The 71,435-nt window shown below is 42.0% G+C and overlaps 2 protein-coding genes across 2 annotated transcripts; both read left to right on the forward strand.

Moving 5' to 3' along the window:
• Positions 1-1,735: 1,735 nt before the first annotated feature.
• On the forward strand, positions 1,736-46,528 carry EXOSC10 (exosome component 10). The gene is made up of 25 exons (XM_051988565.1): positions 1,736-1,936; positions 5,638-5,774; positions 7,191-7,314; positions 9,605-9,709; positions 10,189-10,354; positions 10,512-10,623; positions 11,942-12,017; positions 14,431-14,541; positions 14,732-14,875; positions 25,838-26,028; positions 28,106-28,262; positions 28,419-28,567; positions 28,746-28,796; positions 29,264-29,375; positions 30,761-30,811; positions 30,975-31,053; positions 31,225-31,334; positions 42,301-42,396; positions 42,520-42,594; positions 43,092-43,176; positions 43,311-43,384; positions 43,826-43,994; positions 44,619-44,680; positions 45,262-45,338; positions 45,982-46,528. The coding sequence occupies exons 1-25, from the start codon at positions 1,751-1,753 to the stop codon at positions 46,010-46,012; spliced, it is 2,730 nt and encodes a 909-aa protein (XP_051844525.1). The 5' UTR covers positions 1,736-1,750; the 3' UTR covers positions 46,013-46,528.
• Positions 46,529-48,237: 1,709 nt separating this feature from the next.
• SRM (spermidine synthase) lies at positions 48,238-57,413 on the forward strand. The gene is made up of 8 exons (XM_051988579.1): positions 48,238-48,476; positions 49,496-49,616; positions 52,136-52,228; positions 54,624-54,777; positions 55,110-55,193; positions 55,762-55,907; positions 56,608-56,730; positions 57,037-57,413. The coding sequence occupies exons 1-8, from the start codon at positions 48,334-48,336 to the stop codon at positions 57,052-57,054; spliced, it is 882 nt and encodes a 293-aa protein (XP_051844539.1). The 5' UTR covers positions 48,238-48,333; the 3' UTR covers positions 57,055-57,413.
• The last annotated feature ends 14,022 nt before the right edge of the window (positions 57,414-71,435 follow it).

Here is a 71,435-nt window from a genome sequence, read left to right on the forward strand (position 1 = left end):
CACTTCATCTCTCAGCTTCAGGATCTCCTCCCCCCATACTCTCTTCCTCTGCCCAAGCGGTTTCAAGACCTGTGATGCGGGAGAAACTGAGGCAAGATTAGAGAGTTTTCAATATTTTATTAATTGGAGAGTGTAATGGACTGGACAGGACTCTCCTCTCAAAGTATCCAGCGGCGAATGTGAGTTCTCGGTGACATAGATAGCCCCATGGCTCAGCTACAGGGGGAGACCAAGGCAGGGGCGGAAACCAAGGCAGGGGGGGAGACCAAGGCAGGGGGGGAAATCAAGGCAGGGGCGGAGACCAAGGCGGGGCGGAGACCAAGGCAGGGGCGGAGACCAAGGCGGGGTGGAAACCAAGGCAGGGGCGGAGACTAAGGAAGGGGCGGAGACCAAGGCAGGGGCGGAGACCAAGGCGGGGCGGAGACCAAGGCAGGGGCGGAGACCAAGGCAGGGGCGGAGACCAAGGCAGGGGCGGAGACCAAGGCGGGGGGGAGACCAAGGCAGGGGGGGAGACCAAGGCAGGGGGGGAGACCACGGCGGGGGGAGACCAAGGCAGGGGGGGAGACCAAGGCGGGGCGGAGACCAAGGCAGGGGCGGAGACCAAGGCAGGGGCGGAGACCAAGGCGGGGCGGAGACCAAGGCAGGGGCGGAGACCAAGGCGGGGCGGAGACCAAGGCAGGGGCGGAGACCAAGGCAGGGGCGGAGTCAGAGCACTGAGAGTGGGAAGTTTCAGGACCATAAATTTGGTTCTAGTAGGAGGAGGGGACACTGGAAGCTAGAGTCAGGATGTCTGAATAAACAGAAGTAAAGCTGTCAATGAGGTATCTAGGATAGTCTTATCTTTTGGAACGGGTTAGAGGGCTAGTGTCATAAATTCTTGGGGGCAGAAGGAGTTAGGAGCCAGGAAGTCTGATCTCCCCCTCATCTTGAGTCTCACATTGACAATTTATAACCTTAGAGCAAATGGTCCTCAGTCTTAATGGGGGAGTGGGAGGGGTTACAACTAAGGGGATTGAGGCAGAACAGTTAAGGAAACTGAGGTAGAACAATTCAAAGAGACTGTGGCATAACAGACCCAGCTAAAAGGGAGTCTTCTCTTTCCCACCCCCTCCGGTTTCAAGACCCTTCCCTTGGATAATTATCTCCTATTTACCCCTTATAGGGCTTATTAGTATGCGTTTGTTTGTATGTCATCTCCCGTACAAAACGGGAGTTTTGGGGTTGGGGGGGAGGGGTGGCCTTTTTTTGTATCCACAGAGGTGGGCTCACAGTAGGCGCCTAATCAATGCTCGGTTGGCTGATTGAGCCTGTAATCCCAGGAACTAGCTGTGTGATATTGGGTAAATCAGCTTCCTCGACTGTTAGAAAGTCTCTAATTAATGAGAGCCAGCATTTATACAGTAATGTCTGCCAGGCTCTTTACAAACTTTTCCTCCCTCATCGTCACCCTCACGGGCACGGCGGGAGGCAGGGGCGATTATCAGCCTCATTTACAGCTAAGGAAACTGAGTCAAACGGAAGGGTTCGAGCCCCGCGGAGCTCCTGCACCTCTCGGTCCTAACATGGGGGCGGGGAAGCTGGGCTAGATAATTCTCTCTCAATCCAGAATTCGATGTCACATTTCCTGACTCAGTTTCTTCCTCTGTACAAAGAGGTTGGACCACATGATTAACAGATGGAACAGGAGGCTCGAAAGTTCCGCGCCGCCCACAAAGCCACGGCGTAATGTGCAATGAGCGCTTCTCTGCGCATGCGCAGTCACGCGGTCCTCTCGCGAGAAGACCTCTGGGGGTGGAGGGGCAAGAAGATGGCTGCTCCCAGCATTGGAGGAACTAGACCTGTGCCTGAGGCAGCGGCCACGGCGACCGCGGCGGCGGCTGAGCCTAGCGGGATGACGGTGCTGCCGGGGTTCAAGGACGCGGACAGCTTCGTAAAGGTGAGTGAGCCGTGACCCTGGAAGCCCGAGGGCTCCTCCCCTTTGCCCGGGGCCTCTCCTCCCTCGAGGGCCGGGCCTGAGGGGAGAGGCACGCCCCGGCCCGGCCGGCCTCCTCTCTGAGATCTACCCCCTCATTATGGCAGCTGAGCCTGGAGACCCCCCTTATAGACGGATCCCTCTGCCCGCGCCCCTCTGCCTGGGCTGCTTCCCCTCCCCCTCTGCCCGTGCCACTCTGGCCATCCCCCTTCACTCACGCTGCTCTGTCCATGCTCCAGTCCCCCGCCCCCACCTGCCTGTATTTACTCTGTGCATCCCTAGCCCCCTCCCCCACCTTTCACTCCCGCGTGTGGGCCCTCTGCCTCATGTAAGAGCTTCAGGGTGTTTCCAGGAGCCCCAGAAGCCTGACGGGCCCTCCGGCCCAGCCTCTCGTTCCGTGGTTGGGGAAACTGAGGCCGGGGAGGAGGAGTCATTTGCCCGAGGTCCTGCTCGCAACAATTCCCAAGCCAGGACGGGTGGTGATTCTGCCGCAGCCCTTCCTTCCGAGCCTGGCTCGGACCTCCCGTCCTGTCGCTCCCTGATCTCTGCCATCGTGATTCTGCCCTACCTGCTGCTGCACTGTCTCCCGGCCTGTCCGCCCTCCGCCCCCCCAGCGGAACACAGTGTATCCATTTGTTTGTTTCTAATGTACTTGTGTATGCACATCTTACTTTCTTCCTCCTAGGCAGGGGACTGTTTGTTTTTATCTTTGAACCCCTTGCCCTTTGCGGAGTGGCTGGTACCTAGTAAGTAGTTAAATATTTATTGATCAACTGAAGCGAAGAACTGTTTAATTTCTCTGTGCATTCCTAACACTTAGCCCAGAGTAAAACATTTTGATAGTTTCCTCATTCAATGAACATTAAGTTCTTGCTGTGTAACCGGCACCACACCAAGCACTAGAAATACAAAGGAAGGGAAAAGTTAGTCTCTGCTCTGAAGTAGCTCGGAGACTCTCAGAGACAACGTGAAAACAACCCCGTCCAAACAAGGTATTGCTGGGCTAAGTGGAAGGGAAAGAGAAGAGGGAGGACACTGGAATTAAGGGGGTGGTGAAGAAAGAAAAGGTTCTTGAAGGAGTTGGAATTTTAGCTGGAACTTGAAGGAAAAGAAACCAAGAGAGAAAATGAAGAGGGGGAAGAGTTCCAGGCCTAGGGAACAGGGAAAATGCGTGGAATGGGAAAATGGTGCGTCATGCTGGAGGAATAGCCCGGAGACCAGTGGCGTGGAATTCAAGAGAATGCTCAGGAGAGTAAGGCGTAAGAAGATTCCGTAGGGTGAGAAGGGTTTGCAATCATAGAGATGATTGGGCGTCACTGGCATTGAGTGAACTGGAAAGGAGGCATTGGGGGAAAGACTTCCTTTTGTACATGTTGAGTTTAAGATGTTTATTGTACATCGGTCCAAGATTTCTGAAAGGCGATTTGAGGTTTGAGATTGGAGGTCAGCAGAGAGGCTGGGTCAGGAACCATTAGCAGACAGATGATAATTAAATCTGTGGAAGTTGATGAGGAGAAGAGAAAAGGGTAGAACCTAAGGAATCCCTAGTATTAGAGGACATGATCTGGAGAAGGATCCGTCAAAGAAGACAGAAGTAGCTGTCAAATAAAAGTAGAGGGAGAACCAGGAGAGAGTGGTATCCAGAAAACCTGGAGTGAAGAATTATTCTGCTGAGGGGTCAAGGAGAATGAAGACTGGGAAAAGGCCATTGGATTTGGCAAAAAGAGATCTTTAGTAACTTTAGAGAAAGCAATTTTGATAATATGATAAAGTTGGAATGTAACAAGAAATTAAGAAGAGAATGAGAGGAAAGTGGAGGCACCTAATATAGACAGCGCAAAAGACATAGAAAATGATATTTCCACTTTTTTCCTGACCCTCGCCAAAAAAGAAGGAAAAATCCCTTGTAACCAGCAGTATGCTGGTAAATGTTCAGTGATGAGCTTGAAAATGCATGACATTTTAAAATTTAATCTGCATTATTATTATTTTCTCCTTCAATTTCTTGAATCTAGATAGCCAACAAAACAGTAAGTTAAGCCCTATTTTATAGTATTTATTGATTCCCAAGGCTGATCCACACTGAAAATTTATTTATTTATTTATTTATCCATTCATTTATTTATTTATTTATTTGATTTTTCGCACTGAAAATTTAATACTCATCTCTTTGGAACCTGTACAACTGACTCTAGCATGTACTTCCTGCTTATCGCAAATATACATAATTTTAAAATTCCTTCATTGGCTATATTCAAAAATTCCCTGTCTTTTGTACCTTGAATCCATCATCTCACTGTCAGAAGATAGACAGCATATTTTATCATGAATTCTCTGGAGTTACGGTTGGTCATTGTGTTGATCAGTTCTTTCCAAGTTGTTTGTCTTTGTTACTATTTTTTTAAGTTGTTCCAGTTCTTCTCCTTTCATTCTATTTCATGTAATATACATCTCTCCAAGTTTCTCTAAGACCTACCCCTTTCCTCATTTCTTAGGCACTGGTTTATTACGTTACATTCAGATACCATAATTTTCAACCGTTTCCCAGTTGATATAATAGGCTTTTAATAAATAATGATTGATTGATTGAGCTTTGTGATCCTGGATATGTCTTGTCACTTTTCTAAAATCTAACTTTTCTGACAGTAAAATGGGGAGAATATCTGAAGTACCTTTTTCAAATGAGCTCATCTTTTATTTTTAAAGCATAAAGTGTTATATAAATGATGGCTATCATTAAAGTATCATTGGTTTTTTAAGATCTATTGTAACTTTTCTTCACTCATTTTACAGATAAGGAAATTGAGTTGTAGAAAGATTTGCCCTGAGTCACACAAGTAGCAAGAAAGAGTTTGGAGATTGAAACCCAGACTGATTCCAGATCCAGAATTCTTTCTACAATAGCACACTTTGTCTTTATGTGCTTCCTTCCTTGTAGAATAATATGCATGATGGATCTTTCTTCCCATTGTATTACTGGGTATTTGATAAATATTGGATTCTCTTCTTTTAGCACCTGGCTCAGATGCTGTTCTCTTCATGAAGTATACTTGATCTTTTTTTACATAATAGCAATGACAGTAATTTCATGACTCCACAAAGACCTCAGTTCAAGTCCTGGCTCTGTAACCCTGGGCAATTACTTAGCCTTTCAGTGCTGCAGGCAGATATATAAGACTATAAGTTATAGGCAGTTGACAAGCTTCATTGATGGAGAAAGTGTCCAGTTTGCAAGTTTGCCTATTAAAAGGTTTACCAAGTGCTTTCTTCTCAGTCATCACGTAAGACAGGTGATGCAAATATCATTATCCACATGTTACTGGGCTCTTAAGAGATGAGATCACATCGATTCTGAGCCAGATTTTACCCTTATGAGTTCAGTGTTTTTTATACTAGACCACACTGTTTGCAGGCAATTAGTGACACCACAGTGGATAGAAACTGGGCTTGACTCAAGAAGACCTGAATTCAAATCTAGCCCCAGACACTACTAGCTGTGTAACCCTGGACATGTCTCTATCCCTTTCTTCTTCAGTTTCCTAATCTATAAAACAGCTTCTATCTCTCTAGGTGGTTGTAAGGATCAAAGGAGATATGTAAAATGCTTTACAAATCTAAAATCTCTGTATAAATGCCAACTATTATTATTATTTGTTTTTTGACAGTTTGCTCTTGGTTCTGTGCTGGCTGCTACAAAAGCTTCTAATGGACTGCCACAGGCTGGAGATGAATATGATTTTTACCGAAGCTTTCCTGGCTTCCGAGCATTTTGTGAAACACAAGGAGAGAGGTTGCTTCAATGGTAAATGTCATTGTCATTTCCTCTTATCAATGATGAAAGTATAAAAAAAAAAAAAAAGAGAACTGTTTTCAGGAGCAATTATTGTATATTGTGTTTTTGTTCATATGTATTCCAGATGTGTTTCTGTATTATGAAGGAGGCCATGAGAATGAGGAAGTTTTGATTGCCTTATGAACTTTGAATTACCCTTTGGAAGATTGTTCAGCCCAAATTGTATTTTTGGATTAATAATAGAACTGAGAAAGAAGCACTTGCATAATTTGGCCTGATAAAAGTTATAGAATTTCGAACCCTAGTATTTATTAACTACTATAAATATATCTAGAGAATTAAAACACTTTTGAAATCTATAGATGAATAATGCCATAGATTTTAATAGTTTTTAAAAAAGACTTATGTCTCAGAGTCAGAAAAACTGACTTATTTCCCAATTACTAGAGTGAGAGGCTGAGATAGTGTGTATTGTCTCTTTAGAATTGTAAAATATACAGAAATAGCAAGCACTTTAGAAACCTCATTCATCTTCCAAATTTTATAAAGAGAGAACTGCAATTCAACAAAGTTATTAAGCACTTATTGCTTGCAAGAAATTATTCCAAGCACTGAAAATACACAGATTGAAAGTAACAGTCTCTATCCTAAAGGAGTTTGCAATCTTATAGATTATACAGTAAATACAGAGATAAATAGAGTTCATAATTGATGAAAATTAAGTCAAAGAAGAGGTAGCAGATAGTGATCAAAGCACATTTTGGAAAAGAATACATTAATATAGAAGCAGCAACTCAGGAAGGTTGTACAGAGAAGGTTTTACCTGAGCTGAGCCTTAATAAAAAAAATTTTGACCAGCAGAAATTAGACTGCAATACATTTTAAGCAGAAGGGAATAGGCTGGGCGAATGTCCAAAAGTAGAGGCTGTGCTGAATTCAAGAATACAGTAACAGTGGGGTATTGTTGGCATGAAGGGGAATAATGTGGAAAAGGGAAAGGAATTACAGATTTGAGTGGGGCCGTAAAGGCTGCCTAGTCTAACTCACAGATGGCTAAGAAGGCCTACAATACAGCTTTCAAGTGCTTATCTAGCCCCAGTCTGGAAGACCTTTTGGTGCCAGCAGAAGAGCTTACATTAATACCATGGGCCAGAAAGAGACACTGAAACCTTTTGGGCATAATTTGTATTGGTCAGATGGATATATTAGGAAGGTTATTTTGGCAGCTGCATGAAGGACAACTGGAAAGGGAAAGACTGGAAAGGTACTCTTTCCAGTGGCAGGGCTTGGCCTGGGACCCATTGACAATTTTGGTAGGGTACTACTAGAATGGTAGACAGACAATCACAGCACAATTGGAGCTTCTTGAATGTCTTTCTTTCTCATGTGCTTTTGTATGAATAAGCCTTTTTCTTGTTCCCTTAGTATGAGTAAAGTCATGCAGTACCAAGGCTGTCGTAGCCACATTAAGGATCGGAGTAAAGTGACTGAATTGGAGGACAAGTTTGATTTGCTGGTTGATTCCAATGATGTCATTCTTGAAAGAGTGGTGAGTAATGTGGCCTGATGATCCTCATGTAGCTAGGAAATGAAACTCTCTTGTAACAGTTAAGTGACCTGTATTCGGGGTACTACTTGGGGAGCATACACTAACAGGTGATTAGATCTATGGTAAGGCTTTATAGACATTACATCACAGCAATTCTCTGCAGTTCCACAGATATTATCCTCATTTTCTGTTGGCAGAAACTGAGGCTTAATGACTCGTCTCTAAGTTATAAGGCTAATAAGTTTCTGAGGCAGTATTCCAATTTAGGTCTCTTCTAACATCAAGTCAGGAGCTCTTTTCCATCATACTACATATTATCATAGATGAAGCAAAACCTTTAGTACATTAAAGTGGTATTTCTCACTGGCAATGCATATTTCCTTCCATCGGGGCCCTAATTTCCCTATTTTTAAGGGCCTCTGTAATCCCTTCCAATGCCAAATCCTGTCATCCTGTGGTGCACTGAAGAATTTCTTTCTAGACTCATTTCCTCTGGAATTGAAAATCTTCAATGAGGACATGGCAGAGAGTCCTGAAGGGGAATGGCTATTCAGTTATGAGCCCGAATATTTCTAACAAGTGCTTTGTTTGTTAGGACCTCCCAGTCATTTATCACATTGTAATAAAATATCATGCGTTCTGCAAATCAGTCTTTGTAAAATCTAAGGCAAATAACTATCATTTACTTTCATTACCTATCGGGGGTGTGTGAGTCTGTGTGTCTGTATGTGTGTACACGCATGTACACATGCATAGGATGATAAATAATGAGAGAAGTGACAGTCACATGCATAGAATGATAAATAATGAGAGAAGTGACAAACCTGGAGAGAGATACCCTTTGGTGTTTAACCTTGAATACTTCCACTCCACTCTCTTTTTAATTCTTTTCGGTCTTGACTTGTGACCTCATTAATTCAACTGAAGCTATGCTTTCCAGAGTTACCAGGGACCATGTAATGGCCTCAGTCCTCATCCTTCTTGGTCGTCTGAAGCTCTCTCTCTTCTCCTGGGTACATTCTTCTCTCCAGGATTTTGGATACCACCCTCTCAGTTTCCTCCTCTTATCTGATGGACCACACCTTCTTGGTGAGAAAAATCCTGTTGAACTGTAGCTTTCCTCCAAGATTCAGTCCTGGGCTATCTTCACTTCTCCCTTTGTCCTCTATCACTTGTTGATCTAAGTAACTCCAGTGGATTCAGTTATCACTTGGAGAAGGTGATTCTCAGGTCTTTTGTTTAATCCTAACCTCTCCTGATTTGCAAGCTCCCATCTCCAGGGACTTAATGGACATTCAAACTAGATGCAAACATCTCAAACTCAGTGTCCAAACTAAACTCACTACTTTTCCCCACAACCTTCTACTCCTCCTAAATCTCTCATTATCATTGAGAATACCGCCATCTTCCTATACACCCGGATTTGAAATCTAGTTATCCCCAATTCCTCTTTCAATACCCCCATATCAAATCTGTTGCCAAGTCCAGTTAATTTTACTTTGCTAATGTCTCTCCTTTCACATTGCCACTGCTTTGGTGCAGGTCCTCATTACCTCATTTCTGAATTACTGCAGTAGCTGCTGATGGGGGAGGGGAGTTGAGGGGAGACACAAGTTTTTCCTTGCTTCAGGTTTATTCTCCATGCAGTTGTCAAACTGCTCTTCCTAAACTATAAGTCTGTTCATGTTACCATCTTCCTTTTTGATCAACTCCAGTGACTCCCTATAACCTTTAGTATCAGTTATAATCTCTGGTATCAGATATTTGCCTCGAATTCAAATCCCTTCCCAACCTGTCTGCTTCCTGCCTTTCTACTCTTCTTCTACCTTACTCCCCCAGTACATATTCTACAAACCTTTGGCATGGTCTCTTTGCTAGTCTTCACACAGAACACTTCAGCATCTGATTTCTTAGAAAGAAGGGTCTGCCTCCGTGTATGGAAAACTCTCTCCTTTTACCTCCACCCCCTGGCTTTCATGACTTCCTTCATGTCTCAGCTGAAGTCTCACTACTGCAAGAAGCCTTTCTTGGTCCCCATATTCTTAGTGCCTTCCCTCTGAGATAACCCGTAATTTGTCTTGTGCAGAGGTTGTTTGTACATAGTTGTTTGTTGTTAAAGTTGACTTGTTTCCCTTGTTAAAATGGGCTTCTTGGAAGCAAAAACTGTTTTTGCCTTTTCTTTGTATCCCCCAACACTTTTTAGCATGATGCCCGGCACACAGAAAGTACTCCAAAAATGCTCATTGACTTACCTTATAATCTGTTTACTTTTTTTTGTTTCTTGATTTAGGGTATTCTCTTGGATGAAGCATCAGGAGTAAACAAGAATCAGCAGCCTATCCTGCCTGCAGGAATGCAGGTCCCTAAAACAATTGTGTCCAGCTGGAACCGTAAGGTGAGGATTCCTCTTTACTGATACTGATCAACTATAATTCATAATTTAAACTATAAAATCTTGGTTTTGTGGACAAAATTGACTTCCAGTTGAACTTGCTTGCTAGTATACCACCTACTTTTGTTCTTTTCTTTGCCTGCCTCTTAGGGATTTCATTCTTTATATGGGTCCTTATTGATGGGAAAATTATGACAGTTGGTGTTTTAATTTTCTAGTTCATTTGATACAGCAGACTTTTTGTAAGAAACTTTAGTGTAGACCACAAGTGGGGAACCTTTTGTTGCCAAAAGCCATTGAGCTATTTTTGCAGGCCATACAAATCTGTCTGTTTAAAGAATTTAAGAAGTGGGGAGTTGTCGTTGCTTGTAGTTACCTTGGTAGAATCAGCCCAAATGATTTCATAGGGTTTATACAGCCCATGGACTGGACATTCCTTATCCCTGGTATAAACAAAATTGTGAATGTCTCTCTTTCCTTAGGCAGGAGAGTATAACAGGAAAAGACAGTCTGAAACTTTCCGACTACTTCATGCCAAGAACATCATTAGACCTCAGCTAAAGTTTCGAGAAAAAGTCGATAATTCCAATACACCATTTGTCCCCAAAATCTTCATCAAGCCCAATGCACAGAAACCTCTAGCTCAGGGTAAGTTGTTTTGATTAGCTTTTCTTTAAGTCTGATTCATTCCATTTTTGACTCTTTTATCACACGAAATCTTGGTCCCTTCAGAAGTACAAAATATTGGAATTTTTATGTGTTGATCTTGCATAAAATCAAGATTTGTTTTTGCTTTGGTCTTCAGCACTCACCAAAGAGAGACGTGAGCGACAGGAACGCCCTGAAGACTTGGATGTGCCACCTGCCTTAGCAGATTTTCTCTATCAGCAGAGAACTCAGCAGATTGAGCAGGATATGTAAGACACTAACTATTGCTGGAGGGGGTTATAAAATTTAATGTAAGATGACCTTTTAGCTAGCATTCACTCAGATAACCTCAAAAGAGATTGTAGTCCAGAGTCTTATAGTTGGATTCATATAAAATATGAGATACCAACCTAGGGCCTCAGATGAAATCCAGCATTTTTTACCACATGACATTGTTTTCTTGTGTTAATTCTCACTTTCATTTCTTTGTCATTCTTGTAAATTTGTGAATATGCCTTAGAGAATCAGAGAAACAGTCCATTGAAATAAAATGTTGAAAATTATCAGTTAGCCTTTTGATATGTTAGCTGAAGTAAATCTGTGTAAGCCTGGTAACTTTTTATGCATGTATTTGGAAGAGAAATATTCAAAGGTATCAGTTGGTTATGTGACTAAATACCCATCCCCCTCACAGCATCATGCATTTGATTTGATATTCTAAAACCTAAGTCTCTAAACTAATGGGCAAGGAGGGAATCTTTTCAAATTTCATATAGTCTCTAACAGGATGCCTTGCTCAGAGCAGGTACTTAATATTTTACTCCTTTTTTGTTTGTTTTTGGTTTTGGTATGAATTTTCACCTTACATTTTAAAATAATCCCTCTAATGTATCATATATAACTTTATAATAGCAACTTCTCAGTAACTGTCAGTCCTCTTTTGATTCCTCTAGTTTTACATTAATATATCCTTACTTATATTGTACGTATTTGTAATTATTGTGATTCCTCTTATTGTGATTTATTTCATCTATATCTCATTATATATACTTTTCCTACATTTCTTTATTTTTCTTATACTCCTCTTTCTTAATGGCGTCATTCTCTGATTCCCTTGTTATGGTAGGAAGAGTGAGCATCCTGCAGTCTGGCAGGTCCTGCCAAATAGTCATGAACCTAGTGACCATTATTGGAGGACTAGTCTGTTTGAGTTTAGAAACGATCAGTGTTTAATCACCATATGATTTTTTTTTCCTTGCCACAGTAACTTAAGTAAACTATTCCTAAGACATAAGAATGGTAATCTTTATTAGTAGATGGCAGCCTACAATAGCTGAATCAGAGATCCTTTCCAGTATTTTGTCATTTTGAAATACTTTGACTTCTTCAGGGAGCCCTTCCTTTTTGTGAATTTTGCTATTAGAAATAATGCAATGTTTATGATTTCTAGAATGTGTATACCTTTAAAAATTCATTTTCTTCTGAAACCTTTGTTCTCATTCCCTTACCCCAAATCATAATAGGGAGAGCTTGATACAGAAAGGCTGCCATTTTTCCTTTGACTGATTTCTTTTTCAATTCACCCAGGTTTGCTCATCCCTATCAGTATGAACTGGATCATTTCACTCCACCAGATGCTGTCCTGCAGAAGCCACAGATTCAGGTTAGTCTCTAGCCTGCATTCTAGAATGGTGTACACTGCAGTGAAAATCTACCAGTAGGTATTTATTAATCACCCTTTGTGTGCTTGGTACTATGCCATAGTCATACAGGTAAAGCTAATCTGTACCTGCCCGCAGAAAGATCTTATAGGGAGAAAATGAAAACAAATAATAGCGATATATATGAGATATATTTTCAGAGTATGGAATTAACCATCAGGGAAGGCCTCCTGCAGCTGGTGATATCTAAGCTGAGCGAATCCAAGAAGTCTAGGTAAGAAGGGACAGTGTTCTAGGGATGGGGCCAGTCAGCAGTGCAAATGTTGAGCAAGTAGCCCGTGAGTTTGGGATCTCTATCTGTATACACACACACACACACACACACACACTTAAACACCGTATACACATACACACATACATATAGATAGATCTGAGAGTCATCTGCATAGAGATGATAATTGAGCCCACAGGAGTGACAAAATCACCAAGTGAGAGAACGTAGAGAGAAAGGAGAGCCAAGGGCCAAATCTCCTGGTACACCCATAGTTAGTGGCCATGGCATGATGAAGATCCAGCAAAGGAGGTGGAAGGAGCGGTCAGAGGGAAGAATCATGAGAGGAGTGTAATGAAAACCCAGAGGAGAGAGAATACACAGGAGAAAGCATGGTCAGCAGTCTCAGGAGTGCAGGGGTCCAGCCTCTGCAAGGAGATCCAAGGAACTGAGCAGAAGGAATAGGGTCGGTGTCAAAGGAAGATAGGAGTCATGGGGTAGTTTGAGTGAGGACCTGATGGAAGTGATGCTCCCATTTCTCTCAGGCTCCTTCAGGCTTTATTTTTATACTATATCATAATCATATACATTTCTTTAGGTCAGCATAGTCCTCAGACGTGTCTAACTTATTGACCTTTTTATGTTACTATATTTGACATTTAGTATTTGAGAAAGTTTTTTATGGTAAAATGTTAATTATTGATTAAATTACATGAAGCTAATAATGAAAGGTAAATGTTATACAAGGTTAAATGTCAGTGAATTTTAGTTTACTTATGTCTTTTTTGTCAATTCTATGGGTTGTTTGATTCCTCTATTTTCCTGACATGGAACTGTGTACATAGGCATTTAGGGCAATTTCAGCTATGTTTTAACTATCTACTGACTCCTAGGTAAACTGATCTTTTCTGAGTCTAAGTTAATAAACACCACTGTAGCTTAGACCTTTGGATTCTCTCCTATAGAGACAATGGTGTTCAATAAATTTCTGTATATGGTATTGGAGCTCCTGTTGTACTTTAACTAGGTAGTCATCTACCAGGATTTGGAACACTTCATACTTTTGGAATGTCCATCATTTGTCTCAGTGAGAGATTAGTTTTATTAGGACAGAATATGCATATGGAATCATTTCTAGTTAACTTGCCCAAATTCCCCTTGTCACCAGATTTTTTTTTAGATAATGTTTAGTGCTGTAATCAAGCCAATATATTATATAAATAATATAGGAAATAGTAGTCCACTAATGAGATTCATAGAAGGAAATGTTGTTCTTGCATGAGTGCTGTGCGCATTTGATCTCAGTGCTGGGCTTTGCCAATCAGCTTAGAGATTGTGGCTTCTAACACAGGGGCTATAGAGAGATCAGAAGAATGGGGATTGAGTAAAGGCCGTTACTCAAAAGTGCCAATTCAGAGACCATTAGTAACTTTGCAGAGGACAGTTTTATTTGTTGTAGTTGTTGTTTGTCCTTGGTTTTCGAAGAAGACCATGACATCAGAGAGATGGCATAAGTGAGTTGGATCGAAATAAAGGAGGTTTGTGTAAAGTCACTATTTTCACTTTTTTCTCCAGAGCCATCTGGGTCTAATGGCAATTTTTAGAAGAGGACAACTGGACTTGGTCCTGGATGCAATGGAGATCTTGGCTTTTTAAGCTAAGGTCTTTAACAGGTCTCAGTTTGGTGCCCAATTGTGATTAAGGCTAAGTTAGAAGTGAGGTAGAAAATGGTCTCTTTTTACCTAATCAAAAAAAAAAAAAAAATTTAGTCTGGAAGGGAAAGAACCTCAAGGTTTCTGACCAAGACAAAAATAGTTGCTTTTTACATCCACTCTGGGCCAATCAGAGCCCAAAGTTTTATTTGATTAATAAGATCAGAAGCCAGTTTGTAGAGATTTTAAGAGGTGGGGACACTAAATGTAGACAGGTTTTTCAAGGAATTTAGCACCAGTTGATGGATGTAATAGGAGCTAGTGAGAGTTTTTTGAAGAGAAGGGATGCCTAAATGTCTAGTGTTTATACTTCGGTTTGTTGGTAGTAAATGGCAGCAACTTTGAGGAATGTATGCAATTCATCACTTTGTTTTGACTTTGGGGAAGATGATTAATTGCTTTACTATTTCTAATAATAGTTTCTTGATCTAGATGTACAGATCTGTAGAAGAAACACCCTGCCATTTTGTCTCTACCCTCGATGAACTTGTGGAACTTAATGAAAAACTCCTGAGTTGTAAAGACTTTGGTGTTGATTTGGAGGTATTTTTTTTCCCTTTGATTTATAATTTGACAATCTCTTCTTTTGCTTCCTGGAAAAGTAATTAAATTATAATTTTCATATATTTCATTGTAAAAATAAGTTTTTTAAAAGTTCAAAAATTGAACTCTGCAGTACAGAGAATGAAATCTGGTGACATCCTTTTTTTCTGTTCTTTTCTCTTTGTGTTAGCACCATTCTTACAGGAGTTTCCTGGGTTTGACGTGCCTAATGCAGATTTCTACCCGAACAGAGGACTTCATTATTGATACCCTGGAACTTCGATGTGACCTGTATATTCTCAATGAAAGTTTCACAGATCCAGCCATCGTTAAGGTCAGCTTATGCTTTTAAACTCTTTATATGTGATGTTTAGGAGAGCTGAGTGGATGTAAATCCTGTTAACCTTTTTTTTTTCCCTCAATAGACTCATTTAATTAAAAGAGCTAATGGCAAAATTAGCCAGCGTTTTTGGCTTAAATGAGATAGGCTTGTTTTGTTTCTGGCTTTTTATCTAGCACTTGGAATGGACGTAGGAGAAGGGACACTGACTTTAGAGTCAGAAGACTTGAGTTACTGTTCAGGCTTTGCTATTTATCACCTGTGTGATCTTGAACAAGTCACTTATTTATTTAATTTTTAAATTAAAGCTCTTTATTTCCAAAACCTATGCGTGGATAATTTTTCAACATTGAGCCTTGCAAAACTTTCTTTTCCAGATTTTCCTCTCCTTCCCCTCTACCCCCTCTCCTGCATGGCAGGTATTGGACAAATCATTTAACTGACCTCTTCAGACCTTAATTTTCCTCTCTATAAAATGAGAGGATCAGATTAGAATCAGGGCTTCCTAAACTTTCTTCACTCACCATTCCTTTTCGTCTGAGAAACTACCCCATCTCAGATCTTGAGCCAAGGTGTTTCTGGCAGCATTTGTCCATATACAGTATTAGGGACTTTCCTTCTGAGAATTGCCATGTATGCCATGTCAGCTGGTAGGGTGGACCCAGGAGGTAAAAAGGGGGTTTGGCCTCTGAGGCAGGAGGCTGTGTCTTACAGGTGTTTTTCCTTGAGAAAGATCTTGCTAGATCTTTTCTTAGGATGCAGCACTAACTCCAGGTGTCTCCCTTCTGTGGATCCACCTACGCAGTGCTGAGTGGGCTGGGTAATCCCAGAGGAGAGTGAATATAAATGGCCTGCTTTGCCATAGGCAGAGAAGGCTGCGCAGAGAAGTAGAGAGAAAGAGACAGAGACATAGAGACATACATACACCTGCTCTTGCTTCCTCCTAACCCCTGCTGAGATTACCAATAAAGAAAGGCTGTTTGGCACCTTAACATTGGCTCATCATCTTGTGTTTCCGGGGGAGATTGGTATGTATGGCCCTGGCAATCAGTAACCTCGGTGGGAGGTTGCACACAGTGCAAAGTGCTCATTTGTGTGTTCAAACCAAGGCTGCAGTGAAGTTAGACGTTACAATCTGGGCGGGCATTTTTGTTTTCTTGAGGTTTTTTTTTCTTTCTTTCTAGATCCAGTTCTTCTTGTGCAGCAAGATAACTGTATAAATATGTATACATATATTGGATTTAATATATATTTTAACATATTTAATATGTATTGGACTACCTGCCATGGGGGGCGGGGAGAAGGAAGGAGGGGAGAATTTGGAACAAGGTTTTGCAAAGGTCAATGTTGAAAAATTACCTGTGCATATGTTTTGTAAATAAAAAGCTATAATTAAAAAAACAAAACAAAACAAAAACAATCTGGGCAAGTGCCGATTCATTACCCATTTGATTTTGAATTAATTTTTGATATTGGCATCAGAAACCTTTTACTGTTGCTTAATTTTTCATGACCCCCACATTTAGTTACATGACCCCATATGAGGTTGCGACCCACAATTTAAGAAGCTTTCATTTAGATGGTCTCAAAACTTCTGGCTCTGATTCCAGAACAGATGGTATTTAATTGGTAGACATTCTGAAGAATATTTATTCACTATCACAGTTGGCCAAGTGCAAATAGTTGTGTTTGATTGTGTTGATAATGTATGAAGCTAGTTGGTAGCTATGGGCCAGTGAACTTGATTTTTACTCCTGCCCAAATTCTAATTATTTAAGATTTATTGAATAATATCACAGAGATGTCATTGTTTTATCATAAATAAATATCAGATAAAGTATAAAATAGAGAAAGAAAATCACCAAAGATTTTTGTCAGCAATGCAGTGCAATTGCAATGCAAAGACTAATTGAAGGATAATCCTGTAGGTGCTGTAGGTTTGGGGTCCCCAGATAATCATCTTTGACAATGGCAGTTTTGGCTGCTTCAAGCCTCAGACCATCTGGAAGAGAGTTTTACCTTAAGTGTGTGTGTGTGTGTGTGTGTGTGTGTGTGTGTGTGTGTGTGTTGTATGTATGTGTATAGACAGCTTATCCCCACTGGCTGCATGTCATAATCTGGGCAACTGACGTTTTTCATGCAATTTTTTTTCTTGTGTAGATGATTGAATCAAATTCTTTTAAGTGATTACAGATCTCTTTCAGAGGTTCTATAATGTTCAAGGGACATTCAGGGAACATCAGGACATACACACACACACACACACACACACACACATAATAATAAGTGAATTGAGCATAAAATTGAACAGAAGATAAGAAAACTGAATTGCTTGCATAGGTAGCAGAGCTCTTTTAATAATCCCAAACTTCTCTCAAGACAAAAGCCTTTCCTTTTACTGTCAGTGCTCATATGTTTGAACATGAGAGCTTCTGAGGAGTGAGGTGATAAGATTACCCAGAGGGTCGGTGGAAAGGTGGTGATGGGTGGGACCGGGCCAGGACCAGTGAGGAATGTCAGAAGTATCTGAATGAAGGCTGTCATCAGGGAAGTCTGTGAGCATAAAAGAAAATGGGCTGTTCCCATGTCCAGGGTGAAGGAAGCCAGGTAGATGCTCCAAGCTTTCCTCTGGTGTTCTTGAATCTAATAGTAAAGAGGGACAAAGGGAGTAAGCTCTCTTAGACATTGAGTGGACTCCCCGTGGTCAATCATTTGGGAAGCTTTGCACAAGAGTTGCACAAGACAGACAAGTATTGGGTGGATTGCCACTTTGGTGAAGAGAACATCTAAACTGATAAAATCATAAGGCTAGAGGCAGCTAAGCGACGCAGTGGAGAGAGCACCAGCTCTAAAGTCAGGAGAACCTGAGTTCAAATCTGGCCTCAAAAACTTAACACTTCCTAGCTGTGTGACCCTGGGCAAGTCACTTAACCCCAACTGCCTCAGCCAAAAAAAAAAAAAGCATAAGACTATATGAGCATTAGAGTTATTAAAAAGATAGTGTTCAAACTTGTAGAAAAACAAATAATGGTCACAACTCTCAGGGCTTCAGCAAGAATAGATTACTACAGACTCATATTTCTTTTTTTGACTGAATTACTAAACCAGTACCTCAGAGGAATGCTGTAAATATAGTTTTGTAGATTTTAGTATTTGATGTTTCTTGTGATATGCTCATGGAAATTTCATAGAGATATGGATTTAGATAATGGTATTAGTAGATAAATTTAGAATTGGTTAAATGAAGTAGCCCTTTTGGTGGTGGCAAAGAATTAGAATCTAAGAAGGTGCCCATTAATTGGGGAATGGCTGAAGAAGTTACAGTTTCAGAGAAACCTGGGAAAACTTGTATCGACCAACATAGAGTAAAATGACTAGAACTAGGAGAACATTTATACAATAAAAGCAATATTGTAAAAACTTTGAAAGACTTGGGAGCTCTGATTAGTTTAATGCTCAGCCAGGATTCCTGAAGACTCATCATGAGACAAGTTAGCTGGCTCCTTACAGAGAAGTGAAAGGCGTACAATGTTGAAAGTGACCTTTTTTTTTGACATGACCAACATACACATTTGTTTTGATTAACTACATGGGTTTGTGACGGCTTTTGTTTTTCTTAATTTTTCAGTTATGGAAGGAGAAAGAATGTAATTTTTGCTTATTGGGAGAAAAAACTTTTTTGTTTGTTTTTAAAGAAATGGTTGAATGATTGGATGCAAAGTAACAGTCATGGTTCACTGTCAACTTAGAAGGACATCTCTAGTGAAGTGGCCTAGAGTTCTGTGCTTGGCTCTGTGCTTATTTAACATTAGTTCAGTAACTTGGAAAAAAGAATCAAAAATGAGCATTAATTATTTTTATCAACAAAATGCTCTTATCCTTTCCTTCCTTGCCCCCCATTCCATAAAAAAAAAAAAGAAAAACAAAACCCTTGTTACAAGCATGTATCTAGCAATACAAAATCTTGCATTGGCCATGTCTAAAGATAAAATGTCTCAATTTGTACTCTGAGCCCATCAGGAGATGGGTAGCTTCTTTCATCATGACTGCTCTAGAATTATTATTGATAATTGCATGGACCAGAGTTCTTAAGTTTTTCAAAGTTGTTCGTCTTTACAATATTGTTGTCATTATATAAATTGTTCATTTCCTTCTGTATCCATTCTTAAGTTTTCCCCTGTTTCTCTAAAGATTTCTCTTAGCATTTCTTACAACACAGTAATATTCCATCCCATTCCTATAGCAGAACTTCTTCAGCTGTTCCCCAGTTGAATACCTCCTCAATTTCACTTCTTTGCCTTGACTGCAGAAAGAGATGCTGTAATGGGGCATAGGCATAGTTATGGTATTGCTGGGTCAAAAGGTATCTAATAACATTCTGAGCATAGCCAAATTGCTTTCTGCAATGACTAGATCAGTACCAACAACAGTGCATTGGTATACCTGTTTTCCCACAGTCCCTCAAGCATTTTTCATTTTCTGTCATATTAGCCAATCTGATAATTGTGAAGTAATACTTCAGTTTTTTTAATTTGCATTTTTCTAATTATGATTTAGAGCATCTTTTTATATGACTACTCATAGTTTGGATTTATTTCTTTGAAAGCTGCCTTTTTAAATCTCTTGATCATTTATCAATTGAGAAATAACTGTCACCCTTATAAATTTGAATCACTTTTATTTATACATATAATATAAATCTTAGAAATGAAGACCTTTATTAGAGAAATTTACTGTACAGGTTTTTCCCTCTATCTGTTTCTCCTCTAATTTCAGCTACATTGGTTTTGAGTGTATTTTTCTGGTAATGATCCTTAAATGTGTATTTCTTTCTGTCCTATTCTCTTATACTTTTTCATCTCTTTCTTTCCCACTCCCCCTTTTAAAATAATATAATAGTGAGAGTGGTGTGTGCTCACCAATGCTCTGGATCCAGTGTAATCTTTCCTATTCCTCTTCGCTTTGCCTCACTCAGGCCAGTCAGAACGAAGGTTCTTGTCCTTTGTTTTCTTTAAAGTTCTTTTTCGAAGTTAAAATTTTGTTTCTCCCCTTTCTCTTCCATTTCCCTTCTGAGTAAAATGTATTTCTGTATCAATTCTGTACTTTGACCAGTTTAGGTGAAAATAAGATTAATGTAAAGTCTCTTGTTCTTTCTTTCATCCTTGTCGCTATAGTTTTTTAGTTGTAGGCTCTGATTATGGAAGATAATTTCTCCTATTCTTTCTCTCCCTTTCCTTCTCCCCTTCTCTCCTCTCCCCTGTGCTCTTCTCCTGCAAATTATAGATAGTGGGAAGGTAAAAAAATAAGAGGATTTTTGTTGATTTAAAAAAATTTTTTTCTAAAGAAAAAAAATGCTCATTATTGATTTTTATATCTGTAATTTGCAATTTTGATATGGACATTATATATGCTTTTTTTTTCAAATTACTGATACAAATATTAAATAGCACAAAGCCAATCACAGAATTCTAATCCGTTCTCATTTTCAGAGAGTTTATTGCATGGACAAGGTTTTATAGTTGTCAAACTGTTTTTGTTTTCTTTGTTTTATGAGGCATTTGGGGTGAAGTTGACTGCCCAAGGTCACACAACTAGTAAGTAAATGTCAAGTGTGTAAGCTTGGGTTTGTAGTCGGGTCCTCCTGACTCCAGGGTTCCTCTATCCTCTCCACCACCTAGTTGTCCCTCGTTCCAAGCTATTAATTTTCTTTCCAATTTTTTTTCCAAAGCTCTAATTTCCCTTCCTACTTTTCCCATTGGCATTCTCATTTCATTTACAAAAACATTTTGTTTTGCTCCTGATGTATCTCTTCTAGGAATTCTAGTTGGATTTCTTCCCAGGCTATATTTTTCCTTGAGTCGTTCTTTGTTTGTGGATCTTTTAGAGTAATTCTCTTTTTCTGTATTTGTTTTAAGAATCCTAATACTGTTCTAGCTTTTTACGATGAGACTCTTTCTTTTTTCCTAATTTTTCATACTTCTGACTTATTTCCTGACTTTGGACTTTGTTAGGTGTAGGTTTTTTACACTTCTAAAGGGAATGCTTGGACTGAGGATGAGTCTTTAAACTGCTTTTTTTAGGATATTGTAAGATGTTGATTCCAGGATTTTAGAAATAGCTCAGGTTGGGGACCCAGACTTTTCAGGGCTTTCAGAGTGGTCTATTTTATAGGCCACAGTCTGATTATTGCCCTTCTGGTCTGTGTTCTACCAGTTCCTGCTCTGGGTCTGCATCCGAGCAACATACTTTTAGGCTTTCCCCTGGCTGGAGTTTGAGTAGACTGCTTTTGGATTCAGCCTTCTGGGAAACTCTACTGATTCAGCTGAACAGAACTACAGCCTCCCTGGAGTTGCAGACTGTGTAGAATCCTCAAACTGAGATCCTACTTTGCTCCCAGGTTCAAAGCCACACAATTGCTGCTTGCTTCTGAGCTGGTTCCTAACTCTGCATACAGCCAAGGTCTATGACTGCTCCATTCCCTGAAATGCCAACCCTAAGTGCTGGTTCTTTCCTCAGTTCTCCTTGGATCTGCGACCTGGTAGTGAGTGACAGAGCTCTTCATTAGCACTTACTCTTCCCTCCTGCACAAGGTCAGGCCACTCTAGGGGAGAAGAGGGTCCTAGAATCTCTTGCTCTGCTGCACAGCCTCCATCCTCTTTTAAGTACCTAATGCTAGAAGGCTTCTTGGCAGCAGTTCCTGGCTGCTCCAGTCTAACCTCAGTGTCCAGAGATTTCTGTTTCCCTATTTGAGTGTACGCTGGGAAAATGACTTCTCGGATTTCACAGTCAGGATTTGCTCCGGTACATTTTCAGTCTATTTGGGGAGGAATTGAGAAGTTGGAAACTCACCTCAGCTTCTTTCTCTTTTAACATCATGACTCTGCCTAAGTGAACAACTTTTTAAAGTTCCTGCTCCATATCAGGCACTGAGCTAGATGTAATACAGGTTCAATGTTGAATGAATTCAGGGAAGCAATATTGGTCCGTGCCCAAAGAGTTTACATTCTAATGAGGAAAACTAAGCACCAAATGTATATGAGGAAAATACTTGTGTAAACATGTAAACTTATATAATACATGTAAGGAACTAAATACAAAGTAGCTTAGGAGGGAGGGCATTTGAAGTTGAGGAATCAGGAAGGGTTTCCCAAAGAAGCTGATGCTAAACGTGGAGAAAGAGAGAGATTCCTCAAGGCTGCTGAGGAGGCTAGGGGAGCCAGTGCAAAGAGACCAACATGGGAGATGGAATATTACATGTGAGGAGTAGAAAGAAGGACAGTTTGGCTGCATTGTGGAGAGCCAGAGGGAAAGTAATGTCCATAGAGAGTCTGGGAATTTAAAAAAGGTAGTGTAGAGGCAATGGAAGCCACTGAAATTGGTTTAATAAGGGAGTCTTTTGGTTAGATGTACACTTAAGGAAAACTACTTGGGCAGCAATGACTAGATTGGATTGGAAGCAAGGAAACCAAGTAGGAGGCTATTGCAGTTATCTAGGCAGAGGTAGGGAGGGCTTGAACTAAAGTGGTATTTGTGTAAGAAATTTTTATTTTTGTTTTTGTTTTAATTATAACTTTTTATTGACAGAACCCATGCCTGGGTGATTTTTTATGACATTATCCCTTGCACTCACTATTGTTCTAACTTTTCCCCTTCTTCCCTCCAACCCCTCCCCCAGATGGCAAGCAGTCCTATATATGTTAAATATGTCATAGTATATCCTAGATAAAATATATGTGTGCAGAACCAAACAGTTCTCTTGTTGCATAGGAAGAATTGGATTCAGAAGGTAAAAATAACCCGGGAAGAAAAACAAAAATGCAAACAGTTTACATTCATTGTTTCTTTGGGTATAGCTGCTTCTGTCCATCATTGATCAATTGAAACTGAGTTAGATCTTCTCTTTGTCAAAGAAATCCCCTTCCATCAGAATACATCCTCATACAGTATCGTTATTGAAGTACATAATGACCTCCTGATTCTGCTCATTTCACTTAGCATCCAAGCCTATCTGTATTACTCCTGTTGCTCATTTCTTACAGAACAATAATATTTCATAACATCATATACCACAATTTACCCAACCATTCTCCAATTGATGGGCATCCATTCATTTTCCAGTTTCTAGCCACTACAAACAGGGCTGCCACAAACATTTTGGCACATACAGGTCCCTTTCCCTTATTTAGTATCTCTTTGGGGTGTAAGCCCAGTAGTAACACTGCTGGATCAAAGGGTATGCACAGTTTGATAACTTTGGGAGCATAATTCCAGATTGCTCTCCAGAATGGTCAGATTCGTTCACAACTCCACCAACAATATATCAGTATCACAGTTTTCCCACATCCCCTCCAACATTCATTATTATTTTTTCCTGTCATCTTAGCCAATCTGACAGGTGTGTAGTGGTATCTCAGAGTTATCTTAATTTGTATTTCTCTGATCAATAGTGATTTGGAACACTCTTTCATATGAGTGGAAATAGTTTCAATTTCATCATCTGAAAATTGTCTGTTCATATCCTTTGACCATTTATCAATTGGAGAATGGCTTGATTTCTTATAAATTAGTCAATTATCTCTATATTTTGGAAATGAGGCCTTTATCAGAACTTTTAACTGTGAAAATGTTTTCCCAGTTTGTTGCTTCCTTTCTAATCTTATTTACATTAGTTTTGTTTGTACAAAGGCTTTTTAATTTGCTATAATCAAAATTTTCTATTTTGTGATTGGTAATGATCTCTAGTTCATCTTTGGTCATAAATTGCTTCCTCCTCCACAAGTCTGAGAGGTAAACTATCCTATGTTCCTCTAATTTATTTATAATCTCGTTCTTTATGCCTAAAATCATGGACCCATTTTGATCTTATCTTGGTGTACAGTGTTAAGTGTGGGTCCATGCCTAATTTCTGCCATGCTAATTTTAGTTTTACCAGCAGTTTTTGTCAAATAATGAATTCTTATCCCAAAAGTTAGGATCTTTGGGTTTGTCAAACACTAGATTGCTATAGTTGACTATTTTGTCCTGTGAACTTAACTTATTCCACTGATCATCTAATCTGTTTATTAGCCAATACCAAATGGTTTTGGTGACTGCTGCTTTATAATATAATTTTAAATCAGATACAGCTAGGCCACCTTGGGCATTTGATTTTTTTTTTTTTTATTAAGTCCCTTGAGATTCTCGACCTTTTGTTCTTCCATGTGAATTTTGTTGTTATTTTTTCTAGGTCATTAAAATATTTTCTTGGAAGTCTGCACTTGGAAGTATAGCACTAAATAAATAGATTAGTTTAGGGAATATTGTCATCTTTATTATATTCGCTTGGCCTATCCAAGAGCACTTAATGTGTAGGAAGTTTTTTGAGAAACAAATGTGGTCACAAAGAGTCAAAAGCAACCTCACAACAAAAATAGGAGAACCAGGAGAGATTAGTATTATAAAAGGCCAGGAAGAGATGGAGAGCAGTCTCAAATACATCAGCTAGATCAAGAAGGATGAGCATTAAAAAAGACTCTCGGGTCTTTAGAGCAATTGTAGTTGAGTGGTTGAGTCTGAAGCAGTAGGAAATGATGGGAGAATTGGATATAGTGAGCACAGATGTTGTTTTCTGAGTTGGCTGTGATAGTAGTGCTTCAAGTTTGAGAGAATGTTAGTCTGGTAAATTTTTCCAGGTTGGGGCTTGGGCAGATAGGGCTGTGTTTGAAGGCTTTATATTAGTGGGAAAGTAAAGAGAGAAGATAATGGAAGGACACAAAGCTTACACAATGGCTCTGAGAGCATTTTGTGATAATATAGCCATGACTTGAATCTAATAAAATAAAATTTAATGCAAACAAATAAAGAGGAGTATTACATACTGGGGTTCAAAAATCCTCCTTCACAGATTCAAGGTGGAAGAAACATGGTTAGATAATAGTTTTTCTGAGAAACTGGAGGACAGCAAACTCCTTTTGAACCAGCTCTGTCCTTCGCACTAAAACATCTGGGATGATAGGCTCATTTTTGAGGACCATATCTTAGGAAGAATATAGAGAAGTTAGAGACCACAGAGAGGATGGTGGTCAGGATTATTCAGGAGTTAAACTTCCTCCTTGTCACGATTGAGATTTATTTAACAAAATAACTAAAAACACAAACAATGCTAATTTGTAGTTTCTAAGCTTGCACCAATCCCGTTTCATTTGATGTCACTGGTTAGAAGAATTGGGAGATGTTTGTATTGGACAACTGAGGGCTGGTTGGGAGCAAAGATGATATCCATCTTCAAGTATTTGTAGGGATGTCCGTAGTAATAATAATTAACATTTGACACCAGAATACTGCTTTGAAGTTTGCATGATGTTTTACATATAATACTTCATTTGAGCCTTACAACAACTTTTTCAGGTGGGTTGGTACATATTAACATCTGCATTTTGTGAATGAGGAAACTGAGGCTCAGCAAAATCAAGTGGCTTGTCCATCTAAGAAGTGTCTTAAGATTTAAATCCAAGTTTTTCTCACTGCAAGCCCAGCACGCCGTTCCTTCCACCATTTTACCGTATGGAAGAATTAGAGAAAATAGAATGCTAGTAGTTCTATGTTAGCTCCAGCAAAGTGAAATTAGGGAGGGTGGAGTTTAGGCTTGATGTAATGAAGAACTTTCTAGAAGCCATCCAGGGGTGTTCTGCCTAGGGGATGGAGGTGCACTGATTAAACTTGTTGTAGAAGAAAAAATTTTTATGTAGAAGTAGCTAAACTGGCTGGTTGCTCAAGGCCTTTCCAGTTCTGCAGTTCTGTTATTTCTTCAGAATTCCTGGCCATGATTGTTATTTGCCTAGGTTACCCACCAGATTGAGACAAGCTCTTTAAAATGAACCCACAATCTCGTTTCCATTTGGATTTCCAAGATGGAGCTCGGTCACTGGGACAGAATTAGCTCCCAGTGTTTTTCATGGTTTTGGTTTTGCTTTCCAGGTCTTCCATGGTGCTGATATGGACATTGAATGGCTGCAGAAAGACTTTGGGCTGTATGTGGTGAACATGTTTGATACTCACCAAGCAGCTCGCATCCTTAACCTTGGCAGGCACTCACTGGATCACTTACTGAAACTCTATTGCAATGTGGAAACAAACAAGCAGTATCAGTTGGCTGACTGGAGGATACGGTATGTTTCTTGCTGGTGATTCCATTGGCTGAAATTTGGGTAACTCATCTTTGGAGAACTATCTTTTCTACAACCAGTTTGATTTACAAGGTGGATGTCCTCTGCCTGTTCTATAAGAGTTGTCATTAGCATAAAAGCAACAGGGAATTTCGGAAGGATAATGTGCACTTATATGAGCTGGATTTGTTACTGTGAGTAAAAGGAGAGAATGGAAATACGTTTTAGTAACTCTTTAAAGGAAAATTGCAGTCATTAGGTTTACTTGTCTAATTCTCTCATACTTTAAACTCCCGTTTTTCTAGTGTATCATTTATAATATGTTTGATAGAAAAATGAAGTAGTTCTTTTAACTTTTTATTTGGTGTTTAATAATAGTATAATAATGTGACTTGAAGCTCAAGTTCCCATTACTTAGTAGCTGACCAGAGAATGACAGTTCCACCCATCAGTTGTAAGCATAACCAAATGTTGTGTCTCCTTGTTGTTGGTGATTGGGAAGTAACCTAACTAAATAGAATAATAATCAAAACCTCTTAGCAAAATCACAAAAGGTAACAGCTCATTTTTCTCTATGCCTTGATGGCTTATAGAGGATATTAGTCATAGTCCTGGGAGGGAGTTTATATAAATCTTGTCCATCTTTTCAGAGGAGGAAATGGAGTCTCTGAGAAGCCAACTAGTTTCACCCCAGCTGGTGAGGTCCTCCTCCCTGCTCCCAGGCTTCTCTCTGTGGGCATTGGCACCTTCTTCTATCCTATAAGCCCCTGCAGAGAGAGGGTAGGACACAAACAAATCTTCTTTAAAGCCAAGAGAAACCCTGTGTTGCAGTGGGAAGAGCCCTGGCTGGGACAGGCCAGGCTTGAGTTTCACTTCTGGACAAGTCACTTTTCCTTTCTCAGCTTCAGTTTTCTCATCTATAAGATGGAATAAGAATACTTGTAATATTGACACATTTTTGTTTTGGGTGTCAAAATACATCATCAGAGGAGCATTGATGAAGGACAGAAAGGGACTTCTCAGGGCATCTGGTTCTACCCTTTCATTTTCCAGATGATGAAGCTGAATCCCAGAGAAATTCAGAGGTTTCATAGACTCTCAGGAACAAGGGGCCTCGGAAACCCTGTTGTCCAAGAGTCTTCCTTACCAGCACCTTCCACAAATGGTCATCCATCCTGGGCTCGGGAATCGTACGGAGCAGGTGCCTTGGGGTTACCCTAATGATGACCAAGTTTTCAAGCCTCAGGGGGCCTCTCTGCAGTTGTTGCTCATTGCTCCTAATTTGTACTAGAGGACCAAGTAGAACAAGTCTTAATTTTTCATCTGTGAGACAGTCCTTACTCCTTCACTTACTGGAAGATAACTCTCTTGTCCCTTCTAAGTTTCTTCTCCATGCTTAATATCCATAGTTCCTTTGATTGTCAAATGTCAGGAACTCAAAAGCTTTTAACCATTCAGGTGGACTTCTTAAAAACCTTCTCCATTTACTAAAGGCTCCTTAAAACATAATGTATAGAGGTGACATGGCCCTATCCTTTCCCAGAGCCCACAGAACCCTGGTTTAAATTGAGGTCTTTGAGGTCCAAATCCAACATTCCTTTCATGCTCCGTGCTTTCCCTCTTTGTGTTGTGTGGGTATTCTGGGGGAAAAAAACAAGCAGTTTGTACTTCTTCAAGGCCTCAGTCATCATATTATCACTGTGAGACACCCTTTTCATCTAATTGTTAATATGTGGATTGTAGCAGAAATGTGAAGAGTGTAACTTAAGTGTTGATTAAAGTAGTGTGCTTCATGTTTAACATATATTGGTTTACTTGCTGTTTAGGGGAGGGAGATAGAGGGAAAGGAAGGAGAGATTTCAAGCACAAGGTTTTTGCAAGGGTGAATGTTGAAAATTATCTTTGTGTGTATTTTGAAAATAAAAAGCTGTTATTAAAATGTTTTTAAAAAAATTGTGTGCTTCAGGACCTAACTCTAGTATTCATTCAGCAAAGATTTATTACATATATAAACCCTATTCCAGGTGATAGCAGGTGCCATGAGAAGAAATTACTAACATTTCTCTTGTTGCATCTGTAGACCTTTACCAGAGGAAATGTTTAACTACGCCCGCCATGATACTCATTACCTCCTCTACATTTATGATAAGATGCGTTCAGACCTGTGGGAACGAGCAAATGGGCAGCCAGCTCAGCTACAGGTGGTGTGGCAGCGGAGCAAGGACATTTGCCTCAAGGTATGGCTTTGCTTAGTTATTTGTTCCATGGTGGTTTCTTTTCATATCTGTTACTCTTTTACTCTTCCAGGAAGCATGAATTTAGAGTTGGCCTCTTGAAGGCCAAAAATACATTTATTTACTCATATCTTGATGTTTTCTTTTAACCCTTTGTAGAAATTCATCAAACCAATTTTCACTGAAGATTCATACCTTGAGCTGTATAGAAAGCAGAAGAAGCACCTTAATACCCAGCAGCTCACAGCCTTTCAGTTGCTCTATTCTTGGAGAGACAGAACAGCCCGGAGGGAAGATGAAAGTTATGGGTGAGACAGTGGTTCAGCAAGGCCTAGCCAAGCCTGTTAGCAAAAAAAAGATGGGTGAACTGCCCAGATCTATAATTGAATCTTTCTTGCTAAGTTATTGCATTGTTTATTTCATGATGTGAACATTGTATCCTCCCTTCCCCCAGTCTTACTAAACCTGCTGTGCTTTTTGTCGTAGCTATGTCCTGCCCAACCACATGATGCTGAAGATAGCCGAGGAACTCCCCAAGTGAGTCTGTGTGGTGGCTGTGTGGCAATCTCAGGAGTCCATAGTCTTCAAAACCCCATCTTCCAATTGATTGTTGGTCAGAGTTGCTCACCTGCTTAGAGATCATTAATACTAATTGTGTTCCTGTCATGAGTGCTGAAAGTACAAGGGGAGGCTCTGCTCTCAAGGCTCTTAAAATCTAAGGGGAAGAAAAACTATGAATGAGGGTGGAAAAGGAAGTTAGAAAATTTTATAGAGATGGTAGCCCTTGGATTGTTCCTTGAAGGGGAGACTTAGAGACTCTCCTCCACTAACTTGAAGTGAATGTTTCCTTGATCTCACTGAGTTAAGAGAGGCTAACAATCAAATCTTTGGCTTTTCATGAAGTCTTTGGACCTGACCTTGAATCTACTGATCACCCTTCTTGTCTGACTATTTTTAAATGCCAAGCCTTTTTGAAGATTAACTGAGTTGTTGTTTTTCCTCAGGGAACCTCAGGGTATCATTGCTTGCTGCAACCCTGTACCTCCTCTTGTGCGACAGCAAATCAATGAAATGCACCTTCTAATCCAGCAGGCCCGAGAGATGCCTCTGCTCAAGGTAGGATGATGTACTGCTTTACAGACACTGACAGTTACACGCCTACTAGGACCTATTTCCCACTGGGCACCTTGGGATTTACCTGCCTGAGGAGGCACCAGGAACATGATTGGGGTTAGATAGTATGAGGGTCTTGGGCTCTTTCCTTTCATTTAACAAACTTAATTCAGATTTTGTTTCTTCTCTCATTCTGATCATTGAAGGTCCAATAGCTAGTAATGGAGGCATCTAGGATAGGCTGCTTATCTGTTGAAAGGGGTTTTTAACCTTTTTTGTGCCATGTGCCCCTTGGTCTGGACAATCTAGTGAAGCTTATGGATCTCTTCTCAGAATAATATTTGAAAATGCACAAGAAAAATGAAAGAAACCAATTGTATCAAAATGAAGATGTGATTTTTTTTTTTTTTTTTTTGCCCCATTCAAGTACTTGGGCCTGTTAGGAACTGTGTATAGAGTGAGTCTGAGTCAGGAAAACCTGTCAGGCTATTTCTGTGGCTCAGACATGAAAGAAAATGCTTGTACCTGAGGTCCTGCTATGTAGAATTGAAAAGGTAGAATTGAGAAGGTAATTGAAAAGGAAAAATCATCAGGAGTAGGACCAGCCATGGGGAGTGAAACAGAACAAGGAGACAAAGTTCATTCTAAGGTTTGGAGCCTTCGTTGACAGGAGGAATCATAAAATTAGGGAAGCTTAGGTAGAGGGTGGTGAGGAGAAATGTTAGACATTTTGTATTTGGGGTAAACACAGGATACAGGGCTTAAGATTCCAGCAGCACCCTGAAGCTGACCTTCTGCAAAAAAGGATGTTTGAAAGACAAGTAAAATATGTTTGGAAACTATATAGTGAATTATGTGCTTAAAAGGATGCTTAATGCAGTATATGGTTTTCTGTACATGATAGTCACAGTTTCATGCACAGTGCTCATTTTCTGTTTTACTTTGTGTGTTAAAAGTGCTTATTTTACTTAATATTTAAGTTCAGAATTTTTTAAAAACATTTTTCTAAAGTAGTGTTTAAGCAGAGGAAACTAGGGATTCTAAGAGGCCAAGGTGAGGAAGAAGAGATGAGTCACCATGAGTGACTGCAGGTAGGCCAGAGTGGCTGGGCTATTCATGTCTGAAGAAGAAATAATACTTAGTAAGTACAAACAAATAGGAAAGGACTAGGCTGGAAAGAGATTTAAATGCCAAACAAAGGGATTTATCTTTGATTTTTAAGGTAACAGGGAGCCACTAGAGCTAAGCAGGCAGGAATTGTCAGACCTGAACTTTAAGATCACTTTGGCCACTGAGTGGAGAATGAAATGTTTGCCTGGAGGTGAAGATGGATTGAGCTTTGCTGTTCATGCTACTATTTCTTGACTTTCTTTTTTCTGTATTTCTAGTCTGAAGTTGCATCTGGAGTGAAGAAGAGCAAATCCCAGCCTGCTCCTGAGGTACAGTCTGTTTTTCGTGGAATGGGTTTCATGTGACTGGATAAATGCAGATTATCAGAAGTAACTGAGGTGGCACTAACTTTTTCTTCAGAACAAAGCTATAGGAATATTTCAGATTTGTTTATGGTAACTTTTGTCTGGTTTTTTTTTTTTTTAAATACAGAGAATAGAAAATGCTTTATTTGGACCTCATGACTATTCCCGTGCTCCTCCAGATGATTATCTAAATGTTGTAGCGGCAGGTAAACCTTTAGCTTACGTGGGGTGTTTTCTTAGTCTTAATTTTTGCTTACAGTTCAGATTTGGGTCCTTTTAAGAACCTTGGATGAAGCTTTAGGAAAATTTCTGGACATAGAATCTTTGGGGCATGGCTATTCAGACCTAAAAGCTTTCAATTGCTTCCATTTCTATAGGACCTGGGCCACTTCAAAAAAGCCCAACCCTCTTCTCTGACAAAAATGAAAATGAGACCTTATCAGACCCTGGCTGCTTTGTTGCTACTGCAGTTATCACATTATTCAATGTAAGTAACTGCATAGTTTGTTGTAGATCTCACTTCAATTTATATCATCAAATCCGATGTTTGGGCCACTGAGATTTTAAATATCAGACACTGGGAAGGAGGGAGGGAGGAAGGATTGATTTAAGTGCCTACTATGTTTGCCTGTTTCCTCAGTTGCAAAATGGAAATAACAGCACCTTTCTCTCAGGATTGTTCTCCCAGGGTAATTGTGAAAATCAAATGAGATAATATTTGTTAAAAATACTTAGCACAGTGCCTGGAACATGGTGAGGACTATATAAAAGCTTGTTTTCTTTCCTGTACCTCATGGTACAATAATATTCTATTACATTTACAAGCCTTTCTTTTATATTATTGGACTGTTATATTATTGGATGGTTGTTTTCCATCTCTTGCTGTCATAAGTAATAATGGTAACTGTGAGTCCTTAACCCTATGTCATGGACCTATTGGTTGTTGTCCTTTGTTTTCAAAGAGGACTAAAATGATATCCTTATGTTAGAATCAACAATACAGTGTGTCTGACTGTGGCTGATCAGACCAGTACAGTCTTGGAATGCTCTGCCACAGGTTGGACACAAATAGATTATATGAACATTGGGGGTAGCCTCTCTAAATTTTGCATATTTCGTGTTTCCTTTGGCCTAATTCAATTCTGCTTTGCTCATAGAGCACAGCACCTTCTCTAATGAAGGCATGCCATGCTGGGCGTCATGTGAAAGACAGACATGTCTTCCATGTCATACAATTGATTCTAAAGTTCTTAAGAGATAATTTGAGAGTGTCCTTGTATCACCAGTTAGTATAATCCAAGTAGGATCATTAGATTAAAGTATATGAACAATTTAGTCATCTGACATAATTAAAAATTATTCTGGTCCACGTCTTTTTTGACCTGATCTAGCCATATTTATTATATATATGTAAAATCTTTTTATATAATCAGTTTTTTTTTCTTTAATAAGATTCTCTGTGTTGTAGCTGGTTACAAATTCTTTTCCTGGCCACAGTCATGGAAGAAATTTTCTGTTTTCCAATTTTTTAATGGTACATTATATGAAAACCTGAGGAATATTTATATTCAGTAAGATTGCCATTCAGAAGTCTACATAGAGCCATCAAATCTAGTTTTTCCAATGTTCTTTTCAAGTTTATGATTTCTTTCTTTTTTGTTTATTTTGAATTGGTTAGGCTCTTGGAGAGTACTTTATTATCCATAATCAGTGTCTTACTATATAGATCTTTACTCTTTTTTTCTTTTAAGAACCTGGATCTTATGCCACTTGGTGGGTAAATAATGATACCTTCTCATCACAAAATTGCCCTGCTTGTCTTTCTTAATGTTATCTCTGAATTCAATTACCACATCTGAAAACATGATTGCAATTCCTAGTTTTTTGAATGCAGTTGTAAGTATAATTGATTTTATTCCAGAACATTCATTTTGAAATTGTATGAATACTTCATTTTTATAAATAGCACATTATTGGGGACTGATTATCCTCCCAATCATCCAGACTTGCAATATAGGTGTTTTTCTCAATTTCCCTCTCATTACCATCCTTTTCCAGTCTGTGACTAAATCTTATTGGTTTTACCTTTCTGACTTTTTCTGTAACAGTGATAACTATTCTGATGAAGGCTTGCAATTGCATGCTAGTGGGTCTGCCTTCCTCAATCTTTCCCCCCATCCTCTACTCATCTGTCAAATTGATGTTCTAAAGCATACATTTAAAGTCACCCCCACTGCCTCTTGGCCGCTCTTTGAACATGACACACCATCTTCCAACTCCAAGCACTTTCCCTGTCCCCCATGCCTGAAGTGCTCTCCCTCTTCATTTTCTGCCTCCTACTTTCATGGCTTCTTTCAAACACCAGCTAAAACACTACCTTTTTCTAGAAGCTTTTCCTCATCTCCCTTAGCTGATGCTTTCTCTGTGAGTATCTCCAATTTATCCCTTTTTTGTCTTGTTTGTACATAGTTGCTTTTGTGTTGTTTTCTCTAAGAGGCTATTGGCCCCTCAGGAGCAGACTATCTTTTGCCCTTCTTTGCATCCCTAATGCCTATCATTTGGTAGTGATGGTGATTGACTAATCCTCTCTGAAGATTTTTTTGTTGTTGTTGTTGTTGATGAATTCGGGTCATTGTTATTCAGATTTATAATTGTTTGGTTTTCTCTTTATTAGATCTTGTGGCATAACTGTTCAAAAATTAGTATGACAAGATCTGGCAGTGGACTGGCTTGGCAGAGGAATGAGAGTGCAGAGCTGAGGATGACTATAAGGTTGTGAACCTGAGTGACTGGGAGAATGAGAGTACATTAGACAGTAATAAGGAAGTTTGATAGGGCTAAGGTATTAGTGGGGGAAAATATAAGAAGTTCTGTTTTGAATATCTGTTTGAGTTTGACAATACCTATAAGACATCCAGTTTGAGGTGCTGAAAATGAATTTGGAGATAGGAATCTAGTATAACTGAGGGATGGATATTGATCTGGGAGTCATCTCCATAGAGCTGATAATTGAATCCATGGAGGATGATGAGATCATCAGGTATAATAGTATGGAACAAAAAGAGAATTGGGCCCAAGTCAGGGCCTTGGGGAACATCCACAGGCAGTAGGTGTGACACTGAAGAACAATTCTTATTTTAAAAATTATTTCATTGATGCTCTTTTATTTTTGTCATCATTATTATTTCCCAGTGAATTATCTTTCTCCCCTTAGTTCATTCCTTCACATAACCTTCTCATAACAAGTCAAAGCAGATTAAAACAGTAGCCATCTCTGAAATTTCTCACCTGTAGTCCACCACTTTAATGGTAGGGAGACTGCTTTAGCTGTCACCAATTTTTTAGTTTTTGGTTTTTTGTTTTGTTTTTTTTTTAGTTTATTTTTAGTACATATTGTTTTGTAAATTATGTTGGGAGAGAAAAATCAGAGCAAATGGGAAAAACCATGAGAGAATTTAAAAAAACAAAACAAAACAGAAAAAAGAAGTGAGCATAGTATGTGTTGATTGACATTCAGTCTCCTTAGTTCTTTTTAAGGATGCAGATAGCATTTTTTGTCCAAAGTCTATTGAGGTTGTTTTGGATCACTGAACTACTGAGAAGAACCAAACCTTTCTTAATTGACCATGGCACATTCTTGCTGTTATTGTGTAGAATGTTTTCCTGGTTCTGCTTGTTTCACTCAGGTTTAGTTCATGTAAATCTTTCCAGGCCTTTCTATAATCAGCTTGTTTATCATTTTTTATAAAACAATAATGTTCTATTACCTTCATGTACCACAGCTTGTTCAGCCATTCCCCAATTGATGAGCAAAAAACTCCTTTTTCAATTCTTTGCTGCTCATCAGCATTTTTAACACTACCAGAATTCTGAAACTTTTCACTTTTGTTTTTATTGATTACTAACGTGGTCATAATATAGATTGTTCTCCTGGTATATTATCTTCATTTCTAAAAGTAGCCTTCTCTCATTCACTCCCGAGAGAAAGCTAATAAGCACTTCAGGAAAACTAAGCAACATGTCAGCCAGCTAAGTCCAATAGTATGCTGTGTACTGTAGTATTCCTTATCCAGAGGCTTTCACCTCTGCAAAGTAGGGAGTAGATGTACCTGACCTAAACTTGATAATTATAATTACTACACAATATTCAGGTTTATTTGTTGTTGTTGTTTTACTTTCCATTCACATTGTTGTCATTGTGTATATGTTTATTTCCATGTTGTGATTACTTCATCTTGCATCAGTTTTGTAAAATTTTTGCAGATTTCTCTGAAGTCTTCATGTTCATTATTTTTTAAGAGTATTAATATTCCATTGCATTCATGAACACAATTTTTCTCATTTCTTAAATTGTTGGACATCTCTTCTGTTTCCAGTCTTCCACTAGTACAAAAAATTTTGCTTTTATGTTGTTTGGTTTTTATGGAATTTCTGAAGAGCGGCACAGTATAGTGGATAGAGAGCTAGTTTTAGAGCCAGGAAGATCTGAATTCAAGACCAGTCTCCAAGCTATAGTCTGTGTGATCTTGGTAGGCCACATAACTTCAGTGCTTTAAGCAACTCTCAAAGAAAACGATACCACCCTTCATTGGTAAAGGGAGTTCTTTTATACAGGAGTTCCCCATGCCAGTGAAATCACAAGTACAGTTCCTACCTCAGTAATACCTTTCTTTGACATCTTTGGAGTACATGCTGAGGAGGACATCTTTGGATCAAAGATAAAAAGAATAATAGCTAGTATTTATATAGCTATCTTTCCTCAAAAAAAAAAAAAGTATGACTATCCTAATCACTTTCTCAATATAATTCCAAATTAATTTTCAGAATGTTAGATCAAAGCGTAGCTCCACCAGCAGTATATTACTGAGCCAGTTTTTCTATAGTCTTTCAGGCTTTATTTCTATTTTTTGTCATCCTTGTCAATTTGCTGGGTATGTGGCGAAACCTTAAAGTTGCTTTAGTTTGCATTTCTCTATTAGAGATTTGTAGCATCTTTCATACAGTTGTTAATTGTTTGCATCTCTTTTGAGAACTGTTCCTATCCTTAGACTGAGTATCCTTTGGGGACTGGTTCTTGGTTTTGTACATTTGTACAAATGTAGCTTGGATATCACATCCTTAAGATAAATGCCTCTTTTTTTTCCTATTAGCATCTAATTTGATAGCCATATTCTTTAAAATTTCAAAATGTTCTTGCAACTATCTTTCCCCGTTACCTTATTTTTTACCACCACTTTCTGATATCTTTCCAGATAAGAGCCATGTGTTCTTCAGTGAACTGGTTAAAAATGTCTCTGGAATCCCTGTATATGTTCTCACAGATTATCTTGTGAAGATTGTGAACTGCTGCCCCTTAATACAAAAAACAAATACTTGTCCTTGTAGGGAAGGCACCTTACTAACATCCACTAACATCTTCAGATCTAGGTCAGTTTTCCCTTTCTCTCAGGATTCTGAGGTGCTTTGTGTTCATTAAATGGAATTTATATTTGTTATGTTGAGACATTTCTAATGTCACTTTTGCTTTAATTTCCAATTTTCAAATGGAAGATTTTTATTAATTAAAATAGAGAACTCTTTGTGAAAGAATGCTAGTATTCACATGCTGGTATTCAATCACCAAATTTTTTGTCCAAAATGATGACATAACAGAAGGCTCCAGAGATCATTGGGGATTACTTGAACTGTGGTAACTGTGTATTCATCTTTGAATGCCTTTTTTGGCATACAATCCATCATCGTGGCCCAAGAATGCAAGCAGGCTTTGTTCATTGCTTGGGGATCTTTGTCTTTAAAATGTGATTTTCACATGACTTGCTTAGAAGCTTACTCATGTCTCGGGACTGCCTGCCTACCATAGATAGCCACAGTGGATTTCTTGTATTCTCATTCACTGTCACCACAAATATCGTGGCAGGAGATTTTCTTGCAAGTTTTTCTTTACAGTCTTTATGTTTCACTTTTAAGTCTTCTCTGTTCCTAAATTTAATGACAATTGAGCTTATTTTTCATCCTGGTTATCTCAGTAACTGAGGACTGAAAAAAATTTGCTGTGTCTATAAACTTTGCCCAGGAGACCCACAAGAGCCCTGCTGCCTGGCTTGGCATTGCCTCCAAGAACACAAGCCTGCATAAACACATCACACTTTCTCTTTGCAGTGGGCCAGCCCCACTGGGGATTGACATAGAAACTTGGACCTGATCTGGTTTGACCTCAGCTGGTTCATCTCTCCTTAGGCAACTGATTCCCCTTTCTTGCCTTTCTGGGGCTTACCATATTGGTGCTGAACTTAGTGTGGATACCCAATTGACTTTAGTCCTATTTCAGCTCAGAACTCCTGAATTTAACAATCCAATAGCATAGAGTAGAGGTGTGCAGCACCAGGCTTGACCCAGATCATCACTTTTAAAAAAAAAAAAACATTTTTATTTAACATTTTAAATTCCAGATTCTATCCCTCCCTCTTCTCTCCCCTTTCTAAAACAGTAAGCATTCAGATATAGGTTATACATGTACAATTGAGTAAAACATTCTATTTTAGTCATTTTGTATAAGAAGACTCGAATGGAAGAAAGTAAAAATAGAATGCTTCAGTGTGTATTCAGACAATATCAGTTCTTTCTCTGGAGGTGGACAATATGCTTCATCTTTAATCTTTTGGGATTGTCTTGAATCATTTTATTACTAAGAATAGCAGTCATTTTCAATTCAATAGTTTTGTCGTTACTATGTACAACATTCTCCTGGTTCTTTTCACTTTACTATGCATCAGTTCATGTAAGTCTTTCCAGGTTTTTTGAAATTATCTTGTTTGTCATTCCTCATAACACAATAATATTCCATTACAATTATATACCACAGCTTGTTTAGCCATTCCTCAGTTCCTGAGCATCCCTTCAATTTCCAGCTTTTATCTACCACAAAAGGAACTGCTACATTTTTGTTCAAATAGGACCTTCTCCTTTCTTTCTTTTTTTTTTTTTTTTTGGATGTCTTTGGGATATAAATCTGGAATCAGTATTTCTGGATCAAATGGTATGCAGTTTTATAGCCTTTGGGGATAGTTCTGAATTGTTCTTCATAATGGGTGGATCAATTCACAACTTCATTAATGTCCCAGTTTTCCCACAGCTTCTGCAGCATGTAACTTTTTCCTTTTTTTATCATCTTAGCTAGCGAGCTAAGTGAGATAGTATCTCAGAGTTGTTTAAATTTGTCTTTCTCTAGCCAATAGTGATTTAGAACTTTTTTTATGACTATAGATAAAATTGATTTCCTTGTCTGAAAAATATCTGTTTATGTTCTTTGACCATTTATCATTTAGGGAATGACTTGTACTTTTATAAATTTGACTCTGTTCTCTAAATATTTGAAAAATGAAGCCTTTATTAGAAATACTTGTTGCAAAAATATCCCCCCACTTTTCTTCTCTCTCTCTTTCTTTCTCTCTCTCTCTCTCTCTCTTTCTTTTAATTAAAGCTTTTTATTTACAAAACATGCATAGGTAATTTTTCCAACACTGACCCTTGCAAAACCTTTTGTTCCAAATTTTCCCCTCCTTCCCCCCACCTCCTCCCCTAACTGGCAGGTAATCTAATACATGTTAAATATATTGAAATACATGTTAGATCCAATACATATTTATACAGTTATCTTGTCGCACAACTATAAGGGTCCATTAGAGAGGCTAGGTAAGCACAGTTAGGATGTAACACAGGCCTATGGCCTGGAGATACCTGGACATGATTGACTATGAGTACATAGGGACTACCTTCATAGGTGGGATTTACAGCCACGGCAGGAACCCTGAATACTCCGAAATCGTGTCAGGACCAGGAAGTGTCTCCATCTTTGATTGACTATGCCTGTGACCTCATGGACCCGATATAAGCTCAGTGGGGGAGGAGCCCGACCCCCTTTTCACCTGGATCTCTGCCAAGGAGAAGGAGCTAAGAGAGTGTGTCTAGTGGTATCTCAGAGTTGTCTTAATCCGCATTTCTCTGATCAATAATGATTTAGAGCACCTTTTCCTATGGTTACAAATAGTTTCGATTTCTTCATCTGAAAATTCTGTTCATATCCTTTGACCATTTATCAATTGGAGAGTGGCTTGAACTATTATAAATTTGAGTCAGTTCTCTATATACTTTAGAAATAAGGCCTTTATCAGATCCTTTGGATGTAAAAATATTTTCCCAGTTTATTGCTTCCCTTCTAATCTTGTCTGCATTAGTTTTGTTTGTACAAAAACTTTAATATAATCAAAATTATCTGTTTTATGATCAATAATGATCTCTAGTTCTTTGGTCACAAAATCTTTCTCCTCCATAAATTTGAGAGGTATATTTTCCCATATTCTTCTAATTTGTTTATAATATCATTCTTTATGTTTAGATCATGAACCCATTTTGATCTTATCTTGGTATACAGTATTAGGTATGGGTCTGTGCCTACTTTTTGCCCTTACTAGTTTCCAATTTTCGCAGCAGTTTTTGTCAAATAGTGAATTCTTATCCCAAAAGATGGGGTTTTTGGATTTGTCAAATACTAGATTGTTATAGTCATTAGCTATTTTGTTCTGTGAACGTAACCTATTCCACTGATCAACTTCTTTATTTCTTAGTCAGTACCAAATGGTTTTGATGACCGCTGCTTTATAATATAGTTTTAGATCTGTTACAGCTAGGCCCCCTTCATTTGCTTTTCTCTTCAATAATTCCTTTGAAATTTTTGCCCTTTTCTTCCAGATGAGTTTTGTTGTTATTTTTTCTAGGTCAGTAAAATAGTTTCTTGGGAGTTTGATTGGTATAGCACTAGATAAATAGATTAATTTAGGGAGTATTGTCATCTTTATTATATTTGCTTGACCTGTCCATGAGCACTTGATATTTTTCCAGTTGCTTAGATCTGACTTTGTGTGGAAAGTGTTTTGTAGTTTTGCTTATATAGTTCCTGACTTTCCTTGGCAGATAAATTCCCAGATATTTTATATTATCAACAGTTATTTTAAATAGAATTTCTCTTTGTATCTCTTGCTGTTGGATTTTGTTAGTGATGTATAAGAATGCTGATGATTTATGTGGATGTGGATTTATTTTGTATCATGCAACTTTGCTAAAGTTGTGGATTATTTCTAATAGCTTTTTAGTAGATTCTCTGGGGTTTTCTAAGTATACTATCATATCATTTGCAAAGAGTAATAATTTGATTTCCTCATTACCTACTCTAATTCCTTTAATCTCTTTTTCTTATTAGCATTTCTAATACAGTATTGAATAGTAATTGTGATAGTGGGCAACCTTGTTTCACCCCTGATCTTATTGAGAATAGTTCTAGTTTATCCCTACTACATATGATGCTTGCTAATGGTTTTAAATAGATACTACTGACTGTTTTAAGGAAAAGTCCATTTATTCCTATACTCTCTAGTGTTTTTATTAGGAATGGGTGTTAGATTTTATCAAATGCTTTTTCTTCATCTATTGAGATAATCATCTGGTTTTTGTTAATTTGGTTATTGATATAGTCAATTATGCTAATAGTTTTCCTAATATTGAACCAGCCCTGCATTCCTAGTATAAATCTTACTTGGTCATGCTGTATTATCCTGGGGATGCTTTTCTATGATCTCTTTGCTAATATTTATTTAAGATTTTTGCATCGATATTCACTAAGGAGATTGGTCTACAATTTTATTTCTCTGTTTTTGTCCTACCTGGTTTAGGTATCACTACTGTGTTATAAACAGAATTTGGTAGGAGTCCTTTATTCTCTATTCTTTCAAATAGTTTACATAGTATTTTCTGCTTTCTTTATAATTTTAGCTGCATTGGTTTTGTTTGTGCAAAAACTTTTTATATGATCAGAATTATGTATATTACATTTTGAAATGCTTTCCATATCTTTTTTGGTCCTAAGTTTTTCCCTTTTTGATAATGTCTGACAGATAAACTGTTTCATTCTCTCTTAATTTGCTTATTGTGTCATCTTTCATGTGTAAATCATGTATCTATTTTGACTATCTTGGTAAACAGTGTGACATGTTGATCTATACCTAGTTCCTGCCATACTGTTTTCCAGCTTTTCCAGCAATCTTTGTCAAATAATGAGTTTCAAAAGCTTGGATCTTTGGATTTGTCATAAGCTAAATTACTGTGGTTATTTACTATGTTATTTGTATGTAATCTATTCCACTGCTCCATCACTGCTTCATAGCCAGTACCAGATGATAGAATTTACAGTGTGCTAGGCAACCACTTACAGCTGTTATCTCATTTAGTCTGCACCACAATCTTGTGAGGTAGGTGGTATTTATTAGCTCCATTTCATAGTGGAGGAAACAGGCAGAGGTTAAGTGACTGAACTTGAACTTTCATCTTCCTGACTGCAGGCCCAGCACTCTCTCCATTGTACCATGTGATTGGAAAACTCAGTGTTACAGAATAGGTGACTTGAGTTTATAAGCAGTCCAATTTTTGCTTCCTCTTTGTACTTTTGCATGTTTACAATTGTTTCTGCCTGGTTTCTCCCAAACATTGAACTTGGTGGTTTTTTTCTGAGTGACTGACTCTCTTAGGGTCTTGTAAATTCAAGTAATTGCATTCTATTCTGTTTCTGGTATTTCCAGACAATTTTATTGGCTGATTTTCTGGGTTATGGCATTTAAAATCTTTGTCTCTTTGTATTTTTCTGAAATATCAATAATTCTAAAATTGGATCCCTGATCTTAGTCTTTGGACTCTAGTGCTTTTGTTTGTAGAACTCGTAAGATAGACGTCCAGTGTTATCATTTGGAGTTCAGAGTACTGGGGGTCCCCATCAGGATATGAAGGGACATGAATCTCCTGGCCCATGCTACCTCATTCCAACTAGCTTGCTGCCCAATGAGGGCCACCTGCTTGGCAGTTTTTGGTCCATTTGAAGGTTTTCATCATCTTTTCTCTGTTGTCAGTTACTGTGTTTGTAATTTTGAATTCTTTCTTCAGTGAGCTACTAATTTCATTCATAGAGATGCCAATTTTGTTGGTGTTCTCTCCCACTCAGGGATTTTCGGGAATGTTCATTCTTTCTAGAGTTAGTTTTTCTCTTATTTCTTGCATTTGGAGGTTTCTTCTCACTTTGATACTGAGACCTTTGTGGGTCATGATGTTGCTACTTTTAGGAGTTATTTTGTTCATTCAACAAGTATTTATTGAATATCTGCTGTGTGCAGAAAGATCCCCACAAAATGCTATCAAGTAGAGGAAGCAGATTTTTTTATTTGGGTGGCCAATAAGTGTTTTGCCATTTTAAAGTTTTTCCTTGAACTGGTCATCATTATTTTTAAGACTTGACTCAGTGCAGCCAGGTGTTTCTTAATTAGTCTATAGCCCTAAGTAGTTTAGCAATGATGCTCTGACTAGCTTCTCTCCCTCTCAGGTTTCACACTCATACACTTTCTTGGTGCCCATAGGAGCCTAGTGCTGAGGAAGAGAGTGGAAGGAAGCTAACCGCAGCCCAGCAGAGGGCGCAGAGAATCATGGAGTCCTTTGAAAATCCATTCAGGATGGTGAGTGACTGCTAGGCTGCCTCCCGACAAGTGCTGTGCCGGGGCTCTCCGTGAGGTTGGACTGTGAAAGTAGTGGGTGCCTTTGGTGGGCCCTGTCTAAAGTCTCACCTTTGGTTTTCTCAGTATCTGCCCGCAGAAGAGAATCGAGCCTACATCTCACAGTCAGCCAAGTATGATCCAATGTCAAAGATCTATGAAGTAAGTTTGGCTGCTGGATTTTTTTTGAATTCCTTGTAGAAAGAATGAAAAAAGAGGGAAATTTTGTGAATCTTTTGGGTCAAGATATCTTGTGGGAGATCTCACAGTCTGAATGCTGCTCTGCAATAATCACTTTAGATTAAGCCTCTTAATAATAATGCCTCAGACTTGTATAGCCTTTAACACTTTTCAAAGCACTTTATCTTGTTTGATCCTCACTAGGAGATAAAGACAGGAGGGGTCAGCCCTGAATCTAGTCCATCAGGAACAAGAGACCCTTAAGTCATTTTTTTTTTTAACTTTCCAGTTCCCTATAGAGTGCTTTTTATCAAATTTGACTTCCTCCTTGTGCTTTATTTATCTTTATCCTGTAGCTCAAAGAGGGAGAAGAGGGGTCTGCCTCTCTTTGTCTTCCTGCCTTATCCAAATGTAAGGATATATGCTGTGGTTCTTTTCAAATTGCTTTTTTTTTTTTTTAATTTTATTTTTAATCATAGATCAGCAATCGTTGGAAGCTGGCAAGCCAGGGACAGATCAAAAAAGAAGCCCAAGAAACATCAAGAAAGAAAGCGGAGCAGACAGGTAACTGTTGTTTTCAGGTGTCCTCGGACGGCAGTCCAGGGAGTGAGCAGTGAGGGTGGACACAGGAGTGGGTTTTCAGCCCAAGGTTGTGCACTCTGGGCGTCTTCCCTGAGACTCTTTTCCACTGATTACAGCTGCCCGAGAGCAGGCAAAGGCAGAGTACAAAGCCACCGCCCAGCAGGTCATCTCGGTCCGGGAGCAGGCTTCGGTAAGCATCTGCTCTTTCTGCCACTATTTTTAAGAAACTAGACCTGGCTTGGAAAAGATCAGGCCTTGAATGGTCCCTGGTGAGTTCTATGATGTTTCCCACCTTCAGCTTCCCTGTAAGGTTGGTCGAGGCACTCTATTGCTTCCCTTGTTTTAACTCATCTCAATTGCTCCATCCGATACTGCAGCTTCCCAAACAATCCCTTCTCCCCTCTCCAAGGACTTTTCAGTCTTGTTTAAGATCTCCCAATAGGACCCATGAGATCTGGTTCCACCATGCCACTTTGTCTGTTCAGGTCATCCAATCACTTGCTCTTTTCCCAGAAATCATTCTTTTGGCTCACAGTTAGCAAGTGGGTCCTTAATATGTTATATATTGGTAAAGGGGAAAACAGACCTTCATTTCTAAATTGAGTTTTCTTCATGGTTTGTAAATACACAGCTAGAAAATGCTACCAAGAAGCGGGAGAGGATGGGAAGTGAGCCAGGAAGCCTGGAACCCAAGCACGAGACAAAGAGGCTCAAAGTTTCCCAGCAGCCTCAAGAGCAAGAGCCACCCAAAGAGTTTACCCCGTACGACTACAGCAAGTCAGACTTCAAAGCCTTTGCTGGTGAGGACTAAACCTGCCCCTGTCAGCCTGAGACCCAAAGAGAATGATGGACTAGCCTATCCAGGGAGGCCCCAGCCTAGGCTTAGAGAAGCCTTGTGTCCAAGATGTCCAAGAATAGTGAGGAAAATACAAAACAGGAAGAGAAGATAGGGACTTTACAGTGTTTTCTTCTTGCTCAGAATATTTTTCTGGACACAGTCCATTGTCATCATTGGCACGCCTAGTCCATATATTCACCTCTTCTGCACAGACGGCTCTGTGGGATCTCTGCCTGCCTGATAAAGAGGCTTCCATGATGAATGTGGTGCTGAGACTCAGCTGGTGGTGTCCATGCCTACCTGGGTCATTTAGATTTGGAGTCACAGATGACATCCTTAATTCCCAAAGCAACTCTTGTGACAATCACGTGCCCTTAAGGGGAACGGATCTGCAGATTGACACCACAGGCAGGACAAGTGGAGGGTGTAACCTCAGGGCAGCCCTCTAGAAGCTCACCCACCGGGAGCCCAGCTGCAAGGGGCTGGGGCTGGCTTTCCCCCTGCCTACAGCATCAGTGAGCAGCTGCTGCTTATACCCCGAGAGGAAGTGAGTGGCTGCCTCTGACAACCTTTTCTCCTCTTTCAGCAAACAACAAACCCAAACAGTCATCTCAGTTTGATCCAAATTTGCAGGACCCACCTGGCAAGGTAAGGAACCTTCTTTGGCTTGTCATTGTGTTCACAACCTCTGCCTGATTCCCTGCCCGTGCCCCAAGGCATGAACCTTGGCTAGGAAATGTCAGTAGTCCTTTTCCTTGAAATGTTCTCCCCTTTTTTTATTTCTTGAGATTGGAACAATGCTTGCCCAGCTATTCCAGTTATAAAAGAAGTTGTTAAAGCTGATGTGTGATTTGAAAGGGAATGAATTGTTCTGTATTTCACTACTATGGGAATTATAGCTTTTGGCAAGACTTAACACAAGCCAGCACATGCCACAGACAGACGTCAGCTCCTGGCAGAGCTGGCTGTGGCAGGAAATGTGGGGGGCAAGGCAAGGATGTGGGGCTCTGGCATCTGTCCTTCAAGAGCAGAAGAGGCGCACATGGCATCTGGCAGGATTGTGCTTGGTGCAAGGCAAGAGGGAGGGATCTTAGGGGCCATCGTGATTGCTTCTTGATACTTCAAGGCCTCAGACATTTGGCAGCGTCAGCTGAAGCTAGATGCAATTTCCTACAAGTCTTGAAGCTGTGTGAAGTTCCCCAGGTGACATGGCACCCTTATTTTTTCAGAAATGTGCTGCAGTTGGCAAGCCCAAGCTGCCAGCAGGAAACAGAAGCAAATCTTTCGTATCTGGAAAATCAGATAGGTATGTTGATGCACCCCATGTGTTCCCCGCTCAAGACAAGGTCGTTGGTGGGGGTAGGACAGGGAGGCCAGCCTTGGCTCACTTTGTCTCTAGGGCCACAGTGTCCAGCACACAGTAGGTGCCTCACCGTGTTTCCTAATTTAATGGATTCTTGGGCCAGTGATTGATTTTATACCTTGCATTCAGAAAGGTGACAGAGTTCACCCAGTGGACTCCTGGGTTGCTCTGGCAGAGCTGGACAGGGCCCTCAGGCTCTGGTTGCATTGGGGTCCCTCTGAAGGTTTGGAGAGGCTCTGGTGTGTGTGTGTGTAGATATTTTTAAATGGAAAAAAAGAGTCAATGATTTAGTCTTAGACCTGGGAACCTGAGAGGGGACCAGGATCCCACACAATGTGGGAGCCCTCTTACACTCCCAGCCTATGGGCAGCTCTGAGCTGGGGGGAGCCTGGGCCAGAGCTGAGTCCCTCCTCTCCATGCTGCACCTCCTGAGAACTTCCTTCTGAAGGAGCTCCTTGATAAGGTTGAGCTTGAGGCTCTCAGGAAGAAGATAAGGGACTTGAGTGAGATCACCTAGCTCCAATGCAAAGCTGAGAAGCCCCAGGGAGAAAAAGTAAAATGTTCTGTTTCCCAATGTTCTTTGCAGAGGCTTCAGGTACAGCTGGCCAAAGAGATAGTGTTTACGCCCAGAGAACAGAAGAGGCGCGCCTGGGGACCCCAGAGAGCTGCCGGCAGGTCGCAGAGGGTGCTGTTCTGTATGGACTTCTTGTTGAAATATTAAACAAAGAATTCTTATTGGAAGGAAGCCAGGTCTTTTCCTTTCATTGTCAGCAGAGACTTTTGGAAATTCTGTCACAGACCTAGCACGTGATGCTCGGATCACACTTAGGTGCCTGGGAAGGGGGGGCACCCCAGAGTTCCTGCAGGACGGGCAGGTAATTGCCATCGGAAACTGTCCTCAGCCCTCAGGCTCTAGAGGTCAGACGGTGCTCATGGCTTTGGCTCCTGTTTTCAAGAGTAGGGATGGCTGGGGAGTGAGCCAGACCTTCCTCACCCTCGACTTAAAACACACACAACCTGTTTTTACCCACTTGAAGCCTGGGCTAGAACCAGCTGCCTGGCTGGCCACAGTGCTTGGACGAGTGGCTGGAACCACATTGGAGCCATCGTTTAATAAAACTTTGAAAATTAAACTCATCTCATTTGCTAAATTAAAACTTACCTTCTGGAGTCTGGGGATCACTGCCATTGCTCTCTAGCAATAATCTTTTCATCCTTAAAACCTGTCTCTTGTCTTTAAAGGAGAAAGGCTAGACTCCTGAGTGAGTTACTAATGGTGCAGTCCCGAGCTGACATACAGAATGTTTACTACATCCCTGAAGGCTCATCCCTTAGGGGAGACCCAACGAGGAGGGGGGATTGAGGTCCCTGTAGGCAGACTTTGGGAGACAACCGCAAGGTACTCGATTCTGACATGAGTTCTGCCATCCTAGACAGTCATCTCAGTCGGCTTCAGTTCCTTGGCATTATAACCACATGTTGGGTAATTAGCATTTAATATTCTGTAATTAACATGCTTAATGTAATTCTGTTTCTGAGAAGTTATTTGACATTTTCATAAAAGCAGAAAGCATATTCGCACCCAGAGAGCAAAGCCCGGTTTATCAAAAAATGATATGCCAGTCTCTTTTTGGTGTTGAATATGTATGGATGTATTTTTCCTCTTCCAGAATACTGGTGGTAAAATTAGAAACGCTCATTTAGGGGACTTGAGCATCATTTCAATTCAGAAGCAAAACAGCATTTTCCTCTTATTACTGTCACGTCCCCAGCAGTGTGCTAAGCTCTCGATGAATCTAAACGGGTGGAGGTGGGAGGAGGGAAAAGTCGGCTGAATTTATCTTCGAATTATGTTCGGCTAAAGTTGTGTGGCTTGTGTGGCTTTGATTATATGTTTAGAGCAGAGAGAAGCAAGCCGCACTATCGCGGCCCCGGGCTCCATCAGTGATACAATCTAGGCTTGGGCAACAAAGTAACCGTCCTCCCTCGACCGGGGAGCTGGATTCATTTCTCCTTGGCTTTTAAGGATGTCAAAGGCTGCCGGGGGCTTGGCAGTTTCTCAAAGTCCGGACCGAGTCTGGAGCGGGCGCCTGGGTATTTGGGCCTTGCTGGTCTGGCTTAGACACTGCCCCTCCCCCCTTCCCACTCTGGCCCACTAGGCTGAGAGAAGGCAAGCCCAAGCCCCCTTACCGGGTTCCAGGAAAACAAACTCCGGTTGCACAACATTCCCCCCCCCCCCCCCCCGCTCCCCCCATCCCCAGCCACGGCTTTACGGGCTACATTCCTCTGGCACGGTTCCCGCAGCAGCCTCGATAAGCACCACTAAAGTGTTGCCGGTCCGGGCTGGGGCCAAGGCCCAAGGCCTGAATGGATGCGGGGGAGGCCCAGCGGCGGCCAAGCTCTGGCTCCCAGTGCCTTTCCTGCACCCGCTGAAGAAGCTTTGGGGCTGCCTACCGGGGGGTGGCTCCGGGGCTCCTGGCCCGTATGCCTGGCCTGGGGGCTGACTCGGGGTGGGCTGGCCAGCCCCCGGACCCCGGGACACGGAAGCCCGGAGAGGGTCCCGCAACCGGAGCCCACCTGCCTTCCCCTCCAGCCCCCACGTGGCCCCACCGAAGGAGTCAGACAAACGTGCTAGCGCTGACGGACAGCCCGCCCCAGCCACTAGGCGCCCGAGTGCAGGCCCGCGGACCAATAGGCGTTCGCGGGGCCCGGGTTCCTTCTAGACTAGCTGGTTGGCCCGCGGGCCGGCTACTCGGCGGCCATTGGTGGAGGCCGGCTCCGCCCCTGGGCCCGAACACCGCCCCTCCTCTGCCGAACGCTGGCCGGGCCGGGCCCCCGGGTTAGGCTGCGGCGCGGGCTGGCGGGAGGGTAGACGGGCGGTCGCTGCTGGCCCCGTTGTCCTGCGGCCGCCGCGGCCTTTGCGTCCCCCGGCCCCGCCATGGAGCCCGGACCCCCCGCCATCCGCGAGGGTTGGTTCCGGGAGACGTGCAGCCTGTGGCCGGGCCAGGCCATGTCCCTGCAGGTGGACGAGCTTCTCCACCACCAGCGCTCCCGCTACCAGGAGATCCTGGTCTTCCGCAGGTACCGCGGCCCTCCTCTCCTCTCCCACCCTCCCCGGGCCTGGCTCCCACCTACCCCAGCCTCCCCGCCTGGCTCTGGCCTGGTTCCATCCCTCCGCCTTGCAGGACCTGGCTCCTTTTCCCTATGCTACCTCTTCCCTGCGGTGCTCCCCACTGCTCCCAAGTCTGCTTCCCTCTATCCCCCAGCTCTGCTCCCCTGCCCCCCTTCCCCCCCGCTCTGCTTCCTTCTGCCCCCCTGCTGTCTATCCGTGTCCATCCCAGCTCCGCTCCCTCCTCTACCTCCCAAGCTGTGCTTATTCTTCTTCTACTCCCCCCACCTTCACCCATTTTTCTCCTTAGCCTCTGAGTTTTTTCTCCCTACCCCGGGGTTCTTCCTCATTCCCGGCTCTCTCTTCTCTGACCTATAGCCATGTCCCATTTTCTGATCTCACTTGTCCTGCTCTTCCTCATCTCTGGCCCAATCTAACAGAGCCCTGGCCGCTCCCCCACCCCCCACCCTGCGCCGGTCCCCCTTCCAGGAATCTCCGACTTAATGCTATTTCCCCCGTTCCCATCACCCTGGTTCCTCTTCTGTCCATAGTACACTTTCTATGCAATCGCTTCGTTTTCTTTTTCTTTTCTTGTTTTTCCCTCCTCCAATCTCCTATCCTTTCCCCATTTAGGGTCAGTGTTTTAAAGCCATTCCCCTTAAAGGCTCTTTTTATCTCTAGAAAGGCAAAGTGAGGGTGGGGGTGGGGGGGAGGGGAGGGAGTTGTGGTGGAGAAAGCTCAGGGCTCCAAGCATTGAACTCCCATGCTAGGGGGTAGCCCAGGCCCACGCGGCTTAGAGACCTGCCACGTTTGCTGGTCTGGCCCGGGGACCAGCTGGCAGCTGTTTGTCAAAACTCCCAGGGAAGTGAACTAGTTGTCTTGGGGGGCAGGGGGGAGGGGGAGGGGAGGGGTGGGTCTGCTTTCTGTGTATCACTGAGGTGCCCCTGTGGCCCCTGACACGCTTTCCTTGGGGGGGGCGGCGCTTCTACAGTAAAACCTACGGCAACGTCTTGGTGCTGGATGGAGTCATCCAGTGCACAGAGAGGGATGAGTTCTCATACCAGGAGATGATTGCCAACCTGCCCCTGTGCAGCCATCCCAGCCCACGAAAGGTAATGGGCCAGCGGGCATGAGCCGCTGTGTGGGGTGGGGGAGAGGGTGTTCCCCCGTCCCTGCAGTTAACAGGAAGGGAGCTGAATCTGGACTCCAGAGGACCCAGGCTCCGGTTCTTTCTCAGTTCCTCCCCTCCAGTGTGATCCTCAGCAGATCACTTCATCCCACCAGGTCTCACCAGATTATGTCCAAAGTTCCTTCCAGCTCTAATGCTCTTGGGATTCCATGACCTTATGACTCTGTCACTCTGGGTGGTTGCGGACCTATTAAGGAGAGCCTAAAACCCAGACTTACAGTCTAACCTATTGCCCTTGGAACTCAGCAGTTTGCTCAGGACCCAACTCTGGTTTCTAGGGCCATTCACCCTGTTCTCCCAGCAGAAGAGAAGGGCCAATGTCTAAGAGAGATCCGAGCAGGGACTCTGAGACCTGGGCCCTCTCAGAGACCCGCCTAATGCAATTAAGAGCGGGACCTCTTACGGTAAAGTGGAAAGACTCACTCCTCCCCACTTTTCAAAATATTCTTTCCAAATGAAATTACATAATCCAAGGGGGAAAGAGAATTTAGCCTGTTGGTTGAGTCAGATCTGGACCCTTATAAGGGGAACTATAGATCAAGGGTCATTGATTTAGAACTAGAGGGGAACTCGGATGATCTACACTTTTGACAAATGAAGAAATCGAGATCCAGAGAGATTTCAATGACTTGCCAGGCCACGGTCTAAAATTCAGCAAACATTGTGGGACAGAGCTTGCTCTGTGTTTACTTAAGAACTTTTCGTACCCTTGGGTGTTTGATGTCTGTGCTGGCTCAGATTCTGGCTTCCTTCTGGGCCATCCTGAACATCAGGAATAGATGTGTCTCCGGAGTTTAGGATCTCGGAGCCGGATGGGAATCGAGTGGCCATCTTGGCCAACCTGTACCCAGCCACCCAGTGATGTTCCAGCCTTTACTTGTAGGACCGGGGAGAAAATATTGGCTTTGGAGCCAATGAATTAACTCCTGCTTCAAATCTTGGCTGTACTGCTTGGATCTTGGGAAGATTACCTAACATCTTGAAACTTCAGCTTGATCCTGTTGAAAATGAAATGGGCTCCATAGTCCTTTTCAACTAGGAACAGGGAACTCACTATCTCCTGAGACATCCTGTTGCACTTTTCGGGAAAAAAGCAAATCTGGCATTGAGATTAAATTGGTGTCTGCAACTTACTTCTGTTCCCTGGGGTCCAAAGGGACCTAGAGGAATTCCTCTTCCCTCCAACAGCCCTTGCCAAATCCTCGAAGGCAGCTCTGATGCCTCTTCCCACAGTCCTCTCTTCTCCAGGATCAACATCCCCAGCTCCTGTCCCATGGCAGAGTCTCAGTCATCTCCCTTCAGCAGTGTCCCCAGTAATGAAAGGGCCTGACAGCAGGTCTGGTGCACAGGAGGGCAGGATCACTCTCAGGAGAGACCCTGCAAATCACCTCGTCTGACCTCTCCCCACCTTCCCCCGGACACTTGAGGAAACTGAGGGAAAACTGACTTCCATGAAGGAGTTACAGGTGGTTTGTACCTGTAAGGCTCTAGCCAAGATCAAGATCAGTTCTTCTGGGGTTTGTCTGGGTTAACTTGGACTTGTCACTCCCTTCTCTGGGTCTCATTTTCTTCCCTTGTAAAATGGACACAGGGTTAGATATCACAGAACCCGAGAGCTGGAAGGGACCCCAGTCTAACTGATACCTGAAAGGCATCCTTCCCCACTCTGACTGGGACTAGACTGAGACCTGGAAGGGAACCTAGAAGCCAGCTGATCCAGACTCCTGGGGACTTGGGTTTTATTCTGCTTTTCAATGAAAAATGTCTTTCTTTCCACTTCCCTGGAGAAAAAGAGAAAAGCCGAGCCTTTGTCACACACAAGCCTAGTGCCCCGGCTCGGTCTGCACCCTGTGCCCGGCGCCTCCGCCCAGAGGAGCAACCCGCTTCGTCCTCGGGCCTGGAATCGGCCACTTGGCCCTCGCCAAGTGGGAGGGAACCGAAAGTCCGGGTTAAGAGGTGTGCTCGTGGTGACAGAGGAAGCGGCAGAGATGGGTCCGGAGCACGTGGGACTCGTGTCCCAGGCTGGGCTCCGGCACTGAGGGAATGGGAGGGAATTCTTCAGCCTGGCTCATGGCAGGGCTCCCACAACCAGTGAGCATCGGCGCCCTTGCTCCGGGGTAGCATGCTGCTTCCTGGGCCTCCTGACTCATTGCCTCGTAGGGAGGTGAGTCAGTAAAATGAGAAGATCCGGGGCCCCCTGAGCAGCTCCCACCTCCCCCGCTCCATCTCCGAAGGTCCGGGGGTGGGCTGGGCTTGCTGGCTCGGGTTTGCTTACGGAACTCCAGGGCCTGGATAGCCAAGGGGGCTGCCTGTAAGAGGAGATAGAGTAAGGCACCTGCCCTGCTGGGTCCAGATTCCTGCTGGAGGGTGTGGATCTGAGGCTTTGCCCTTGGGGACCGCATTCGTCCCCTTCCCCTCCCATTTTTATGCCTCTCTTTCCAGGTGCTAATCATTGGTGGTGGGGACGGGGGTGTCCTTCGGGAAGTGGTGAAGCATCCATCCGTGGAGTCGGTGGTCCAGTGTGAGATTGACGAGGTGAGTGACCTTCCGGGAGAGAAATGGGCCAATCATGAGTCCTTCCCTCAGCATATCCCTTGGGAGCAGAACCGCTACAGCCCCGGGACTTCCCCAGGCGTCCGTGGCTCTGGCGGCCAGTCAGCAAGGCCTAGGGGCTTCCCTGTGTGCCGGGTCACAGCATAACGGCGGCAGCAACAACCGAAAAAGACCACAACAAACTTGGGTTCCATTGGGGCGATGGTGTGCAAAATCAAGGGCAGGATTGTACTCTGCCATTCAGGTTCGAGGGGCAGCAGGTGCCCCAGTGGACCTGGAGCCAGTTCTGGAGTCAGGAAGGACTGTTGTTCAGTTATTTTTGTTGCATCTTACTCTCTGTGACCCTATTTGGGGTTTTCTTGGCAGAGATACTGGAGTGGTTGATCATTTCCTTCTCCAGCTCATTTTACAGATGGGGAAACTAGAGCAGACTGGGTGAAGTGACTTATCTGGGATCACCCGGCTCGTGGTTTGCCATTTCCTTCTCCAGCTGGTTTTACACTTGAGGAAACTGAGGCAAGACTTGCCCAGGGTCACACAGCTAGGAAGTATCAGAAATGGGATTTGAAATTGTGTCCTTCTGAGTCCTACACTTAAAAAATAACAATAATGAAATAAAATAACAATAAACTATTTTAAGATTACTTAACTCCTTTGGCCACTCCCTTTTGGAGTAAGCAGAGTAATCTCCCTTGTGATTGTGTCCCTTAATCCGCAAAGATATTGATTATCCCAAGTTTGTTTACCTTGCTCTGTGCCCTTTCCCCAGCTCCTTTTACAAATTTTCCAAAAGGGAAATACCTAAACTTGGGTTGTTTCTTAATATTCTTCAGCTGAACTGAAAAGGCTTTTTATATTTCCCCAAAGTATGAGGTAATTTGGGATGTCTGCAGAAATAGCCACTGGGGAGAGGATTAGCGGTGGTGGACATGAAGAATGGGCCATCTACAGAGTTGTATTGGAAGAGAAGATAGAAAACTGAATTCACCTGGTCCCTGTTCGGGGAACAATTGATTTTAGAGCTTGTTTTTAAGGTTGCAAAGGGTTTATCTCATTGGATCCTTGCCACATCCAAGGTAGGATTATTGGCCCTTTGGAGGACATGGGGCCGTGAGAGGTTTTCCCAGGGATCACCCCAGTAACTATCGGAGGTGAGACTTCTGGTCTCCCCATCCCTGACCTCTCTCCGCAGTCTAAGATTGGAGCAAAGACAAATGACTTGCTCAGGATCACCTAGGGATTAGGTTGGGGGGTGGGGGCAAGTTCCTTTGAATTCCCCGAGGTTTTCCCTCCAAGAAACCAGCTTGGCTGGATCTTTGCTGCCTCGGGAGTTGGGGAGGATGAGTCAGCTCCGGTCCCTTTCTCTGAATTCTTGCTCATCTTCTAATCCTGGGCTGGGCCTTCACAGGATGGCAGCTGATGGTGGCTGATCCGTGAGCCCTGCCCAGCCAGCAATGGGCTGGTGGTGGGTGGGACGGTCTGTTTTTTGTTTCCTCTGTCTTGGGTTTGAGAATTGGGTCAAAAGCCCTGATTTCACATCTCGGTCCCACCACTTACTAGCTCAGCATATGGGCTGTTGGGTTGAAGCTCTCTAGTTTCCCTCCAGACTGACCTGGAATGCCCCCACCCTGAGGCTGTTCTCTGGGCCAGGAACGTTCCCCCTCTCCCTTCCCCCTCCAAAACAAGCTTGTAGTCACCAAAGGTATCTGGGGTCACAGTGGGCCCAGTGCCGGATTCGGAATCAGGATGGGCCGCGTTTAAATCCTGCGTCACTCACTGGCTGTGGGTCTGGACAGGTCATGTCCTCATCTCTAAAATAGGGATGATAGAGCCTGCCCCCGAGGTTACTGAGAAGACCCAAGGCGACGATGTGCTCCCACAAGGAGCACTCTGCCTGCATCTGTGTGTGCTTAAGTGGGCGTGTAGCCCCCCAGGATGGCAGTGCCCGAGAGCGGGAAGGGGTTCACTTCCATTTGGAACCCCATTGAGCCCGGCCCATAGGAAGCACATATTCCGTGCTCAGTGGGCGACTGGCTAACCCCCAGCCCTTCTCCCCACCCAGACCCCCACAGCCCCCCGAGGAAGTTCTCTTCCTCCCCCGGGAATCTCCTGCTGACTTTCTGGTTTTGTGTCGGCCGGGGGCCTGGGCGCACCGTGCAGCGGTAGGCCGGGGCCGGGGGTTTTGCACGAGTGTAACAGCGCGTCAGCCGGGAGGCTCCCGTGTTCACACTGCGGCGGCCCGTGTGTACCTGCGTGTGCACAGGTGCGGCGCCGGCTCCGGGGGGCTCCCTCCCTCTTTCGTGGGGGCCCCGCGGATTGGCTGGAGTTTGGAGGGGGGGGCGCGCTGTGGGCCCTGAGACCCTGCCCTGTGTCCCAGGACGTGATCCAGGTCTCTAAGAAATACTTGCCGGGCATGGCCGTGGGCTACTCCAGCCCGAAGCTGACCTTGCACGTTCGGGACGGGTTCGAGTTCATGCAGCAGAATCAGGACGCCTTCGACGTGATCATCACCGACTCCTCGGACCCCATGGGTGAGCAGAAGCCGGCCTTGTCTCCCCCGAGCTGGGTGGGGCGTGGGAGTGGCGAGGTAGCCGGGGAGGGGGCCCTCTCTCTCAGGAAGGGAGGCGGGGCCCGGAGAAGCAGGCCCAGCCCGGGCAGTGGCTCCCCGGGGGCCACCGTCTCCCCCACCCCCGGCTTCTGCCCAAGTCCTGCCCTTGGCCTTTCTCCGGAGGGCCGGCCTTGGCTCCCTGACCTCAGACTAGGGCAGATCCTTCCCCTTCCTCAGCCCTCCCTCCCCCCGGCTCCCCCGCTCCCGGGCAGGTACTGGCAAGCGTGGGCATCCCTGGCTTCTCTCCTGTGCCAGGTCCTGCTGAGAGTTTGTTCAAAGAGTCTTATTACCAGCTGATGAAGACGGCGCTGAAGGACGACGGGATCCTGTGCTGTCAGGGTGAGCTCTGGGAGAGGGCGGCCCCCCAGGCCCTGGGAACCCTGCCCACTGCGTACCTCCCTGCGGGCAGGAGGCAGCACCTCTTTGAGGGAGCTGGAGTCTGAGCCTTCCTAGCTCTAAGCTTCGGGTCCCTTGGGAAGGCTGTATTGGGGGGGAGATGGTGCCGGTGAAATGGCTATAGTCCCAGCATGGCCTGGGTGAGCTCTCCCCTGACGAGGCAACCTCTCCTCCTCCCCCTGCCTTCCCCATCACCAGATGACCCTCCTGCCCCCCCATCACCAGATGACCCTCCTGCCCCCCCATTCCCAGATGACCCCTTCTCTCCCCCCCCACCTCCCAGGGAGCCCATCTCACTCCCCCCCATTCCCCAGGTGACCCCTTCTCTCCCCCCACCTCCCGAGGGAGCCCATCTCACTCCCCCCATCCCCCAGGTGACCCCTTCTCTTCCCCCCCACCTCCCAAGGGAGCCCATCTCACTCCCCCCCCATCCCCCAGGTGACCCCCTCCGCCACCCCCTTCTCTCCCCCCACCTCCCGAGGGAGCCCATCTCACTCCCCCCATCCCCCAGGTGAGTGCCAATGGCTGCATCTGGACCTCATCAAGGAGATGCGCCACTTCTGCAAGTCTCTGTTCCCCGTTGTGGAATACGCCTACTGCACCATCCCCACCTACCCCAGCGGCCAGATCGGCTTCATGCTCTGCAGCAAGACCCCGGTGAGCTCCAGACCTCACTGCTCTTGCCCCCCCGCTCCCCAGCCACCCCCGGGGCTCTTCGGGCCAGTCAGAGAGGCAGGAGAAGGAAGCTGCTGTTCTTGGGACCCCGGCACAGAAAGGCCGTGGGGTTGGGGGAGCGGGGCCTGGGAACCGATCTCCGCGCCCCTGGGTTGCCTGCTCTCTCTGGGCCCCCATGTCATAGCTGGCAAGCTGGGCAGACTGGACGGTGCGCCAGAAGCCGGGGGATCCAGCTGGCTCCGATTGAGGCCCGGAATCCTGGACGGGCTTGAGTAATTTGTCTTAAGCCCTCTGTCCTGATCTGTAAGATGAGAGCCGGGGCAGGCAGCCTGGGTCTGCCCCCTGCTCTCGGCCAGGGCCTTTTTTGGCCCCAGATCATACCCAGAATCCTTTGGTCTTCTCTTCCCCTCCTGCCCCCTTCCACCTTTCTCTCCCTCCCATCTCACCCCCTCACCTGCGTCCTCCCAGAGCCCCTTCTGCGATATGTGGGGCACCAATTTCCTCCTCTCCGAGACTGAGGCCTCCTGGGATGCGTCCGCCCCCGAGCGTCGGGCCTCGGTTTCCTGGAAGTGCGGGGAGCCTGGCTGGGCGGCGGGAGGCGGCAGAACACCGAGGGGGTCTTGGGTGGAGGACTGAGGCCCTGACCCCCCCCCCTCCCCCCGTCCTCCCCTTTCCCCCTCAGAGCACCAACTTCCGGGAGCCAGTGCAGCAGCTGAGCCAGGAGCAAGTCGAGAAGATGAACCTCAAATACTACAACTCGGATGTCCACCGCGCGGCCTTTGTGCTGCCCGAGTTTGCCCGCAAGGTAACACCCGGGGTTCTCAGCGGTGGCGGCAGCAGCATGTGCTCACGGGGTCTGAGTTCTAATTCTCGGCTCTGCCGACAACTTCCCCGGGCAATCCTGGGCCAGTGATTTCTCCGATTGACTCTTCCGTGAAATGAGGGGGGTTGGATTGGACAGGGGTCCTCTTAATTACGTCCATCCAAGTTGGTGGACCTCAGGAAAAAAGATGGAAAGACCCCACCTCTTGTGGGCACTTCTGCCCTGTTTCTTCACCCCTCTCCCCTCTGACCTTTCCTCTCCCATGATCCTCCTTGCTCTCTTCCCCAGGCCCTGAGCGACGTGTGAGGAGACTCTGTCTACCTTGGTCTCTCCCAGGGACTTCAAGCCACAAGCGCCCATTCCAAGATGCCCCTCTTCTTGCTCTGAGGGCATCGACTGGCACCCGGCACCCCCTCCCAACGGAGGACCTGCCCCTCGCCAGCCATCTTGCCCGTTGACCAAGTGTTACCGAACCCAGGACATGATCGGGGGGCTCCCCGTGCCACGCTCTGCTGGGCGGGTGGGGGGAGAGTACAAGATGTCTGTCTGTCCGTCTCTGTCTGTCCAGTCTGGTCAATCAGCGTCTCTTACATTGATCATCTGTGTACAGAGCGATCCTTCTCACCTCTAACAGGCCCCTCAGCAAACAGTGTATTTATAACTGAGTGCTTGTTGGCGTCTTTGTTTGGGACCCTCAGGTGGCTACCTTTCCATGAAGTGTCCGCCAAGACCGACGGCTCGAGGCTTTCCCCGGCCCCGGGCAAAGGTTCTGATTCCCTGGGGCTGGGGGGAGGGGACCTCGAGACCGCCATATAAAGGTCACACGTGGCTTCAGTGACCCTTCGGATCTGAAACTATCACCCATGATTCCCCCTCGGTCCCTGTTCCGGCAGAACAGATCTCTGACACGCCTTCCGAGCTCTGTGACGCTGGTTGGGGCTCCATCTTGTGCTTATTTAGTGGATTCTATTCTTCCAGAAGAGCAGTGACTTATCCCAAGGCCTTCAGGGAGGGTGAGACCCAGTGCTGGAAGCCCTCTGCGGGCGGGAGGTGGAAAACAGTGAAGTTTACTAGATGGTAAGCCCTGTGAGAGCTGGGATCCTCGAGTGGCTTGCAGGATCCCCTTGGGGTACAAAGGGGATCTGTTCTTGGGGTTTGCGCTCTTGTGGAGGAGACACTAGTGGGAGGCAGAGGCCAAATTTAAAGGCTCTTGGGGCCAGAGAGATGAGTCGATCCTGCCCTGAGAAGGCTTCGTGGAGATTTAAGCTTGACTTTGCCATCTAAGAGCTTTCAGGGCTTGCCACCAGAACAAAAAAAAAGTGGGAGTGTCAACCATCGACACTTTCCACTGGCTTGGAATGCTTGCTAAATCAAGGGACTTCCAGATAGGGGATCCGGGAAGATGGAATTGGGAAGGGAGAAACCAGAGCAGCTGATCGTAGAAAAATCTCATTCATCGGCAGACCCTAGCTAGCCCATTCTACAGATAAATGTAATGAACATCCTCAGGGGTTCCTGACCCAGAATCCCCTCTACAACATGCCCAGTGAGTGGTCAGTTAACTTATGTTAAAGATCCCTAGTGGAGGGGGACTCATGTGACTGATTATTCCTGGTTTTGCCTTGCTGGCCAAGAATTCCTTACTCGTGGCAGCCTTCATCTCCAGGTTCTAGATCTGTTCCTTCAACAGATTCTTGTTTGAAAAGGCTCACTGTCTACTTTGTGCCGAGCAATTTGAGGCCCTGGGAATAGAGACAAAAATAAAGATCTGCCCCAAGAAGTTGATAGTCTGCCCACTAACCCTTTTTATTAGGTTGGCCCTCAGCACCATACAGCAAACCCTAGGAGTTAGAAGAGGAGGCTCGAGAGTAAATGTTCTAGATAAGTATTTGAAACTCTGGAACAGAGAAAATGAGTCTTGCTCTGTTGGACTCCATTGGGCAAAGCCTGGAACCGAGAAGAGAGGGGCAAGTTGTGGCTTTATGGAAGGACAAACACTGGAAAAGGAAATCAAAGGGGATGACTACTTGGGTATGTTGTAGGAGGGATTCTTGCCTTAGGTGTGGGTTCTGCCAAGGCTCCTTACCAAGACTGGTGATTTTTCTGTTCACAATTGTTAATGTTTTTGAGAGTTTACCAATCCGATCTAGGACTAGGGAGACAAAGTAAATCAGCCTTTCCCTCTCCGTGGTGCTGAACCCTGGCTCCCTGCCCTTCCTGGGCAGCTCCACACTGGGAGGTTTGGGATTATCTGGGTCCTGGACCTTGAATTTTATTCGGGCCAAATTAGTGCTTCTCCTCTGAATCCGACTCATCCTCGATTCCCTCAAATTGACCCTGCGGAGGGAAGCTGAGAGTTTTTAAGGAAATGAAAGGGATCACGTCTGGAGGGAGGAGGGAGGGACTTAAACATGTCTGACAGGGGCCTGAGGTCTGGATTGTGGGGGTTTGTGCAGGGAAGAAGCTGTACTGGGAGGCAGACACGTTGCTTCAAAGACCATGTTGGGGAAGATGGTGGGTCCAGGTCGCCTGGGGCAGGGATGGTGTCCTCAAATTAATTGAAAATAATCTGGTTACCCCTGCCCATCTGAAAAAGGCAAGAGAGCTAATAATGAGGGGAATGAGCTAATAATAGGGTTTACCAGCCTAAGAAGATCAGAGAACCAGGTGGGAAAGACTGGTTGATCTTAGGAGTTTGAGGAGTTTGAGGATGAGAGGGAATGGGGGCAGGTCCTGGGGGAATTTAAGTCCACTCCACCTCTTTCTCTCCATCTCCTTATCTCAGATTAGCTAAAGTGGAGGCCAAGAGGGCCATTTGCTCAGCTGTAGGGGAATTAGGGGACTAACCCCAGTGGGGTCTGGCTGAAGAGGGAAGGGCTAAGCACTCTTGGGGTTGCAAAATTGCACATTTCCAGCCTATGGATTTCTCCAGTGGCTCAGGGAGGAAAGGCTAGATTGGAAATGATGGTGATGAAGGTAGCTGGGGGCTGAGCCTTGGCTGCTGGGCTTCTGGAAAATAGAAAGTAGGCTCATCTGTGTAAGGAGGGTTGTGTCTCGGAGGAGGGGTGGAGTAGATATCTAGCCTCTTTTCCCCCTATCCTTGCCCAAAGGACACTTCCTTTCAGGAAGGGAAACGAGACAATTGGGGCCCACTGCTCTCCTTAGAGAAGAGGGGTACTGACCTAGGGGGTTAGTTTTCTGCTCCCTCAACTATTAATCTAGCAGATACAATCAAGTTTTCTCAGATCGATTGTTTTGTCATTATAGGGGGAAGAACTCCAAGCTCTATATCCTAGGTTTATAACCTTCCTTATCTAATACTAGTGGGACAGTGAATGCCCAGAGGGCATAACAAGCCTATTTATCCAAATCCTAGCAAAACAAAACAAATCAGACAATTCCGATTGGAGGAACTCTCTGACATGGAGAGAGTTCAGTCAAGGAAGTTTTAGACTTCACCTGAAGGTCAAGTGTACTGTAGCAAGCTGAGAACATGAGGTGATAAATGGCAGCTAGGGGATGTGGTAAATAGAGCCCTGGCTCGGGAGTTAGAAGACCGAAGTTCAAGTCCAACATTTAAAACCTGTATAATCCAGGGTATTTCCTTATTGGTAAAATGGAGATATTCACTTAGTTTCCAGGATTGTTGGGAGGATAAAATTTGTGAAGTCCTATATAAATGCTAAGTTTTATTATTATTCACCTCTCCATGCTTCAGTCTTCTCATCTGTAAAATGAGGGAGCTGAACTCTGTAACTAGTAAAGTCTCTTCCAGGTTTAAATCTGTGATCCTGTAGTAATGGCCATTGTTATAATTATACAACTTCTGGGATGGAGAGATACAGGAAGAGGGGTGGTCCTATCCTCTCACACAATCATTTTGGGGAGCCATTTCCCCATTAACTCTAAAACCTGGAGGAGCTGGTTAGTCCTTACAGTCAAACACACAACACACCATGCACACAGAGCTTAGGCTAACAGGCCCTCCAACACAGGGGCACACTGGGTAATAGAGATGCTTCAGCAGTGGACTCACACTGGCTTTGGAAATATGGACAACCCTCTCTACTCTTGAATGACAAACCAAAGATTTCTTTTTCTCCTTTCCTTGACCCACCACAATTTGAAAGAACAACATTCTAGGAAAAAGAAAATTAGATCAGATATGGGGAAGGGGAACGGGAGTCTTAATTTGGACCGAGTGTAGGAAAATAATATTTATTCAGACTGTAGCCCTAAACTTTACAGGGGACAAAATTATTTCCTTGAAACAACCTTGTGAGGTATTGTAATGCCAGAGAAACTGAGGCAGGAGAGAGATTAGAGAGTTTTAATATTTTTATTAATGGAAGAGTAAGATTGACTGGACAGGACTCTCGTCTCAGATTATCCAGTCAGACAGAGATAAGTATACTGGGACCAAGGAATCCATATTGGTCCCAGGGCTGGAGGACCCAAAGAATCCAGCGTCCAGCATACAGCTGCCAGATGCCATTCTCCAGCAATGAATGGAAGAACCCCAACTTCTTAAATACCTTTTTGGAGACAAAGAAGAGAAAGGGAGGGAAAGTTTTTATCAGGGAGGGGAAGCCATAAAACCCTAAAAAATCCGGAGATAAAGAAGTAAAGATATCGTGGGTTATCTTGGAATATTTTAAGGGATGTTGTAAATCCATAAAAGAGTCAGGAGATCTACTCTTTTATCTTGCTAATTTATAACCCGAGAGCGAATAATTCTTAGTTTTACTGGGTCAGAGACAGCACAGTTAAGGAAACTGAGTCAGGACAGTTAAAGAGAACTGTGGCATAACAGTATCAAAGATTATTAGCCCCATTTTTTCTTTTTTTCCTTTGTGTGACTTGTCCAGGATCACACCTAGGAAGTGTTAAGTGTCTGAAGTCATATTTGAACTTGGTCCTCCTGACTTCAGGACTGGTGTTCTCTCCACTATGCCATCTAGCTTCCTTCTATTAGCCCTATATCTCAGAGAAGGACTAGAGAGAGATGACCTGAAGGGACAGTGGCTGAGCTATAAAGTAAAACCCAAGTCTTCTGGCTGCCAGGAACAAGATCTACCCACCACATTAGAGAGGCAGCCTCATATGGTGGATAGAATAAAATCTAGAACATCATCGAACAGAATAGAGTAAAACAGACTTCTAAGCCATGTAACCAACAAGATGGAGAAAGAGAATTTATCTCTAATTCTCAAGAACTCTGAAAATTCTCCAAAACAGAAATCAACACTAAAGATAAAGGATCAGCAACTGCTTTGATGATCTAGAACAGGTCAACTCTGTGACTTTCGGGTTGTATGAAGCCCATAGCAGTTCTGAATGCTGCCTAAACCAGGATTAAGTGGAATTAGAAAGATTTAATAAAATAAACCAAAATGAGCTAAAACAACATAATATTAACATATGGTTTTCAAGTTACTGTTTGACTCACAGGGATCCTTATGTATGATTTCTCTGATTTCTATTTGTGTTTGACGATAGTATTCTAGAACCCAGCTTCTTAAATTATGGCTTATAACCCCAATTTGGGGTCTCAACTAAATGTGAGTGTCATGAAATCATAATTTCTTATCAGCAAGTATTTGATTTGTATATCTATTTTATAAACCTACATACCCAGGGCCACACAAAAATTTTTCAGGCAAAAAGGGATTGCAAGTAGATAAAGTTTTAAGAAGCCCAATTCTAGATCACACTGAATCCAAAAGAAAATCTTTTTTAAAAGTTTTTTTTTTTAACTTTTCAAAATGAATACAGATAATTTTCAACATTCATCCTTGCAAAACCTTGTGTTCCAAATTTTCCTCCCTTCCTCATCTCTCCCCCTCCCTTAACTAGCAAGTAATCCAATATAAACATGTGCAATTCTTCTAAACATACTTCCACACTGGTCATGCTGCTGTTGAGGTTGGGAAGGGGGGATCCCAGAAGTCTGGGGTTTCAGACCAGTGTCGCAAGGTACCTCGAAAGAATTTGTTGGCTTGAACCCATCTCCTACTCAAGGGGCAAAGCATTACAAAGTGAACTGAATTGTAAGGGAATTCAGCAGAGAGACAGAAGCAACATATACATTTATCTAGCTTTCAATCATGGCTATGCTAATTATGTGGCTCATAGGTAGGAAGGAGTGGTTCTTGGTTGACCAGATTATTACTGACAGGATTACCAGTTGCCAATGAGTTGAGGAGTTGTCTTATTCACTATTGCCTCAGGAATTTGATCTGGGGAGTTTCCTGAAGCCAGAAGCTATCTGATTATGGAGTAGTCAGACAGATTGGATATAGGAGGCTTCCTGAGGCAGATTGCAAAACTAGAAGATTTAGGACTACTGATTTATTGTTAAAACAGAAGCTTCCCCTAAAAGTGGGGGACCACAAAATCATATTACATCACTGCAAAAGAAAAATAAGATCAAAAGGGAAAAACATAAGAAAGAAAAAAATTAAACAATAACAAAAGGTGAAAATATTACATTTTTATCCACAGTCTTCTCTCTGGATGTGGATAGCTCTTTCCATCATAAGCCTATTGGAAATGCCTTAAATCACCTCAAAAAGAAAGTTTTTTTAAAAAACAAAAGACAAAAAACCATGAACTGAAACCTACCTCTTCATGAGAGCAGAAAAAAAAAAAAAAAAAAAAAAAAAAAAAAAAAACAGGGAAAGGAACAGAACATTTGTCTGAGCTTGAAATGCAGCTCAACACTCCTATATCCCACCCTTCTTTCAGCCCTCAGAGACCCAAACTGTAGAAATCAACCCTCTGAATTGCCAGTGCCAGGCCAGAGAACTGAGGAAAGAACAGAGCTGAATAGGACACCAGGAAGGGCATTAAGCATGTGAAAAGGGCTTTGTAACACTCCACTAAATCTGAGGGAGAGTTCAGCATCCAACTGAGGTCAGTTCTGTCCACTTGGAGCAGAACCAGGTCTGGTGAAAAATGAATTGCCCAGTATGAGAAGAGGCTGAGACACTCTGAGATCCTGCCCCCTTGGAAACCTCCAAGAAAAGGGAAAGAATCAAAAAGTGAGCAATAGAGGAGCAGAAGGGGATGAGGAAGACTAAAGTTAGCAATGATCTAAGAAGAAAACCCAAAGACTTTGAATGTAAACAAATAAATCAACAGGAAAAATCCTAACAGAAGGAAATGTGGCCTCTTAAATCAAATAAATGAATTCCAATATCTCTGAATAAATACTTTGGGAAATCACCCGATACTTGATGAAACAGAGGACTTTATGAAATTTGAAAAAAAACATGGAACTACAACATGCTATTCCTGATGGTTCAAAAGAGCAATGAGAATTACAAGAGTATAATTTATAGTCTGAATAGCAAAAATAATGGCCAGAATTTAAAAATGGCATCTCGGATGGCATTTCATCAAATAAAAGAGAGAACAATTGATTGGGAATGCAAATACACAGAAGTAAAGGACAATCTAGAAGCAAATAACAATGGCATTAAAAGAAAATATTTTCATCTTGTGAGCAAAACATAGTGATATTAAAGACAGAGACAATTTAAGGATCATAGATTTCCAAGAAGAATATGACAATCCTGAGCACCATAATTCAATAAGTAATAAAAGAGAACTGCCTGCCCAGAACATTTGAACATAGAAAACAAAGAACCATTTGAAAAAATTCATAGATTGTCTCCAGAAAAAAAACCTGATGCTATAACCTCCAAGACACATAATGGTTAAATTAACAATTCAGTTCAGAAACAAGTTCTGCAAGTGACCAGGAGAAAGACCTTCAAATCCAAAGAAAAGGATATTATAATAATATCAGCTCAGAAAATGCAGGATAATTGGTCCAAAGAAAAATGAAGCTCAGAATGTGGTCTAGGGTCACCTATCCTATATATCGGAGCTTAATCGTAAATGAAAAAAAAAATGAACATATAATAATAAAGAGATGTTTAAAACACTGTTAGAAAGAAAAATAAATAAAAACACGATCTGCCTCTCAAACATTCTCAGACAACAGAAATGCAAAAGGGTGAATAAATACAGCCACAAGGACAGCAACAGCAACACTGACAGCAGAGCGATCACTAAGAAATTTCATTTTAAATGAGATGAGGTAAAGACAAAAGTCTGATGGAGATAATAATGAAGAGGTGGATGGGAGAATTAAGGACAGAATCTGGTGAAAACCTACATACAGGTGAATCAGTGTTTTGTTGTTGTTGTTGTTGACTGAGAGGGGAAAAAAGGGAGGAAGAATTATGTAACCAGAAAAAAAGCAGGAAAGAAAAAAGTAACTAATAAAACCCCAAAGGGAAAGGATAATAAACAAGAAAGGACTTCAGAGGTGAAGGGAAAAGAGCTGGTGGGAATAGTGCCATCTTAAAAAACATTAAGCTAAAATAACTGAAATAACATAGTTTTTACATACCATGAAAAAGCAAGGGATCACAACTTGGGAAAAAAAAATACTAACTTTTATAGCTCATGTACACATAAAATAAAACTAAAGGGATGTGAAAAAAATTATCATGAATCAATAAGAATCCAAAAAATTATACTACCTGACAAAGCAAAAACAAACATTCAAAAACTAAAAGGGGATAAATAAGGAAACTACATTAGGTTGAAATGAACTATAGATGACAAACCAATATCAATAATAAATTTATACATCCCAAACACTTTAGCATCCAAATTAATAAAGATCTGATCTACAAGAAGACTTAGTAACACAATAGAAAAAGAAGATTTAATATCCATTTCTAAGTTTTGGATGAGTCCAACATAAACAATAGGAAAATATGGAACTGGACAAAATTCTGGAGAAATTAGAGTTAAAAGATGTATGGTGTCTTCTAAATTGGATTGCAAAAGAAAATACATATTTCTCAGTACCACATGGAATTTTACAAAAATTAAGCATGTACTAGCTGATAGAGATATTGTTCATAAATATAAAAAGGCAAAAATAGGTAATATACCCTTTACAGAAAATAACTCAATAAAAATAATAATGGTTCAAGGATCTCAAAAGACATGGACCCAAATGGAGACATAATAATGAAATCCTGGTTGAAAGAAAAAAAAAAACCTCAAAAAAAAAGTAAAATTTATGTAAAATTCTGATAATGAACCAACATGCCAGAATATCTGGGATACAGCTAAAGTAGTCTTCAGGACAAGAATAATTTCCATACAAAAATACATGAAGAAAATAGAAAAGGAAAAGCATAGTGGAAAAAAAAATAATAAATAAGCAAAGCTAAATAATCACAAAAGAAGAGATACTAAAAATTAGAGGGAAAATAAATAAATTGAAAACCAAAAAAAAAAGAAATTAAAAGTTAGTTCTTTGAAAAGATTAACAACATGTATGCATTGTTAGCTAATTTGATTAAAATGATGAGATTAGTAAATCAAAGCAAAAAAATAGCAAATAAGCAAGGTGAAATTGATGTGGCTGTTGTACCAAATGATGTGATTGTAGGCAGCGAGCTCCATATAAGATTGATGTATGCATCTATATGTTGGGGATTGAAGAATTCATAATGGCTATTTTCTTTGGCAAAAGGTAGGTTTATTTAGGAGAAGAGGTTACAGAAATAGAGTTGGGAGAGCACATAGCATGGAAAGGGATTTTAGTAAGTAATGATGGAAAAGATAAGTTCCCTAGTGGAACTCACAATCAGCCAGGAGAAAGGAAATACCCCATGAGGTTGGCGCATGCTCTTAGCTGGCAGGTTAAACCCTAAAAGAATCAATTAGCTATAAGGAGGAGAGAGATACCATACAGTACAGTGGGGGTTGGGGGATGAGAGGAGAGACACCACATGGTGTGAGGGAGGATGAAGAGAAAGATACCACAAGGCAGAGTGCTGTGATGGACTGACTCAGAGGAGCAAAGATGATGTGGCCACAGGCAGATTTATAGGTGAAATTGAACCTCAGGGACATGACTGGGATTTCTGACAGGACATAGCTGGGCTCTCCATGACCTCCACAGAGGGTGAGCCTCAGAAGTTTGACATAACTTGTCATTTCTTGGCTGGACGTGGCAAGGTGGGGCCATCCATGGAGGATGGGAGGAGGGGGGGACCACTACAGAGGGTCCACGAAGCTAAACTAATTCCTATCAGTGTCCTGCCCCAGGGAGCAATTTCATCAATATTTCATTCTTTCTTTGGCTACCACACTCAGAATCTCATCAAAAACACAAACTAGAAGAAATAAAAAAACAATAATCAGAAGACATTATGCATAGTTATATGTGAACATAGTAAGAACACTAAGGAAAAAAAGGAATACCTTTAAAAATATAAAATGCCCAAACTAATAGAAAACCAGATAGAGATCTCAACCTAATCTCAGAAACAGAAATAGTTATAAAAGAAAAAAAAATCTCTCAGTCCTTTTGGATTCACAGGAGAATTTTAACTTTTTAAAGGATTATTAGTACTTACACTTCACAAATTATTAAAAAAAAAAAAACTGAGAAGAAAAGTACCCTACTATAATATTTTAATGAAATCCTTATAGTCCTAATACCTAAATCAGGAAAAGATAAGACACAAAGAAAATGATAGATTAAGATCATTAATGAAATTAACTCAAAAATTTAAAACAAAATTCTACCAAATAGAAGAAATCATCCATTAGGGGAGGAAGCATAATCATATTAAAAACCATACATCCATCTCAATAGATGCAGGAAAAAGCCTTTGATAACATGGCACTTTTTTATACTAAAAATCTTACAACATATAAAAAACATAAAGGGCCCTTTTTAAAACATTATAAAAAGCATCTATCTAAAACCAAAAACAAGAATCATATACAATATAAATACCGCAGAATCTTCTCCAATAAGTATAGAAGTACAGCAGGAATATTCACTCTCCCCAGTATTATTTGATATAGTTTTAGAAATGATATCAGCAATAAGACAAAAGGAAGAAATCAAAGGCATAAAATTAGGTAAAGAGATAAAACTATCCTATTTTCTGATAATACTAGGGAATAATACTTAGGAAATCCTAGGGAATGAGCAAAGATACTAATTGAGATAATTCGTAGCTTCAGTAAAGTTACAGACTACAAAATAAACCCTTAAAAATCAAAATTTCTCTATAGTAATGATAAAACACAAGAAATAATAATAGAAATATCATTCCAAATGACAATCAAATGGATAAAATATGTGGAAATTGATCTATCAAAGCACACAAAAGACTTATAGAGATTTAATTACAAAGTTCTTAAAGAAATAAGGAACCAACTAAATGACTGGACAAATATTCAATGTTTATGACTAGACTTTGCCAATATGATGAAAATGACAATATTATCAGAATTAATTTATATTTTTAACGCTGTACCAATCAAATTAACCCAGTACCACTGGTACTAGAATTTGATAAAATAATAACAAAATTCATTTAGAAAATCAAAAGATCTAGAATATCGAGGGAAATGATGCAAAGAAGTAAGAACAAAGGAAGAATAGCCTCCAGACTTCAAACTATAATGTAAAGCACCAGTCAATAAAAACACCTGGGTCTGGAGTAAAAAGAGAAATAGATCACTGAAATAAACTAGATAAGGGAAAATTAAGAAACATTGGAATTTGATAACCAGTATTGTCTAGGATCACACAATTAGGAAGTATCTGAATTCCAAGCCTTTCCCTTTTAAGCACTGCACCATATATAATAATATTAGAATAGAATTGAAAAGGTAGCATTTGTCTAAATTTTCATTAGAGAGATGTAAATTAAAACAACTTTGAAATTATCACCAAAAAGGAAAGTGATAAATATTGGAGAAAACTTGGGAAAATTGGGACCCTCATTCACTATTTTTTTTTAATTTTTATTTAATAATTACTTTATATTGACACTCGTTTCTGTTCCGATTTTTTTTTTCCCTCCCTCCCTCCACCCCCTCCCCTAGATGGCAAGCAGTCCTTTATATGTTGGATATGTTGCAGTATATCCTAGATACAATATATGTTTGCAGAACCGAACAGTTCTTTTGTTGCATAGGGAGAATTGGATTCAGAAGGTATAAATAACCCGGGAAGAAAAACAAAAATGCAGATAGTTCACATTCATTTCCCAGTGTTCTTTCTTTGGGTGTAGCTGCTTTTGTCCATCATTTATCAATTGAAACTCAGTTAGGTCTCTTTGTCAAAGAAATCCACTTCCATCAAAATATGTCCTCATACAATATCGTTGTCGAAGTGTATAATGATCTCCTGATTCTGCTCATTTCACTTAGCATCAGTTCATGTAAGTCTCGCCAGTCCTTTCTGTATTCATCCTGCTGGTCATTTCTTACAGAACAATAATATTCCATAACATTCATATACCACAATTTACCCAGCCATTCTCCAATTGATGGGCATCCATTCATTTTCCAGTTTCTGGCCACTACAAACAGGGCTGCTACAAACATTTTGGCACATACAGGTCCCTTTCCTTTCTTTAGTATCTCTTTGGGATATAAGCCCAATAGAAACACTGCTGGATCAAAGGGTATGCACAATTTGATAATTTTTGGGCATAATTCCAGATGGCTCTCCAGAATGGTTGGATTCGTTCACAACTCCACCAACAATGCATCAGTGTCCCAGTTTTCCCGCATCCCCTCCAGCATTCATCATTATTTTTTCCTGTCATCTTAGCCAATCTGACAGGTGTGTAGTGGTATCTCAGAGTTGTCTTAATTTGCATTTCTCTGATCAATAATGATTTGGAACACTCTTTCATATGAGTGGTAATAGTTTCAATTTCATCCTCTGAAAATTGTCTGTTCATATCCTTTGACCATTTATCAATTGGAGAATGGCTTGATTTCTTATAAATTTGAGTCAGTTCTCTATATATTTTGGAAATGAGGCCTTTATCAGAACCTTTAACTGTGAAAATGTTTTCCCAGTTTGTTGCTTCCCTTCTAATCTTGTTTGCATTAGTTTTATTTGTACAAAGGCTTTTTAATTTGATGTAATCCCTCATTCACTATTGGTGAACTTGTGAATTAATCCAATCATTCTGGAGAACAATTTGAGACTATGCCCAAAAGGCAACCAAATTGTACATACCCTTTTATCCAACAATACCACTGTAAGATCTATATCCTAAAGAGATCATAAAAAAGGAAAAGGACTTACCTGTGCAAAAAAATTCATAGCAGCCCATTTTGTAATTGAATAATTACAATTGGAAAATGAGAGAATGCCCATGAATTGGGGAATGGCTGAACAAGTTGTAGTATATACATGTGATGGAAGACTATCATGCAATAAGAAATAATGAATAGGCAGATTTCAGAAAAATCTGGAAAGATTTATATGAACCGGTGCAAAGTGAAAAGAGCAGAACCAGGAAGACATTGTATACAATATTGACAACATTGTGTGACGATCAGCTATGAATGACTCAGTTCTTAGCAACATGACGAATGATCCAAGACAAGAACACAGGACTTATAAAGGAAAATGCAATCCATATCCAGATTAAAAACTGATGGATTTTAATACAAATAGATGCAATTTTCCCCACTTAATTTATTCTATTCTCATGGGTATTTTTTTTTTAATTAGGATCTGTTTCATCTCTCACAACTGTGATTAATATGGAAATAAGTTTTACATATTAGCACATGTATAAACTATATCAAACTGCCTATCATCTTTGGAAAAGGGGGAGGAGAAAAATTTGGAATTCAAAATCTTGTAAAAATGAATGCTAAAGCCTTTTTTGTAGTGACAAGAAACTGGAAACTGAGTGGATGCCCATCAATGGGGGAATGGCTGAATAAGTTATGGTATATGAAGGTTATGGAGTATTATTGTTCTGTAAGAAATGATAAGCAGAGTGATTTCAGAAAAGCCTGGAAAAACTTAAATAAACTGATACTGAGTGAAGTGAATAGAACCAAGAGAACACTGTACACAGCAACAAGATTGTGGGATGATCGATTGTGATGGACTTGGCTCTTTTCAACAGAAGATAATTCAAGGAAGTTCCAATAGTCTTGTAATGCAAAGAGCCATCCACAATCAGAGATCAAAGCATAGTATTTTCACCTTTTTTGTTGCTGTTGTGTGTTTTTGCTGAAGTTATTGGGGTTAAGTGACTTGCCTAGGATCACACAGCTAGGAGGTCTTAAGTGTCTGAGGTCACATTTGAACTCAGGTTCTCCTGACTCCAGGGCTGGTATGCTATCCATTGCGCCACCTAGCTGCCTCCCCCCCCCCCCCTCCCTTTTTAAATTTTCTCAGTCTCTGTCTCTTTTTTTTTTTAACTTTCCATCTGATTTTTCTTGCACATCAGAACAAATATGGAAATATGTTCAAAAGATTGCACATGTTTAACTATAATGGATTGGTTGCTGCCTATGGGAGGGGAAAGGCAAGGAGAAAAAATTGGAACACAAAGATTTGCAAGGGTGAGATGTTGAAATGTTGAAAACTATCTTTGCATATTTGGAAAAATAAAAAAGCTATTATAAAAAAATTTAAAAACAAATGCTAAAAATTTCCTTGACATGTAATCAGAAAAAATAAAACATTATTAAATGAAAAAATTAAGAAAATTATGATTTCAAAAATTAAAAAAAAGAAAAGATAGCATATAGTAGCTATTATTCTTCTCATTTTACAGATAAGAAAAATGAAGCTCTCAAAGATCAAG

The sequence above is a fragment of the Antechinus flavipes genome, chromosome 3 (genome assembly GCF_016432865.1).
Source record: "Antechinus flavipes isolate AdamAnt ecotype Samford, QLD, Australia chromosome 3, AdamAnt_v2, whole genome shotgun sequence".
In the NCBI taxonomy this organism is placed as follows: domain Eukaryota; kingdom Metazoa; phylum Chordata; class Mammalia; order Dasyuromorphia; family Dasyuridae; genus Antechinus; species Antechinus flavipes.

Bases quoted from the DNA above. Each gene is read 5' to 3' on its own strand.
- EXOSC10 (XM_051988565.1), top strand. From the start codon at position 1,751: ATGCGCAGTCACGCGGTCCTCTCGCGAGAAGACCTCTGGGGGTGGAGG. The intron at 7,315-9,604 runs GTGAGTAATGTG...TTCTTGATTTAG, and splicing joins ATGTCATTCTTGAAAGAGTG to GGTATTCTCTTGGATGAAGC. The intron at 14,542-14,731 runs GTATTTTTTTTC...TCTTTGTGTTAG, and splicing joins ACTTTGGTGTTGATTTGGAG to CACCATTCTTACAGGAGTTT.
- SRM (XM_051988579.1), top strand. From the start codon at position 48,334: ATGGAGCCCGGACCCCCCGCCATCCGCGAGGGTTGGTTCCGGGAGACG. The intron at 54,778-55,109 runs GTGAGCAGAAGC...CTCCTGTGCCAG, and splicing joins CGACTCCTCGGACCCCATGG to GTCCTGCTGAGAGTTTGTTC. The intron at 55,194-55,761 runs GTGAGCTCTGGG...CCCATCCCCCAG, and splicing joins CGGGATCCTGTGCTGTCAGG to GTGAGTGCCAATGGCTGCAT.